Source organism: Vicia villosa, linkage group LG6 (genome assembly GCF_029867415.1).
Source record: "Vicia villosa cultivar HV-30 ecotype Madison, WI linkage group LG6, Vvil1.0, whole genome shotgun sequence".
Lineage (NCBI taxonomy): Eukaryota > Viridiplantae > Streptophyta > Magnoliopsida > Fabales > Fabaceae > Vicia > Vicia villosa.
In genome coordinates, this window is record NC_081185.1 from 91,607,968 (window position 1) to 91,680,056 (window position 72,089).

The 72,089-nt window shown below is 35.5% G+C and overlaps 3 protein-coding genes across 3 annotated transcripts; all 3 read right to left on the reverse strand.

Moving 5' to 3' along the window:
• Nucleotides 1-7,020: 7,020 nt before the first annotated feature.
• LOC131609306 (probable glutathione S-transferase) lies at nucleotides 7,021-8,260 on the reverse strand. Its single transcript, XM_058880995.1, has 2 exons — nucleotides 7,838-8,260; nucleotides 7,021-7,529 (listed from the first exon to the last, which is right to left on the reverse strand). Exons 1-2 carry the CDS (start codon nucleotides 8,156-8,158, stop codon nucleotides 7,176-7,178), a joined length of 675 nt encoding a protein of 224 aa, XP_058736978.1. The 5' UTR covers nucleotides 8,159-8,260; the 3' UTR covers nucleotides 7,021-7,175.
• Nucleotides 8,261-18,107: 9,847 nt separating this feature from the next.
• LOC131609307 (probable glutathione S-transferase) lies at nucleotides 18,108-19,197 on the reverse strand. Its single transcript, XM_058880996.1, has 2 exons — nucleotides 18,812-19,197; nucleotides 18,108-18,594 (listed from the first exon to the last, which is right to left on the reverse strand). Exons 1-2 carry the CDS (start codon nucleotides 19,130-19,132, stop codon nucleotides 18,241-18,243), a joined length of 675 nt encoding a protein of 224 aa, XP_058736979.1. The 5' UTR covers nucleotides 19,133-19,197; the 3' UTR covers nucleotides 18,108-18,240.
• Nucleotides 19,198-34,231: 15,034 nt separating this feature from the next.
• On the reverse strand, nucleotides 34,232-35,273 carry LOC131609311 (probable glutathione S-transferase). The gene is made up of 2 exons (XM_058880999.1): nucleotides 34,888-35,273; nucleotides 34,232-34,700 (listed from the first exon to the last, which is right to left on the reverse strand). The coding sequence occupies exons 1-2, from the start codon at nucleotides 35,206-35,208 to the stop codon at nucleotides 34,347-34,349; spliced, it is 675 nt and encodes a 224-aa protein (XP_058736982.1). The 5' UTR covers nucleotides 35,209-35,273; the 3' UTR covers nucleotides 34,232-34,346.
• Nucleotides 35,274-72,089: the final 36,816 nt, after the last annotated feature.

Consider the following 72,089-nt stretch of genomic DNA (forward strand, 5'->3'; position numbering starts at 1 on the left):
CAAAATCAATTAAGGGGGGTTTGGTTTAGGATCAATAAAATAATAACAGAGTGAAAAAGTGATTAAGATAAGTGATTATGTAAATAAGCTAAAACGACAATTTGCTGATTCGGTTCCTATCTATCATTGATTATTGTAATTCCAACCTCCTAAGCGGATTATCTATTCCTATTCGATCATAATATCCATTGACAAGCGCAATTGATAATATAAGTTGTATGTTCCTATTATCCGAATTAAGCAAACGGGGTTAAGTTTCATGAATTAAGCAAACATGAATTAAACGGACACGATAACGAATTAAGCAAACGATAACGTGACTATAGTTAGGATCATACAACCAATCGAATTAAATCAATATAGTCTATGCAAATCGAATTAAGCAAAGAAGAGACATAGATTAATATTGAAAGGAATAGAACTGAATTATAATTATAATAACCTCAAGGTCGGAACCTGAATACAGCAATTTGTCTCAAAGGAATTAGTTCTCCATGGAATTCGTACCAAGCTTTCAAAATTATTTGGTGAAAAGTAAAAAGTGATATTCCGCTGTACGGCCAGACCTAGACTAAAGAGAAGACAAAAGGAAATTCGGGTCATAACCCAACTGGGTCAAACAAACATAACCTAGACCCAAAACTAATGATCCAAAACTAAATAAAACTAATGCTGCAACTTCAAACGAAATTCTGGAAAATATGCGCTCCGAATATGACTTTGACTCCAACATGAAAGTTGTAGATCTTTCTCTTAGCTTTCCGTCGATTATTAGAACGCCTCAATCGGACTCCTGGAACTCCAGTTATGATCGTTTCCGTGCAGACTGCTAAAGCTGAAAATTAAATACGAAAATCAAATAACAATAAAAATGAATTAAAATATAAAAACATAATAAAATAGAAAAATAAACAAATCAAACCATAGAAATGCCTAAGTACAAACATAAAGGAATGTGCATCAAAATGCACTGATCAAATTCCCCCACACTTGAACTTTTGCACTCCGAGCAAAATGAAAAGAAAGCAGAAATACATCAACAGTTACTCATCCTAGGCTACAAATCTTCTTTGGGTAAGTTTGCATCGACAGGTACTAATCTTGCACACTAAGGACATCGTAAGAACACTAACCACAGATATGCAGACATAAGGCTCCTAAATACACAAACCAATTCAAATCATATTATTATACCATAGCCTAACTTACTCATCCTTTTTGCTCTTTTTCATTCCGGCGCAATCACATTAAGCCCGTTATCTCCACACACTTATAGCAGGACAACCGGTTAGTGACTCTGATCCTTTTGCACGGGGTTCCGGTACTTGCATGGCATAACCCTTTGCTTACTCAGATGTAGTTGCGGGGGATCGGACCGTAATCCTCCCTACCAAGTTCAGCACCATAAACCGCTGAACCAACTAACAAAGAGTTTTGAAATTTTTTTTTGAAGATTATACAATCGTTGGGTTAAGTGACCGGGTGAGGATCACCAAACTTAGAAGGTGTATTACCTTTTTCTTTTCTCTTTTTTTTTCTTTTCTTTTCGGAACACTCACTTATATTCATCGGCTTCCTGCGTAAAGTGTGTGAGAGATGGTGCCGACTGCTGAAATAAACTACTCAAGAGCTGTCAGAGAATGAGAATTTAAGGCTAAAACATAATAAAAAATTCAAATCGATTTCCATATGCAGGAGACTTACGGTGTTAGAACGATACCGATCTTGTGAATTTTTCCCAAGTTTCCACAAACTCGACTCAAATCAGTCTGTAGCCCAAAACTTTCAAGAAGATGCATTATTTTTATTGATTGAAATTAAACAAAATACTAACAAAAACAAATAAAAAATTGAAAGAAAACAAAACAAATAAATGATTCCCTCCCCCACACTTAAGACATACATTGTCCTCAATGAAAAGACATGAATATTAAAGTAAGAGGGAGAGAAAGGAAAGAACACACCCGCGTGGTCAAGGAGGATAGGTGATCACAAAAGCATCCTTTTCTAGTGAAGGATCTTCTGCCGTTAAGAGCATATTTAGGTATCTGAAATGAACATCAAATTTGGGTCTTTTTTATAAGAAATTCCTAGATTATAAGCTAGTTGGATTCTGTAATGCTGACTATGCTAGGGATAGAATTTTGAGAAAATCCACTATTGGTAACTATCAATTCATTTATGAAAACCTAATATCTCGAGCTAGTAAAAGACAAGAAATTATTGCTTTGTCTACAATAGAAGCAAAATACATCTCTGCTGCTAAATATTGTACGCAACTACTATGGATGAAATATCTGCTAGAAGGTTATCATATTTGTGGTAGTAGTATATCTATTTTCTGTGATAACACTGTTGCCATCGGTTTAACAAAATATCATGTTCATCATTCTAGGACCAAACATATTGAGATAAAACATCATTTTTATTAAAGACTATGTTCAGAAGGGTGTAATAGATATTCAATTCATTGATACATACCATAAATGGGCTGATATATTTATCAAACGCCTTATTGTTGAAATATTTGACTTTATCAAAAAGAATCTAAACATGGTGCTTATCAAATATTAGTGCTTGATTATGAATCAAGGACCAATATCTGAAAATAATCAGAGGTAACCATGTTAATGACCTCTTAGATAGCTTTTGATATTAGGGAGCTTCTTAATCATTTCAGTCTCTGAAATTATGGATTTTTATTTGTTAAACTCAGATACATTAAATATGATTGAATATTTAGTTTTTGGTAAATTAAATCATGTATTAACTTCTCATGGTGATACAACTATTATAACTAAAGCCAATACATTTTCTTGGTCACAAACTGGTTCTATAACAACATAAGAACATTTTCCTCTAAGCATCTTTTTAGAAAGGTTATATCTATGTATCTCTCCTAAAGTTGCTACAGCTAAAAATCTTTTAGTGATTGATCTTGTTCCCATCCATCAAACCTAAAATAGGACTTCCTGTCAATGTCTTCTGGATCCTCATCTTGAGTAAAATCCTCTTCTAATTTCTCTTGTGAGTCTTGAGTATTGTTATTCTCATGAGTTGTTTTGATACTCTCAGTTGTGGTTAGCTCCTGAGTACTGTCACCAAGTTTATTATCTCTCTTCTCCTAATTTTTCTGCCTCAGATGAAGAGTCTGTATTGTTTCTACCTCTTCTTATTTTTGCTCACTCATTTCTTTGATAAGCTAAGTCTTGTCTGTGTGTCTTTCTTATGTTATGAAAAACCTGTTTTATAAGCATGTTTAATATAACATTTTTTTGCGCCCAATCAGTTTTTGAAAATGATTTGGTTTGGTAATCCTTGTCAACCACTCATCCTTGGTTCCTACGTCTGTGCTCTAGTAGTAAAAATCAGTTTGACTGTACTAAGAAGATGTACTTATTTTGGTTATAATTTGTTTGGATACCACAAGTTATGATTGATTTTTATCATATGTACTTAATTAGAATTATTTTTTTCCATGCATTTTATTGAACACTACTATGAAAATTATGGAAAATGGAGTAAATATGCATTAATGAAAAAAGTTTAAACTTTTATTAAATAGAAGAAGAAAGTACACAAGTTTTTCAAATACAACATTCTATCGAGAATATCTGAAATTTTTGGACTTCATAAAGTTTCCCTTGTTAAAATCCTGCTCACCTTCATCATCTGAATCATAATAAGCATCATCTTCGTCTGAAACATAATGATCTTCTTCTACGAGGGTCTTCTTATTCTTTAAATTCCTTTTCTTTGATGCCTCTAGAGCTTCCTTTTGCTTTAAAGCTTCATAAGCTATGCTTGCTTCAGAGGGCTTGATCTCTTCTTACCTTTGCTCAATGCATTACTGCACTACCTTGGTCTCCTTGACCATGGTAGTCTCTAAAGTGTTGGAGGCCTTGGATTTTTCATATGAAGCACTCATTTTGGATTTAGAAGAAGTTGAAAGATGATTTATGTGGTTTGCAACTGAGGAGGTCTGCTTTTATAATGACCAGTTGGAAGATTAACGTATGCTTCATGCTCATTATTACATCTTTTTACTTCTCAGTTTCGATTTTTTTGAAAGATGACAAGATATTGATTTTCTATCTCGGGTAGTTATTATTTTCATTTTTCTTTCTTTAGTCTCTTCAGTTTCTTGGAAGCTGAAATGATTATGGACTGTTTAGTAGCTTTAAACTGTTTATATGTATTTTTTGCTCAGAATCCTTTCTCTTTCCACTCTTTATTATTTATTTTTTGTTGATGACAAAAGAGGGAAAAATATGAGAGTATTTAAAGAGTATTATAAACACATTTTCTATGTTTTTCTTAGCACCTAAACCCATTAAGTAGCTTATGGTATGTGCTGAATTCTGTTGATTAATTATATTTTATCAAATTAAGTTTAAATAAATTGGCTAGAATTTAGGGGGAGCTTATAAAACTCAACCTATGGACTATTACACTCAGGGGGAGCTTATAAACCTCAGACTTTGAAGTTTTCAAGTTATTAAAACTAGTTAAAATAACTTGGATATAACTTAGGGGGAGCTTACAAAACTCAACCTATGGACTATTTGACTTAGAGGGAGTTTACAAGCCTCAGACTCTGAAGTTGTCGAGATATTAAAACCAATAAACTATTGTTCTTAAATACTTATGTTTGTCATCATAAAAAAAAGGGAGATTGTTAGAACAAAATCTGTTTATACTCCTTGGATTTTGATGAAAATAAAGTACTTAAAGAACAATAGGATATACAAACATTTGTTTAAGTGTGCATGATCATAAGCTAGTAATTAACTTGGATATGACCCAATTAAAATAACTTATGAAGAAGAAGCATTTGACTCAAATGCTAATGGATCATAATTTAATTTTCACATAGAACCTCAGCATATGGTGACTCAGCCTCTAATGAGCTGGAAACATAGTACACCACCTTTGGTCTGTACTTTGCGTAAAGTAACTCCATCTTGTCAACTTCCAGTTTATGGAGAAAGTCAACTAGGGGCTCTAGCACAAGACTCAAGGTTGTATGAAACGACTTCTTTAGTCTACTCCAGCATCTCGATGGTAGCCTTACTCGATAAAGACACAATGGGCAAAGAGTTTATTCAGAACTTGAAAATCCTAACCGTACCAACTTTCAACGTCTCTCTCTTGGAAACTGCTTCTTCAGCAAAGAAACTTGTGCAAGTTATCCTCCAAGGACTCTTTTGTTAGCTCTATATAAGGAACTAGAGATTCAAAGGAAGATACACTAATATACAACAAGATATCCCAACAAAGAACAAAGACTGTTTCGCTCTCTAAGATTTTGTACATAGTTGTTGTATTGCACATAGACTTGAGATTTCTTACACTTGTATATCTTAGAAATCTCAAGTAACAACGAATTTGTTTGTATCGTATTCTTTGTACCTATGATTGTATATCAAGCACATCTTATTGTAAATCCTAAACATTTTGTTTAGAATTTGTAAAATCTAAGGCATAGTGTTTGAGCAAAGGAAGCCTCTAGCTATGTTGCTTGAGCATGGAAGTCTCAAATTGAGTGTTTGAGCAAGGAAGTCTCTTTCACTTTTGATTGAGCAAGGAAGCATGAACCGGTGTGCTTAGGTAAAGAATTCTCTTTCAAGTTTTATCGAGCAAGGAAGTCCTGAACTGGTGTGTTTACGCAAGGAAGTCTTGAACTGTGAGTTTAGGCAAGGAAGTCTCTTTCAAGTGTGATTGAGCAGGGAAGTTTTGGACTGGTGTGTCTAAGCAAGCTGTAATCAGGTTTTAATTATAGTGAAAAGCTCTTGTGAGACAAGGGGACTAGATTACTCTTGTTATAGAGGAACCAAAATTATTTTTCTTACTTTTACTTGTTGCTTATGTACCTTAAATTATTTGGTTGCTGCTTACTCTTGCTTAGCATTTGAACTTGGTAAATTCAAAAGCTACTATTCTAAAAAGCAAAAGTTTACCAGATACACAATTCAACCCCACTTCTTGTGAATTTTTCTCACCTTCAATGTATCCAATTGCATAATTTTTAAACATGTTTTTAAACTTCTACTTCCGCTATCAACTCTGTTTTGAATTTGTATATACCCTAATCAATTACAAATAAACTCTAATCGATTATGAAGTTTTGAATAATATTTTAGAAGTGTGTATAATATTGAGGGTTACGTATGTTTTTGATCTCTATAAATATCTCAAATTTTAGTCCCTATTAAAAAAATGATATATTTTAGTCCCTACAAAAATTTTATGCATGTAAGTTTTAGTCCCTGTTATTTTTTAAAATTTTGAAAATTATTTAATTATCCTTAAACTTATAAATTTTTGAATAATTTTCTTGATACGCGTTTAGAATACTAGAAAATATTTCTTTACTATAGAATTTTTTAAAAATGAGAAGAATTAACTATGAATATTTTTAATTTTAAAAAATAATGATAAAAGTAATACAAATTTTGACTTAGAAATCAAATTTTGAGTTTTTTTTTTCGAGAAACTTTTTATAACGTTCTAAACATGGCTGTAAAATAATCATTCAAAAATACACATCGGTTTAACGGTAAAAATTAAAAATACGTACATATTAATTTTGTGGGGACCAAAACATACATATCATTTTTTAATAGAAAAAAAACAAAATTTAATACTTTTATAAGAACCAAAAATATATTTAATCTTATTTTTAATAATTAGAGAGCATCACACCTCTTTTACATATTAATTATAAAATGAAATTAAAACTTAAACTTCATATTAGAGGCATTCTTTGAACTGTGAGATTTATTTTATTAATAAAATTTGTAATTAAAATACTACTTTACACTTTTTGATATATCTTTATTTTTTATGGTGTTTGTTCTTTGTTGCGTCATCATTAAAACATATACGCACTCAGACTCACTTATTATAATTTTTTTTATACAAACTCTATAAATAAAATCAATTTTGTTATAAATATATAAGACCCGTTGTTTTTATGACAATAAATATTTTCGATATTATTAACTAAAATAGTGTAAATGGAAACAAAATCATAGATTTTATTATACAAGGAGAACCGTAGGTTACATAGATATTTTATGTCATAAAAATTCAAACAAAAAACAAAAAATGACAAACAAATTACTTAGATATTTCTCCTTAAATCCATAGGGTACGTACCCCCTTAGATTAATCTATTTTGATGCAAGAATTCTTTCATAAACACCTTTGTAAAAGGCCAAAAGGGTTTCTCTAGGAGGCAATGTTTCCTTAACAATTGGGTGATTGTTGAAGTCTTGGCTCCATTTGTAAAGCTTGGGAAATTTGTCACTATTGAACAACTTCACTCCAAATGCTTCTTGTATAATAGGAAGCCAGCAAGCTATGATGACAGCAGTAATGTCAACAATTCCAATCTCATCTCCACCAAAGAACTTGTCCTTGAGCTCATTCTCAAGAATTTGAAAAGCCTCTTCTATTTCCTCAATACCTTTCTCACGTTCTTTCTCATCATGGGTGTGAATAACTTTTCTTAAGGCGTCCACAGCCTAAACACACAAATTAAAATATTATTAAATTAATAAATATTAAAAGTTAGGAGAAAAGGTAAAAAAAAGAAAAAACTCTGAAACCCCAAAACCTACGGGTCAATGTCAATGTCGAACACCTACACCGACACTAAGATAACAACAATATTTATGTGATTATGTTTAATTGATTTATAATTTAAAATTATTATAGATGTTGACATGTCAATATCAGTGTTGTGTCCGTATCGGTGTGTTCGTGTCCATATCCGTGTCTTTGTCCATGTTACATAATGTTATATAGTAAATAAAAAAAAAAGAATAATTACCTTGTCATCTATGAATTTTGACCAGAAACGTGCCTGTGCTCTATTGTAAGGATCTGAAGGCAAGATTGGATTTTGGTTCCATGTTTCATCGATGTATTCAAGAATCACAAGGGATTCTGATATGGGCTTCTCATTATGAACTAATACAGGAACTTTCTTATAAACTGGATTATATTTGATGAGTGTATCACTCAAGTTACCAGGCTTTTCTTCTATATATTTGTATTCAATTCCCTTCAATTTTAGAGCAATCTCCACCCTGGTCACAAATGGACTTTCCACAATTCCAAAAAGCTTCACCTCTTCATTATTGGAGACCATCTTTGTGCTTCAATTATTTGCTTAAACAACTGTTATTTGATTGACACTGTGAGTCTGTGATCTACTTTTATTTATAGAGCCTGTATTATTCATTTTGACAACTATAGCTACTTGTTGTCAACTTATAAAATTAAGAAAACGAGCTACTTGTTGTCCAAGTAATGTTGGGCTATTAATAAAGTGTTATTTATTTTTTTTGGGTAGAAATAAAGTGTTATATTTGAAAGTAAGCTTATACAACTATATTTTATTTAGAGACAACGTGAAGGCCCGAGAAAAGTGATGTAAGGGATTATGTAATCAATCCAAGCAATTGACCATCAATAAAAATATTTTGAAAACATATACGACTAATAAGAGTTTTATTTTATTTTATTTTATTTTTGATTTAAGAGTTTTATCATTACACACAACTAAGCAAAGATTTAGAGCCTTTTTATAAACACATTAATTATATCTTTACATTTAAACTTATTAAACTTATTAATCTATCCTTTTAAATGATTGATTTAAAAACATAAATAAATGTTTATGTTAAAAATTGAATCAAAGATCAATAATTTTCACTCATTTAATTAAATTAATTATAGTTTATCGTTGAATGCAATTTTTTAATATATATTATATCACTAATGCATTTTTATTTACAAGTCATTTTTTTGCTTGTTGAAGATTTACAAACCACCTCGATCTCAACACAAATCACCTCTAAAGCATACGGTCTCTAGTCATTATTATAAATAATGCTTAATTAGTCATGAGGTTGTTTAAGTTAATTTAAGATTTTATTTTAACTTTAATAAATGTTATATATTAGTTTCTTAAAAACTGTTTTGTTAGTCATATTAATCATTTCAATTAAATATTGAGAAAAGACACTTGAAGGAGTGAAAAACACTTAGAAAGAGGGGGATTGAATAAGGGTTGTTTCTAAAAATGGCAGATAAAAAATAATCACACAATTATTTTTATCCTGGTTCGTTGTTAACTAAACTATTACAGTCCACCCCTGATAGAGTGATTTACCTCAACTGAGGATTTAATTCACTAATCAATTTTGATTACAATGGTTTTTCACTTAGACAACTTCTAAGTCTTCTAGAGTATACAGATCACAACTTGATCACTCTAGGAAATTCCTTTTACAAAAGATGTAAACAATATTACGAGAGTTTAATGTGCTTCTTAAAAAGCTATAATCACCAAATGATTTTTCTCTCAAGTTAAGTTCTAAACACTCACTAAAATATTACAATGTTGTGAGGTTGAAGATGAAGTTTCTTGCTGTTTTTGTGTGACAACGTTTGGAGTTAATTTGGTAGCGTAAGGTTAGTTGGAGCAAGAGTTGTTAGCTGCTTCAGCATCAGAACTTCTCTTATATAGGCAATGAGAAATGTGACCGTTGAGTAGAATTTAATGCTTTGCGTGAATAGTATACTGCTGCATTTAATGTTTCACTCTTTTGTCAACTACCTCGAGCCATGCTTCAACCGCTTTTGCTGACTTTGCCTTTTGTAGCTTCTAACGTTCCTTTTGTTCGTTAGACAGATTTGACGTTGTAGTCTTTTCATCTTGTACTTGCTTCTGGACTCAGAATATTAGAATACGTTTGAATATCAGAGTCTTCAGCGTTGGTGCAGATGCAGCTTCAGTCATCAGACTTTGGAAGTGCTTTGGAGCGTGATACCATCGGATCTTCAGAGCCTTGCTTCTGACTGCCATCTTCTGATGCTTTCCAGATCATGTTCTGATTGTCTTAAGACCATCTTCTGATGTCTGCCAGACCATGTTCTGATGAAGTCATCCAAATCTTCTGGGTCAGAGCTTCTGAATGCTGATTTTGTGCATACTCTCTTAGGCTTTTTGTGAAATGGAAAACGTGAATAATTAGAGTACCACATTGTCTTATACAAAATTCATATATAATGTTATCATCAAAAGTAGAAACATTGATCAGAATATTTCATGTTCTAATAACACTAAGAGTCTGTTTGGTAAAAATAGTGGTTGATTGATAATCTAGCTGATAGCTTATAGCTTATGACTGATGGTTGATTACTGACGACTTATAGCTTATAGTGGATGGTTGAGACTGATAGCTTATAAGCTCATTGAAGTGTTTGGTAAAATTAGCGGTTCAATTAACTTGTAAATGTAAAATGACATAAAAGATATTTAATAGATAAATATTTTATTTTAAATTAAAATAAATTATAAGGGTTAAAAATGAATTTTAATTAAAAAAATAAGGATAAAAAAGGAAGAAAAAATTATAAGCTATAAGACATAAGCTAAAACGCTATTTGAAATAGCGTCAGGAAAATAAGCTATAAGTTAATAAAATAAGTTATAATTATATAAGTCCGTGATGAAAAGACTGTTACCAAACGGATCTAAATTTTCATATGAGCTTATAAGACATAAGACATAAGTTGTAAGCTCAAAAATATGTCTTACCAAACAAAGCCTAAGTTTTGATGATGTGGTGTAGCAGCATGTTAAAAGTCAAAATAACGAGTCAACAATTTAGTTGAGGGACTAAGTTGAAATTTTATAGTTAGCTAAGGGACCAGAAAAAAATTAACCAAATTGTGATAAGTTCCTTTGTAGCCTGTTTTTTACCATACCAGAAATTCATTTAATTTTGGATTAACATAATAAACTTTTCATATCAACATAATCTTAAATTTAATGGTATTAAACCAGAACTTTATTACATTCTTTTATTCAAACCAAAGATATTAAACTAAAAAGACATTAAACATGCTCCAAAGTGGCATCGTGTACACAGACTAAACTACAAAAGGTGTAGATAAACGCTACTACAAAAGATGTACACAAAAGATAAATATAATTATGGTTGGCTCAAAAGAGGTTTTGTTCTTTTTTGAAGTCTTATTTTCTTCTTTGGAATTGGCTGAGTTGAATAGATTGGTGGTGCAAGCTTAGTTGGTGATGTCATAATTGTGTTAGGTTGAGTTGCTTCTTGTTTCAAAGGTATTGACAGGTTGCATGTAGCATTGTCGTGCCCATTCGTATGACACATACTGCACTTGATTCTAAATTTTGTCTGCTTCAGTTATGTTACATCTTTCACCATTTCTCGATTTATTATGTTCCTTTTCTTCTTGTGCCATCTAGGTTGCTTTTTTATGGATAGTTGATCTTCCAACATTGAATTTTCATTTTTTTCTTTCCTTTTCCTTTACCATTCTCTTTACTTTTCCATTTTCCTTTGGCTTTCCCTTTTCCTTTCCTCTCTTTTTCCCTTGCTCTTCACCAATTTATTTTTCTAATACATCATCATCATCAATTGTAATCTCTTTATTATCAATATCATCCTTTGAATATTTAAAGTTTACATCCAAAGCATTATATGTTGGAACAAGCTTGGTATGTCAATAATCCTTTGTGTTTTAATGATAATAAGTACATTTGTATGGAGAACAATTTTGTACTCTAATAATGTGTTTAAGTATGCAAAGTTTATTCATAGATTTTGGACTCAGAGTATGCAAATTGTGCACTCTGGACAAGTATTTTTATGGATTCTAAACTAAAGCAACTATGGACGATCAAAACACACTATGAACCGTTGAAGAAATAAATATTTACAACAAAGGTTATGCTTATAAAAATATAAATTCAACAAATGAAAGACTCTATCCATATTGACTCTAATATATCAAGGATTTGAAGACTCGACGTTTCTCAAAGGCACTGAAGACTTACTCTCATCAAGCTTCATCCAATTCTATTAGAAGCCTCTGACTCAAGTAGTTAGAAGCGAAGGAAAGATACTGACTCAGAACTCTGATCAACCTAACCAAAATTCTACCAGAAGCCGCTGATGCAAAGAGATTACTATGAATGAAGATAGTGTTGAAATATTAAAATAGTAAAAATTATCATCATTCCACTACCTCGTAAAAGAGGACTGTAGGACTGTTTTCAGTACCAACTTTCTCAACACGACATATCCTCACCCTCTACTATGCAACTATTGTTACTCCACTGTACTACTCAACGTTTTATGTAGGCTGTGGATTACGAATTTCCAATTTCATCTCCAACAAGTGTATTTTTCATTTATATAAAATAATGTTTGAAGCCATGAAAAAACAACGAATCAACGAATAACACCAACGTATATACAACATGATATCTATATTCAAAAGAGAGAAACACAACAAGTCGAGCACTAACACAAAGAAGAAAGTTGTTATCATTTTTGAAAGCTTCATAACTTTCATTCTTTGTAATAACTCACAAGGTTTATAATAACTCACAAAATGTGAGTAATCAGTCAGCATGAATTCCAATAACTTTCCGTCTTAGACTCCGAAAGAGCACTTGGATAGATTTAGGCACATGTAGTAATTTATGAATAAGCGAAGGACATCCTCCAAGCCTTGAGTATGGTTGTTCCCTTCTATAATTTTTATCATATCTTCCATATAACTTCAAGGTTACGCCCTATCTGATGGGAGAACACAACGTCCATGAGCCACTAGGAGGTAGCGACGGTATTCTAGAGGTTGAATGGCATGCCATTGTACTAGTATTTGTCATGATTCGAAATGAGGCAAATTTGTAGGCGTTCAGAGGATCCATTTGAATCTAGTTGTACCCCGAGTAGAAATCCATAAAACTTAACATGCGGTAGCCCGAGGACTCGTCGACAAGGAGGTCAAGGTCAAGAAATGGATACATGTCCTTAGGACACATGTTGTTCATGTCAGTGAAGTCCACGCACATGCACCATTCGTTCGTTTGTTTCCTCTCCAACACCACATTGGCTAACCAGGAAAGGTATTTTTTCCCGTAATGAACGCCATGCAGGATATCTTTTCTTCTTCCTCATCAATGGAAGCTATATTCTCCTCGTCAACTTTCCTCTTCCTCTACACCGCTTGCTTGGTAGACAGGTAGATTGTGATGCGATGAAACACCACCTTAGTATTGTAGCAACCTGCCTAAAAATTATACTTAGAGAGTCGCCACCTATTCTACAAAGGCGAATAGGAAACCTATGCAATTAAGAGATCAGGGTAAGATACTATATTCAGGTCGAGGGAAGGTGTTAGGCACCCTCAACCCTTTCCAATTGGCTTTGAATCTAAGGTAAAGGTTTGTGGCTAAAATTATTGAAGTTTATAGGTAAGGAAATGAATAAGGGGAAAATTGAGATTTTAGGGAAGGGGACTCGCCTTGTTGCCAAGTGCCTACGTATCTCCTTATGGAGAATCAGAGTCAACGTAGTTCGGGCACAGGATTGTACGCCTTTAGAATTTGAATTGAATGTATTTGAATTTGTTTTGAAGTTGTTTTGAAATGCGAATGTTCGAAGGTATTTTGAGTTACCTTATCGTAGTTTTGCAGTATCGAAGAGATGAAAATCTCTGGTTTGTGGTTGGATGTGTTTTAAGTGTTTGGGCGTACAACCCTGATTTTGTACTATTAACCGCAATGATCAATAGTTTTGATCACCATAGTTAAAAGATTGAAATTGCATTGCTAGTTATTCTAATCGATTGATTCGATTATCACCGTTAGCAAATTGAGGTATTTTAATAATTAATTATTGATTTTATCGTTATCCCTCATAACCGATAGATTCGATTACAAATAATAACGAGTTTAAAAGGTATGCTAATCATCCTAACCAATAGATTTGGTTAAAACCATTTAGCAGAATATATTGTTATTTTAATTATTTGATTATTACCCACCGCGATCAATTGATTCAATCGAAGCGAATAATAAATTAAATCCTATTATTCTTTGGATAAAAACTAATGGGATTGGGCGAACCCTAATTGGTAACAATTTCTAGGATTTTCTATGATTTATATAATTAAAGATTTATTTATATAATTAAAGATTAAATTAATTAAATCGAGTAATCGAAATAATTGGGAAAACTATTCGGGAGATAATATAATCCTAAACCCTAATCATTATCTAATCCTAATTTAATTATATAAATCAATTAAATTAATTATCTTTTAAATCTAAATAGTTAGATAAATAAATAAGAAAAATATATAGAAACCTGGCATTAATCCTGTGCAGTGGCTTTGTGAACGTCCATGGTGTGCCTTCGCTCTTGATGCGTAGGATCTTGTCATGAGTGAATCTGACGGCGCCTGAATGCGTGTGCGTGATGGTCGCGCGTTGGCAGGACGTACAGGATCACTAAACTAATGTTCCATAAAAATTAATGTTGGGAGTAGGAGTCGAACCCACCCCCTCATGCACAAACTATTCGTCTCTTCCTTTTCCACCAAGCCATGAGTTGTTCGCTGGGAATACACGGCCACAGAATAATATATACAAATCATAGAAATTTGAAATTTAGAGCAACAAAACCTACGCGCCATCAGTCTTCTTCTTCACCGATCCTTTTGGCCACGAACCAGGCCTTTAGCAACGGTTCCTGGGCGTAGCTACAAACCTGCCAACACGAAAACACTTAAATAAATAAAATCCAAAGTCGTGTTTCGAGTCTAAATCGTCCTCTGAGTTCAATGGTGGCCACGGTTTAGGCCAATTTCGCATATACAGAGAGTCCCTAATTATGGAGCTTCCAAACCTAGCAATGGCAGATTCTCAATCCTGTAACAAAACTTCGATTAACCTATACAGGAAGCTTCGAAACACCATCAGGAACATATATATACAATCAAATTATACAAACCATGCAAGAATCCTTGAAACCGATGCAAATTTAAATATGCCAAACCGTGAGTGTATGAGCGGTGGTTCGGACTTCTTTGCACCTTGAGGATGATTGGAAAAGTTTCAGAGAGGACCTGGGGACATGGTAGAATCCTTAAAATGCTTTGAAACAAGCTCCTACACCAAAACCGAATTGACTTTTCTTCAAGAAAATTGTGAGTTTGTTCACGGTTTTTAGGGCTACCAAAACTGTTTTTTTCTAACCCCCTTTGCATTTGGTCGTGTTCAGGTATATATAGAGACTAAATTAGGTTAACATTCTTGCACCAAATCCCTTTGAATCTTCTTCTTTGATGACAAAAGATTTGATTGGAACTTGATTGAAATAAACCATGAAATATTTCCTATTTTTGGCAAATATTTGATTTTCTCTTTTTAATCCCCCTTAGCACGAAATTATACCATAAATATGGTGTTTGGATGATTGGGATTGATCAATAAATAAATCAAAACAAATCTTTGTGTTTTCCATTGATTATTTGATTTAAATGGAATTTTAAATGAATAAAATTCACTAAAAATATAATAAAAAATCACATAATCCTGGGATTGGTCTTGGGAATTCTTTGTGATCTCTTAAGCAAGTTTGGATTATAAAAAGTCAAGCCCATTTGTAAAGACATCCATTTTTATCCTTACTTCCTTCACATATTTCCCCCAAAAATCCACCAACTTTGACAAGGCATATCTCCCTCAATTTTCAAAATATGGAAGAGTTCTATAACTTTTTGGAAACCTCAAGAAGTCCTCTACAAGCCACTTTGGAACATATTTTTACCTTGAGGGTTCTATCTTGATGATATGCCCTTTGACAAAAAACAGCTTTCTTGTGATCTTCTGGAAGGACCTGTAATGTTTTGCACCATACCTCTCAAATGAAGCATTTCTAGCCCTAGCTTGTGAGAGACAAAGTTGTAGAGAATCCAATTTCCTTCAAAATAGGCTTTGAGTGGGAAATTTTTGATATTCCATGTGAAAGTTATGCCCAGTCAAAGTTGGGTTGACTTTCTCCTAAGAAACCCTAATTTGAACCTTTTTGTATTTGTTCATCTCTGAGTTTCTATTAATGGAATCATGATCAATCCTTGATCAAATGATGGTTATTCTTCTATGCTTGATGTTTGACCAATGATCATAGGTTTGAATCATGCTTCGATTGTAGTTGACCTTCAGGTTTGAATCAGTTGACTGTGGATCATCTGGACTTTTGAGTGAGTAATCTTTGGAACTGAACCTTGAACTTTGAATCATTGTAAATGGAATATGGAGGGCAAATTTTGGGGTATGACAAGTATTTATCTCAAGCATATCAGAGGGGGCCAAGGTGAACAAGTTGAAGTTTCTAATGGGTTGGTTGACTAGCTCGTGTTCTTCTTCCTCGATAAGTGAAGTATCTATCTTTGTCACCTAATAAGCTGAAGGATCTATTCTGACTTCCTTCAAGTTTTATGTGGGCATGAGTCTCTCAACTTCCGTGCCTAACATGTGATCCCAAAAATTGAGGTCTGCATTTGAGGCTTCAGGGAGGAACAACCCACAAAGGTGAGCTCTTCCCTTTCTGTCTCCCGACTAATCAAGTAACATTCCTGAACAAACTCCAGGTCTTTTCAATTTGTCCCGACTCACCCACCAAGCCGCAGGAATTTCAAGGACATGTACCAAGTGGAAATAACCACCCAGAGTGTTGATGGCGGGTCTACCTAAGATGACATTGTAGGGCAAAAAAATTTACGATAAGGTAGCTTACTTTAATCGCCTTAGCATTTGCTCCCTTGCTACATGTTGCCTTCAGGGTCACGTGGCCCCTTACATGTACCTGGTAGCTGGACAGTCCTATAAGTGAACCCCTGAATATCTTGATATTATTGGGATCCAGTTGAAGTTTTAGGAAAGCGTCCCATAAAAGAATGTCAACCGCACTCCGAGGTTCTATTAGGACACATTTGATTTCCCAATTGCCTTGGTGCACGTTGATGACCATATGGTCGTTATCGTAGGGCTTGATTATGATGGAATCACTATCAGAGAACACGATGTTAATTCCTATTTCTCCTCGTTCGCTTCTAGGGGACCCAGGAGATATCATATTTGCAGCAAGCACCTGCCTTGCATATTTCCTCAGGAAGGAGCTAGAGCTTCCTCCTCCAGCGAAACCTCCGACCATGGTGTTTGTAGTGGAAGGTAGAGCTTTATCATCCATCTTTAAATGGAAGACGGAATAGTTGAAAATGAAAGTGGGGTGGCCCATGTAGTTTTATCGGGGCCCCACGTTGGGCACAACTATACTTGTCAAGAAGTACAAGTGTACGTGGTATCCCTCCGCGGGTAGGGGATATTCAGAGACCTTAGTAGATTTATGGTTTTATCCGCGTTGGCGGGAAGCCTTGTGTGGTGATGTTTATGATATTTATGGTGGTTTATGAGGGCTAGCTCACGTAAGGTGAGAGGCTCTGTATGTAAGTGTTGTGCTTAGGGTGTAATGTTATGTCCTTTTTCCATTACGGGAGAAGTATTTATAGAGGCCTTTGGATCTAGGATTTCCTTGGGAACGATCACCGTCCACTCAGAGGGAACCTTAAAATACTTATTTCCTAGTGAGATGTGTATAAATTATTGACCTTGGTTTCTCTCTCTGAAAAAGAAACATCTTTTCTTACATTTTTCATAATTGGGCGAGTGAAGAGTACTACTTAGGGAAAGACGATTTTTCTTAGGGGCGACACATGGTCGTCTCCTCTTCTGGAGGGATGCATTATTTAGATATTTTATTAAATTGTTATGGAATGATTTAGAATTAAATAAATTTTGTTAAATTCACTACTAGGCCCCTTCGATACTCCGGAATGTAAGATTTTCTTAGTTGGATGGTACATGACATATTTTGCGTTGAGTTACTTAGGCACATATCACTACGCAATGCTCATAACCCTTTGGCTATACCTTTCGCAATTTTAATAATGATTTGAGGCTAAAAAGAACTAAAGTGTGACATTGAAGCTAAATCCACATAGATCAATCTCAAAGCATAAATGAAGATTAGTTACAATAGGCTTCCTTTAAAAGTTGACCTTGATTACTCAGAAGTGTAAGCACATGTTGCATGACACGAACAATTAGGTAACTCGTTGCATTGTTATGAATCAATATCAATATGATTGCATTTGAAATGAAAAATATGACAGATTTATTCTATTTCTTAAGCATGGAGTTTGCAAGGTTGTGACATCAACCCATATTATGATTCCAAATCAACATAATTATTGATTACAATTTACAACCAAAATTCAAACAGAAACTAAAATGACAAACAAACAGCTTAGACATTTCTCCTTAAATTTGATCTACTTAGAAGCAATGTGCCTTTCATAATGACCTTTGTAATAGGTCATAAGGGTGTCTCTAGGAGGCAAATGTTCCTTAACAACTGGATGATTGTTGAAGTCTTGGCTCCAATTGTAAAGCCTGGGAAATTTGTCACTAGTAAACAACTTCACTCCAAATGCTTCTTGTATAATAGGAAGCCAGTAAGCTATGATGACAGCAGTAATGTCAACAATTCCAATCTCTTCTCCACCAAAGAATTTGTCCTTGAGCTCATTCTCAAAAAGATGAAGTGCCTCTTCTATTTCCTCAACACCTTTCTCACGTTCTTTCTCATCATGAGTGTAAAGAGCTTTCCTTGCAGCATTAATAAACTGCTCTCACACATCAAGATAACATAATTAAATTATGCAATGTTATGATGCACGGACACACGACAGAGATACTACTGATACTCAGACACGTCAATACCAATAATAATTTTAAAAAATGAATAAATTAAACGTAGCAGACACGATTTTTTTTTAAATGTGTCGTGCTTCAGATATATTAAATGTAAGAGAAAATTAGAAGAGAGGTGTAAATAATTACCTTGTCATCTATGAACTTTGACCAGAAACGAGCCTGTGCTCTTTTGTAAGGATCAGAAGACAAGATTGGATTTTGCTTCCATGTCTCATCGATGTATTCAAGAATCACAAGTGATTCTGATATGGCTTTTTCATTATGAACTAATACTGGAACTTTCTTATAAACTGGGTTATATTTGAGGAGAAGCTCACTCTTGTCTTTCAAGTTTTCTACTTCATATTTGTATTGAATTCCCTTCAAATTTAGAGCAATATCAACCCTACCTACAAATGGACTTTCCACCATTCCCAAAAGCTTTACATCTTCCTTAGTTGATGCCATTTTAGTGCTTCAACTCTTTACTGAAATAACTGTTTTATTCTCTGATAATATTTTTCATTTCTAATACATCTACTTCTATATATAGAGAGAGAGTCAAGATTATTAGTAGTATTCAACAAAGACGGGTAGTCAACATGAAATGTAGTAGGTTGAATATAATATAGTAGTATGATTTTTCTACACACTTCCACGCGTATGAAAAGTGTATGTCACCGTTTAATAGTATGTCGCTTTTTGACCATTTGAATGAATAAAAAGAGTGATGTAAGGGATTACGTAACCATAAGCAATGAGTATGGACAATTGACAAACGTAAAAGCTCACTCTTAGGCACAAATACACAACTTATTAAAGTGTTATAACCTTTTCTTAATATGAATATTATAGACTTAATTGCATTTTCTGTTTTATTGTTTAAAGATTTTGATCACCTAATTTTTAATATTCCCTCACATCTTAAAAATTGGTCCCGTCTATTGGGCATTTGGCATGTCTGGTTTGTCCGCATTTTAGTGTAAATTTTAGTGTAAGGCGGGTCAAAATTTTAAGCTCTCATTCTTTAATGTGACCGCTCCGTCCCACACCATTTTTATGCGGACTTTTGTGAACGCGGAAATTAACATAAAATTTTATATTTTTATGCTAAAAAGTTGTTGTGCCCGCCTGCTTAACCCGACCCGTCCTCACTTTTTTACAGGACGGTCCAAGGTTTTAGACCCGCACCCTTAACAATGTCTGCCCCGTTCTGCCCCATTTTTTTAGAGCTTTTGCAGGGCGGGCATACTCGTTTGCCACCCATATATATATATATATATATATATATATATATATATATATATATATATATATATATATATATATATATATATATATATATATATATATATGATAGGACCAAAGACATCAAGGTGTCGAAGTTTAATTTGACATCAAATCTCAACCGTTAAGAAAATAGATCAAACGGTCATATAAATAGCCTATTTTTTAAGCAAAAAATAGACTATATATATTCTTTTATTATTTTATTCAATTTAATATGACCGTTGAATCAATTTTTTAACGGCTGAAATTTAGTGTTAAATTAAACTTTGACACTTTAGTGTCACTTGATCCTATATATATATATAAATTTATTAATTATTAAATGAATACAAATTTTTTAATAGCAAGGAAGAAATAGAATACAAAATATACAAACACTGTTCAAGAACATCAACAGTATACTAAAACAATAAAATTGGATTAAACTAGAAGAACTTTAGATCGATGAAATAAATTTAAAAAAGTCAACTCAATGCAATACAACAAAAGAAAGATAAACATAATCATCAATAAAAACTGGAAAAAAACAATTTTGAACTATTAAGAGGCGCAAATATAATAGATCTCCTAAGAGTGTAAATTTGGGGAGGAAGAATAGACCACCTACCAAAATAAAAGAAGGGTAGTTGATCCATCAATGCATCCCTAAATAATTAGTTACTTGAACGTGTCTCGCTCCTAGTCTAATAGAAAAACTTCAAACAGAGTATGGGCATGAACCCACGTACATGCCAGACTGATAATCAAAGACTTCCAATAATTAACCCTTAAGTGTATGTGTTTAAAAATAACTTTATTTTGCAAATTCTAAATAGTTTAGATTAAAGAATGTCAAATCGAGATTAAATCAAAAGTCGTCATTTTCCCCTCGCTAAAAATTACAAACACTACAACACGGAACAGCTTTCACAGCGCTTTTTTTGGCCTTTAACAGCGCTTTAAAGCGCTGCCATAGCCAGCGCTGGCGTAGGCTACGAAAGCGCTTTCAAAAGCGCTCTGGTAGACCCCCCCTTTAAGAGCGCTTTCCTGGAAAAAGCGCTCTGGTAGGACCCCCTATTAGAGCGCTTTCCTGGAAAAAGCGCTCTGGTAGATCCCCCTTTAAGAGCGCTTCTTAGTAAAAGCGCTGGCAAAGACCAGTAAAAAAGCAAAAAAAATTAAAAAATTACGCAGCATACAAAAGCGCTTTTGGAAAGCGCTCTGGTAGGCCCCCCTATGAGAGCGCTTTTTCCAGAAAAAGCGCTCTCATAGGGGGGCCTACCAGAGCGCTTTCCAAAAGCGCTTTTGTATGCTGCGTAATTTTTTAATTTTTTTTGCTTTTTTACTGGTCTTTGCCAGCGCTTTTACTAAGAAGCGCTCTAGTATGTGGACCTTTAAGAGCGCTTTTAGAAGCGCTGTAGTTGCTAAATGAGGTATTTTTATGTGCAGCCTATAATTTAATCCTCCCAGTCGACCTGTAATGTTTTCGACCTGTAATATTTTCGACCTGTAATATATTTTCGACCTGTAATATATTTTCGACTATATTATTTCAGCCATCAGTAAGACAATATATATACTAATATATACCATTATAATATCCAAAATTATATATATACATCATTACAAAATTATATATATACATCATTACAAAATCAACAATATTATAGTTCAAATCTGCATGAAAAATAGCTTAATATAAAATTGACACAATTCCTCTTTGATTTCTTCTAACTTTAGCTTCGAGTACCCAGCAGCACGGAATTCGTCAAGGTACTATAAAACAAAAACATAATATGAATAATATATTTAGGTAAATGTAATAAATTATATGAAATTATCTTAAGTTATAACTTTATACCGTGGGAGGAATCTCTAATTGATTCGCCTGAATGATTTCTTTCATAAACCTCAATACAAAGTATCCGCAGTCTGAACTGTTACGCTGTAGCGGACACTACATAGAAAAACAAATAAGATTCTATATAAGTTGTCTTGTTTTACCAAGTAGCATAAATATTATAAGCAAATTTGTGAAAAGTAATGTACCTGCACTTCGATCCAGGTGATGTTGTTTGATTTAGTCCGGGATACCTGTGCGTCCCGTTGACTACGGAATACTTGTATTGATCTAATTAACAAATATATAAAAGCATATGTTTAGATCAATCCCACAAATAAGTAAATATATAAATATACACGAATATATATTTAGAACGATCCTACTTACAAATCAACGATTTCCTTCATGGCCGGATAATTGGTCCATTCACCCTTTACCGAATTCAGATAATACACGACTTCCCTTATCGGGTTGATAGCAAGCAGCAACCAGTGTGCTCTATAAATTAAAACAATAGGTTATATGAAAATATTGCTATACACTAAAGAAACAGAGATTAGATGAATAAAGAATGAGAAACTAACCCTACTGGTCGGGTATTATACGCCCAAAGATGCAGACATTCTGTATTGCCGGTGGACATGAATCTATCGACTAAGCGCTGTCTAACAGATTCCGGATCCGAAACAATTTCCATTCCGCTGCAATGGGCGGAAGACACGAACCGGAATCTGTTAGACAATGCAGTCCCGCGCAACACTCTGTCATACAACAACCTTAAATAAAAACATAATAAACATTAGATTCTTTTCATTGAAAAGTGTAAATAAATTATATTGTGGGACTAATTAAATAATATATCGGATGAGTGAATATTACCGGATGTATGAATGCATATTACTGACGCCTAGTTGATCTTGGTTAAAAATCTCTTGCAAGTCATCAATTGTAATATGTGACTTGAACTCAATACCGAAGACACTTTCATCCATATCGATTTCCCGTAAAGCACCATCCTTCATATCGGACATATCAACCATTGTTGCGAGTGTCGCCCGGTATCGAGGCACAAAAGCACCGCCTTTTCTTGCCGCTTGCTTCGGAGGACCACTGGGTGGTACGCTACGAACCTGCTGCGTCACTTGTTGTGACTCCCGAGCGGATGCCTAAAAATCATATAAGTTAGGTAAAATATAAAATCATGCATATTTTGATTCAGATTATATATTAACACTTTAAATGTACCTCTTTTAGCGATGCAACAGACTCCTCCTCCTGTAAAATCCCTTTACCCTTAATTGCGGGTTTTATAGGAGCAGTCTAAAAATAAAATGTAAAACATAATTAATAAACGGTTTAGAATTGACATTCGAAAACTAAATGATTCATAATCGTTTTCAATTTACCTCATCACTAATGGTAATGAGCTCCGAGGGCCATGCAACAAACGATCCTATTGCATCTCGCAGCAATGTCGTCTCTGAGACCATGTCAGGTACCGGTAGAATCGCATCACGATCTAATACAACATCCACCGATACTTTCAGGTGTCCATCCGGGAGCGGTCTGTGGTGAAGTAAATCTCCCGAAGTGTTGTGCACTTTTCCCTTGCCAACTAGTCGATAACTCGGTTCCGATAAGTATAGTTGGCAAGATGAAATGCCCTAAACCAATAGTAAATATAAAGTCATTATCATTAATAAAATAGAACAATTTAAAAGGAAAAAAAATTATAATTACCTCGGGAAATTTCCTTTGATAGTTGATACTAGCCTTATCACTAGTTTCTTTCACCGATGAAGTGTTGCATTTTTCTCTCATATACGCCTCTTTATCTCTTTGCAATTCAGAGACTTGTGCTTGCAATTCCGCCAACTTTTGCAACACTTCTTCATTTGAAGGATTTCTTCTCCTAGGACTCTTGTAAAAAGAGGTTGGAGTCACACCATGACCCTTACCCCTCACCCGACCGGGATACTCGGGAGCATCTAGTACTCTACTAAGTACGCTCTCCTCACCGGTGGATGCCGATTGCGACAAGGTCTCCTGTAATTCATTTACATTTAAATAATTATTAGTGGAGATAAAAAGTCATTTATATATTAAAAAACATTTGATTTAATTAAAGACATAGTATTATACTTACACATTCAGTATAAACTCTCTGAACATCGGGATCGACAGCGTGATTCTTGCCCACACGAGCTTCCTTCCACAACACATGTACAGGAAGTGAAGCTTCCTCACTTTTAGTCTCCTCCAACTATGCATTGACACAAACGATAAAATCGTCAATTAAAACATGCACATGTAGACAATTAATTAAATCGAATTTCTATTTACTTACAATTTTATCCTCTAAGCGTGCATATCCCAAACGCCCTTTTTTGTATGGATACGCGGGTTTGGATGCTCTCTCCCTATTCGTGGCACTCTTTTTCTGAAAAGCTTCATCTCTTTGCTTTACAAACTCAGCCCAATCTGCTTCATCAATGAAGGTCGCATACTTTGTTGGCCGTCCCGGTGCATTTTCAAGAAATTTTCCATCTTTATCCTTAAGATAGGTGTTTGTCAAAAAACTTTTCCACCCTCTATATCTCTTGCCGGCCAAACTAAGTATGTAGCTTTTACGTTCATCTGGTATCTCAAAAGTCCTCTGCAAAAAAACGTACGCATAGTGTGTTAGTATAAATAATTTAAACAATTTATCGTCAAGATAATAACAACAATTAACCATATATGATATATACCTGAAGCTCTTCCCAAATCGCTTGTTTTTTCTCCTCCAATTCTAAATTTTTCGTTTTCGATTTCCAGGTAGCTATGGAGACCGGAATATGCATACGGACAAGTGTACCAATATAACTTGTCAACTTTGCAGAATTAGGACCAATTGGTTGTTTATCAGAATTCCATTCCAATCGGTACACTAATCCTTGGTCTCTATGTCGTATGATACTCCTCATAATAGTGATGCCTCGTGCAACCTCTTTTGCTTCAGTATCAGGTGGAGCATTTGTATCCGAAGCAACTCTTTCTTGTGAGTTTTCTTGTAAGTTTTCAGGTGGGTTTTCAGGTGGAGCATCTCTATCTGAAGCCATTGAACCTGTATCAAACAAACTAAAGCACATTAGTACACTATTAATAAGCTAACAATCTATACAAGTCAAATGGAAGTCAAACCATGCAACCTAAGCAAGGACACGGCATTCGAAGCGGGTCTTTGGAGTTCGCAACCGCAAACTCAACAAATTCCCATACCCCTTTCTCGTACTCTTTCGACAATCGGTTTGAATTCATCCATGTCTTATCCATGTCTTAATTAAGCTAAACAAATGCTTCTTGGTTTCTCTATCAGGTACTAAGGAACTCTGTCAAGATAATAAATAGCTATCATCATAATAGAATACCTAATCAGAAAACCTAATCAGAATACCCGAATTCTTAAAGAAGACATTACCTTATTTCAAGGTAATATAAGTCCACAAACCAAAAAATTGGTTGAGAGACACTAAATTGATATTAAATAGAACCATAAACAATAAACTATAAGCAGAAAATAACAAACTATAAGCAAGAAGAAAGGGATAGTAACCTGAGTTAGACTTGATGTGGGAGATGGGTAGGTTTGAATCGGCGTTGTACAAGTAGAAACCAGAGACTTCAAAGTAACTGTAAAATTAAACACACACACCATGCGGTTAAATACACCACTACTAACAAATATCAAAATAAACCCAATCTAGAACTCAATTATTTAAAATGATATGAAATCAATTATCAATTAGCTAGTAACTACAAACAAGAGAAAGAACAGATGCATACATGTGTACCACGGCTTGTTCAACATACATTGGTTCGTAAATGAGAGGCTAGTTCATTAGTCCTAACAATTAACCTCAACTAACAGTCTAACTTTATAACTAACTTACAACATAACCACCAGTAGGATTAAGTGATAACTAACGGTCTTTTTAAAATAGAATCTTAATTTATTTTCATACATTACTTTTAATATGAAATGAAATAAATATCGAATTAGTAATGCTTTGAGATTATAAGAAATCAAATTAGACAAAATACATATTATCACTTTCAAATATATATGCATTTATACAATTAAACAAACTTTAGTAACAAAGGTCTCCATTTTTCAAAACTCTACTCCTTTTAAGAAATGAAAGAATCCTCACTCATATTTTAGAATCAAGTAAAACCATAAAACATTAAAGTGAACGTAGTTTCTCTTAATAATCATTTGGTGTAGACAAGTTATTAACCCTCAATTGAACTACCCATTACAATTCAAATAACTCAATGATATGACAAAGAAGAAATTATGCAGCAAGTAGTTCATGCTTTCATAATATACTATAGCTTTCATTTCATATCATATACTATAGCTTTCATTTCATGCTTTCATTTCAAACAACCCATTATAATTAAAAACGAAAATGGCACTAATGTGTTCTATTCTTGACAAATGTGTTTGCAATTTAGATATAAAAATATCAAAGTTCTGTTTTTAGCTAAAATAATGGCACTAATGTGTTCTATTCTTGAAAAATTGTGTTCTTCAGCACAACACATTCAGTACCCAACAACAAAGCAACAAGAAATTGTGTTCATGGATTATAACCTATTAAGAAACATAGCCAGTCGAACAAAAACAATTAAAAATAAAGCAAAAGAAAACAAGGTGACATACATGAAGATGAAGATGACGGCGGCGGTGGAGGCGAGATGCTACACGGCGGCGGCGGCGGTGAAGAACTTTGAGTTGTGGGAGACAAAGTGGGGGAGACGAAGTGGAAGAAAAAAGATGGGGGAGACAAAATGGGTTTTCTGGGTTTTCTGGGCAAGTTAGCGTCAATGGGAGAAAAAAGATGAATTAGGGATTCTGAACGCGTAATATCAAATTTTAGTAATAAGGCTACTAAAGCGCTTCTGGAAAGCGCTCTCATAGCCTGGTCTATACCAGCGCTTTTGACAAAAAGCGCTCTCATTAAACACCCCTACCAGAGCGCTTTTGAAAAGCGCTTTCGTTCCCCCCACGTTCCCCCCACCTACCAGAGCGCTTTTGTAAAGCGCTTTCGTACCCCCCACCTACCAGAGCGCTTTTGAAAAGCGCTCTCATAACCCCCCCCCCTACCAGAGCGCTTCTTAAAAGCGCTTTCATACCCCCCCACTATTAGAGCGCTTTTTTAGCGTGTTTTTTAATTTTGTCTTTAGCGAAGCCTATGCCAGCGCTTTTCCTAAAAGCGCTTTCGTAGGGGTGCTGCTAAAAGCCAAATTTGGCGTAGTGAAACAACCTTAAAACTCTACAACTGAGGCCTAGGTCGTCCCACTGATAAGTGCCAAAATGTCGATATTTTGAGTATATAATTATGGCACTTATCAATTCTATTCTTATAGTTTTTGTAATAATATCCCGACTTTTATGTAAATCTAAACATAATTGAGTTTTGATGCGTTTGTGTATCGTTTAATAGTTTTTCCTTTGTTTTTATAGGTATTCATGCGTATCGGAGCTTTGAGGAATAAAGTGTCGAAGGCACGACTTCGATTGCGCAATTTTGGAGTTGAATAAGCAAAATTATGCAGGACAGTCCGCTTAGCGGAGCACCAGCGCGCTTATGCTATCAAATTTCAATAAACCAGCTTGAAGTGGAGCAAAACCGAAGCTGGAAGATTTTTTGGGTCCGCTTAGCGGAGGTAGCCCGCTTAGCGAGCTTACGTGTACTGTTACATATATTTTGAGGAATAAGTGTAGTCCGCTTAGTGGAGGTAGCCCGCTTAGCGGACCTGCGCAGAATTGTGTTTATATTTCTTTCATTTGAACCATTTTAGGGTTATGGTTTTGGAGAGTTTTTGGTTCCAACTCCATCATTTTCATTCTTAGAGTATGATTAGCTTAGAAAACAACACCGAGTCATGCACTTGGAAGATCGGAGGTGGATTTCTCATCAACCGGAGCTGACAACCCGCTAGATGTTTGGTTTATCTCTTCTATTCTCTGTGTATTTCTTTGTGTTGGGTTTGTTTGTATAGTTACTCGAATCTTATGTATATTTACCCATTATAATGTTATGTTTAACTTGCTTTACAAATTTGTGTTGATGTTATCCTGGATTTTTGCTCGGTGCTGGGGATTTAGGTTGCTTTAGAGATAAACTTCTTAAATCTTTATCTAGTATGATAATCTGTTGGTTCTGAACTCTAGAGATAGATTTAGAGCTAGCATTCACCGTTTGTATATGTTCCTAATGCTTTCGTGTTTGAGCGGCGCGAGAGAGATCGCCGACGCGAGAATACGGATGTTCTCGCAGCTTCGCGTTAGAGATAACCTTAGTTGTGAGATGATCTCGTTTGTGCTCCAGAGATGGACTCTTATGTGAGAGATACGTGATAACATAGATGAGTATCGTAGGCTGAGTATAACTGGTTGGTAAGGGTATGTTTGTGAAGAGTGAATATATTTACATCCATGATAAGTTATTTCTCTTCTAAGAATGTGTTTATTTTTTCCTGTTTATATCTTTGTTTACTTTCCGTTCATTCAAATCCGAGCTCGAAACCGTAGAAACTGTTGAATGGCATCTCTCCATCTCTGAGGACGATAATTCCCGGATCAATATTTCCAAATCTTTTGTTGCTTGCTGCTATGTATGCTTTCAACACCCACCTACCTAAACACCCTATACTAGGAGAGTACGCCTCCATCTAAAACTCCAAACCCATACGCCCCTTCCCAAGAACCCAACGAGCCCAACATTTAAGATTTTTACTCCAAAATGAGAAATAACTACTGAAAAAAGGCACACAACGGGGTTGACTCAACCCAAACATCATGTCAAAACCTGGTCTTCGAAACATCCTATATCCTATTTACATTAAAAGAGGAAAGTCAATCAAACTCCACATCAGGGAAAGACCCAAGAAGCGAAACCCCTTTTTACGACTAAAACACCTTAACAAGACCCTTTACATCACCCCCTAACGGGGAGCCAAACCCTTAGAAACCGTACCTAGCTGAACAAATGTATTTCCATAATGAAGGAAAATTTAGAAGAATCTTTCACCTCCACTTGCTTAAAAAAGTGAGATTCACGAACCTAAGATCTTTTACCCCTAAGCCACCTACCTTTTTGTTCTTGCCGACATTCGCTCAATAAACCCAAGTAACCTAATCTCCCCCTTTGGAGCCCCCAAAGAAAATGCCTTTGCATACCAATAAAATTCTTCCGAATTAAGACTAGCATCTTCAGGAATTACAAAAGGAACAACTTTGGGATATAGTTCATAACCGATTTCAGCAAGACCACTACCCCATTGAGACTCACAAATATATTCCTCAAAGAAGCTAATATCTTAGAGACAAATTTAACTAGAGTATCCCCAATCCCTTTCTTCCTCATCTTTGCACCCACTAGAAGCCCTAGATATTTGAAGGGAAGAGTACACACTGAAATTACTCGTTAGCCTTGTTTGGCCTACCCACAATTTCTCCAAGCAGAGAACTTTTAGTAAAGTTCACATTAAGGCTCGAGGCAAGCTCAAAAATTCTGAGAACTGGTTTAATAGTCAAAATATTGTCAAGCGAGAGAACTCCTACATGCACCATATCATCAATATACTAAAAGTAGGACACCTGAAGCCCTTTGTTCCCAACCTTATTTATAAAACCAAACTAAAATCAATCTTTTCAAAGAAGCATAAATACCTTCAACAACCAAAAGAAAGAATAATGGGGCTAGGGTGTATCACTGCTTCAAATCTTTTTGAATATTAATCTCCCCATTCAACACCCATTCACTACCACAGAAAGAGTCCCCGAAAAAACACAAGTTCTAATCCAAAACATTCACCTACCATCAAAACCAAATTTCACCAGCAAATAGCCCAGGAAAGACCAACTAACATAGCCATAAGTCTTCTAAAAATCTACTTTTAACACAAAACACTCCCTCTTTGACATCCAGGAAAGATCTAAGACCTCATTAAGAGAAATTATACAATCTATTAACTGCTTCCCTAAATTAAAGTTTATTGCTCATGGGAGACATCACCTTTTCCAGTCTCGTAGCTAACACCTCTGCTACTAGCTTATGCAGAGAACTAAAATAGGTCTAGTATCTCCCTAAACCAACGAAGAATCAATCTTTAGGATAAGGGCAACAAAGAAAGAAGTTAGAGTCTTTGACATATTAGAATTATGAAAAATATTATCAAACATCTCAAACAACTCATACTTAATAAGCCTCCATACACTACTACAAAACGCGAAAACAACAACGCCAAAGTCACCACGGTTTGCCCAAAACCGCGGTGATACTTCTAAACTCATGCGCTAACAATTGTTTTTTTAATTTTAAGGTTATAATTACGGTTATTTACCTAACCGTGGTGATATAAACCAACCTTTCTGGGTTCGATCTTCAGGTTCCTCAAATAGTCAATCAATCTTACGTTAATGCGCGCCTATTCAATTTTATTTATATTTAATTAAAAAATAATAGGTATACCACTACCGCTCCTTTATAAAACTGTTGTTACATACGGGCACTTCTTTATATATGTTAAATACTAAGTATCTATTTTTCCACTGAAAAAAGAAACAAACCCTAACAGCAACACCATCGACATCATCGGGAAGAAGACAAGAACAACCATACTCATTGTTGTTGTTCAGTTTCATTTCAAATGTCTCATTTGAAGGAAAACTCATCAAAAGGTTTTACTATGTCTTCTTCCACTGTAAAATCTAGATCTAGAAAATTGTGTGGTTGTCATAGTCATATGGTTTCGTACCAATGCAAGAAAAGACAGAATAAAGGAAGGCTTTTTTGGAGATGTCCAGTTTGGAGGAGTGATAAAACATGTAATTTGTTCATATGGGATGAAGACATTAGAGAAAAATTAGGAAATGAAGACGAGAGTAATATGAAGTCAGAGTTGGAAGTTGTGGAATATTTGAAGGTTATGTATGAAGATTCAAAAAAGAAGAACAAGAATTTGAATAACAAATTGAAGTCAGAGAGGTTTTCTAGAAATTTGAAGTTGTTGTGTTTTCTTATCTCCTTTATGTTTAATATTTTATGAAATACAATAGTTGAAGTAGGGTTTGAAAATTGAAAATTTTACACTGATTCTTATCTGCTTTATGTTTAATATTTACTTTGTTATGAAATGTAATAGTTGAATATGTAGTGAACTTGATAGGAATGGAACTAAAAGACAGTTTCTTACGAGTAAGTTCATCGCAACCTGTTGAATTTTCAATTACAATTATCTGTTTGTTAGTTTATCCAATTTGTACTTTAAGCTGATAAGTTAAGTTGATAGTTTGAGCTGTTAAGTTGATAACCTTAAGACAGTTAAACAAAATGATTAAAAATTGATTAAATAAACTTTCAATATTACAAAATAAAAACCATTATCATATCTAAACCCTCTCGTTGAGATAAAATTAGACCAATCATACGCCTCATCATCATCATCAAAATCTAAAATATTAATTATTTGCATCAACCTTCTTCTTCTTCTTATCTTTACCATGAGAGCTCTCGTTAGTCTAAACACACCACCCTCTTCAGCAACATCTTGAATTTGTTGCTAGTTTTGCGCCGCAATACCAACAACAACAACATCTTGAGGCTAATGCTGGTTTTGCACCATAGTATCCTCCACAACAACATTTGGATTTTCAACATTGTTGGTAGCTTGAGCAGGATAACACATGTTGATCCCTTTAGAAGAAGTTGTTTTTGTGTTTTGGTTCTTCCGCTTTTATAAATGTCATTCTTATTCTTCATCTTCTTCTCTTGGAAGTTTAAAAACCAAAGATGCTCATTAATTATTGTTTCTTTAATTTTATACACTTTCTATTCTCTTTGGAAGTTGGAAGGATTGCATACCTCGAGTTGTTCAAATTTATTGTGTACTCATAATACAAGTTTTGATAACAATTCAAAAATGGTGTAGTGTTGATTCTCGTATGAAACTTTTGGCATTTATTCAAAGATAATATCACAATGGTTTTAGGTATAACTGTTGTTAAAGAGTGCGTGCTTTCCTATTTTCTACGATGGTCACTGGACCATGATTGAAAGTGTCACTATACTACTACATGCTACATAACAACCCCTAGTCATGCGTGATTATATATCTTTCCTAACAGTTGTTAAATTCCTTTTCTGTAGTAATGAAAACTTCTTATATAAGGAAAATTGAAACCGTCAAAGCTCGGACTCTTAGACTCGTCAATCTCTTAGACTAATGCATCAAGTTGTGTAGGAGAAAACCTAGTAGAGAGGGACTCAGCCATTTCTAACGAGAGGTGTGGAAGGGAAACTCCGTCAAGGGTAGATATAACACCCCAAATTTTAGAATAAATTGTTTATTGAATTATTCGTGAATTATTGAGGAATTGTATGGCGTATGATGTGTGTGGGGTACTTAACCATAATTAGGAAATATTAGAAACATCACGAGCCACGAAAAAAAAGACTAACATTGCCCTTCTTCTCCTCCCACCCAGCCGATAAAATAACACAATTTAACCTACTTATAGCTAAAATTATGTTCCTCAGAGGACATATGTTGCATGTGATGTCCTAGCAACTGGTTTGACAAGTTAAAGCAGAAACGCCACAATTAACTTGTACAAGATGATTGGGCAGAAAAGCAGTAAATAACACAATCAATTGGTAACTAATTTTGATGCAACCTGCACCTACGTCTGGAGGATTGACTTCCAACCCAAGAAAGGAAATTCAATATTAGTAGCTTAGTACAATCATTCATACAATCAACAATAAACCCTATGTTGTTCAATTCTCTTTCCTAACATTACTCAATGGCTTTCTATTTAGGACTCCCCCTAAATATGTGACATCCTCTTTCTCTCAAACACTAACCTAAGTGTTTGCACATTCAATCACTAAACCCCTGGGATCAACTTCAATCAAAACTATACGTGATGGTGAATCTTACAACTGAACTAGACAAACCTATTATGCCAAGTTACAGAAATACAGTGGTGTATATAAAAATATTTAGGACTCTCTTGTAAACCTAACCCTTTAAGTTCTTCGACGTGAGTGCTTGAATTTCAATGTAGGTTTAAGCTTCTTATATAATGATTATGGGCTTTTCTTCATTGATATTTTATTTAATTTTGTCCAGAGATAATGTAGAATATGTTGGATATTATTTGTTCCTTAAACCTCCAACAAGATATAATTTGTTTCAATTTAAGTTAAAAGTTAAATCTCCATTTAAATTTAAATAAATCTCCTTACCGCTGTTAAACAAATCACTTAGACATATTGTTAAATCAATCATAATAAAATTTGATCCATTCTTTGATAAGAGAATCTTCCAAAACGTAGTAGTAAAGTTCTGATGCGCAAGGCCTAGTTGTCGTAGCAATATGTTGGGACATCATGTCCAGCATGTCCCTTTTGCACCTCCATAAAACTTAAGCAAGCTATATAAATCTTGAAGACTTTAAATACTTCTCCATGTTGTTGTTTTGTAAAAAACAGTCAATCTAAAGAGTTAATCTACGAGGAACTTTAATCTCCCCCTTTGACCAATTGTGACAAAACAACTCTTCAAGATATAAAACCTATTCAGAACATCCATCACCAATATAGATGAGAATAAGTGACAGCCGGTATAGATATTGAATTTGAGATTTTATCAATTTTGTTTTTTGATGTTTCTACACAATTCAAGTTCATTTTTCACCTAGAATTCTTGTATTACTTTTTAAGTTTGTTGCCTATGGTTACTTAGCATAGTAGCTAACTCTTATTTAGATTTTTTAAACACTTTTTAACAAATTTTTTAACACTCTTTAACATTCACTCTTTTATGAGTAAAACAAATATTAATCCTTCACTTTAAAAATAAATCCTATATAAAATGATAGAACACATGTTTGTTTCAATTCACCTTATAAAAAAATAAGTGTTAAAAAGTGTTGAATATTCACTCTATTATTGAGTGAAATATATATTAGTCCTTCACTTTAAAAATAAATCTTACGTAAAGTGATAGAACACATGTTTGTTTCAATTCACCTAATAAAAAAATAAGTGTTAAAAAAGTGTTGAACATTCACTCTTTTATTGAGTGAAACATATATTAGTCCTTCACTTTAAAAATAAATTTTACGTAAAATGATAGAACACATGTTTGTTTCAATTCACCTAAAAAAAAAATGTGTTAAAAATATGTTGAAAAGAATCGGGAGCTAACATTCCTCTTATAATTTATCTTCATGAGACACGCATGTACACATTAATAAATGATATACTAAATTAAATCAATTTTGTAATAATGTAGTATGCCATTTTTTTTTTTGCCAATAATGATTCTTTTTATTAATCAAAATAGTATAAACGAGGATAAAATCCTATTTTTCTTTTTCTATATAGAAACTCACAACATAAGAACTCATAGGTTACATAATCTAATTCCATATGAAAATTCACACAAAAACAACAAAATGCAAACAAATACTTCACACCAATCTCAAATTCCTCAACTATGTATCCTCATAATCTATTTTGAAGCAGCAAGACTTTCAAAACGAGCTTTGAAGAAGGCCAAAATAAATTCTCTTGGAGGCAATTGTTCCTTCACAATTGGATGATTGTTGAAGTCCTCACTCCATTTATAAAGCTTAGGAAATTTCTCACTAGTAAACAACTTCAACCCTGCAGCTTCTTGTATAACAGGTAACCAAAAAGCTACAAAAGAAGCAGTAATATCAACAATCCCAATCTTTTCTCCACCAAAGAATTTATCCTTGAGCTCATTCTCAAGAAATTGTAAAGCCACTTCTACTTCCTTAAAAATCTCCTCACGTTCCTTTTCATCATGACAAGTAGTAACTTTTGGTACAGCACTCAAAATCTGTTGTAACAAATTAAAATAATTAAAAATCATAATTAATTAATCAATTACAACAACAACAAGAAAACGTGTGCGTGTGTGATCTAGTGGTGAAACGCTTGAGCCCTGAGAGTGTGCTCCTCTCAACGGCTCAGGTTCGAAATCCGCTATTTACAAATTGCTTATTAAAAAAAAATAAATTAATTACCTTATCATCTATGAATTTAGACCAGAAACGAGCCTGGGCTCGTTTGTAAGGATCAGAAGGTAAGATTGGATTTTGCTTCCAAATTTCATCGATGTACTCAAGAATTAAAATTGATTCTAAAATGGGTTTTTTATTATGAACTAATACAGGAACTTTTTTATAAACTGGATTATATTTGATGAGTGTTTCACTAAAGTTTCCCCATTTTTCATCTACATATTCGTATTCAATTCCCTTCAATTTTAGAGCTATGTGTACCCTTGTTGCAAATGGACTTCCTCTCATTCCAAAAAGCTTCACCTCTTCTTGATTTGATGCCATCTTTGAGCTTCAATTATTTGCTTAAAAAAATAGCTTTTGGTTATATGATTTATGCATAAGATCTAGTTCTATATATAGAGCATGATTTTGTTGCAAGTGTGGAAAGAAATGTAAAGTGGACCGGGTCGTGTGTGTTATTCATGCTTTATAAAAAGTTATTAAAATATATTCATACAAAATATAATAATCCGAAGATCTAGGTTTTAAATTAAAATTTTATATAGATTCAAATTTTTTATATAAATAAAGAATATTTACTTTTAAAATTAGACTTATTGATTTTTTAAAATTAAACTTATAGTGTGTGAGTTTCATAAAATATCATATTTGAATTGTATGGGATTTTAAATAAATAAATAATAGAATTTATTTTAAATTTTTTTATAAATAAACTATTTAATTAATTGCTTTATACAAATTTAAAAATTATATATAAGAAAAGAGAAAATATTTTTATTAAAATATCTTTGTCGATTATTTAAATATTCATCTTTATTATAAATGTAAAATTGCTTCAAATAATATTAATTAAATTAATAAAAATTATTTTATTTTGAAAATTAAATAAAATAAACCATTAATTTAGAAACACATTTTTACTATTAACATGTAACATTAATACAAATTATTAGTATATTATATTCATTCATTATAGTTAATGAAATGCAATATAATTAATAGAAATGATAAAATTAATATTGATACCTTAAAATAATAGTTATTTAAATATAAAAATATTTATGAAACATTTATTTAATGAAAGAAATGCAGTTGGATTATTGCCCAAGATCTAAGATCTAGAAAGTTCATTTATACCTTTCTATTGAGAATTTTCCTGACCACATGAATGTCCAAAATATGATGTAAGCGATTGCGTACCGTAAGCAAGGAGTATAGAGATATTTATGGCGCGAACAGAAAAGTAAGAGCTTTCACTTTCAAAGAAAAATAAGTACTCTAACCAAAAAGACATTAATAAGATAAATATTTCATATCATGTGAAAATTAATTTAAAGAGAATGTATGAACTTCAGTTAATATTGTAATTGAATGAGTTAGTTTTAACAATACATTGCACTCTCTTATATACAGTGGTAACTGCATGAATGTAATAATTGTGCCAACTTTAAACTTTGAACATGTTGTTGAATCTTCATTTTCTTAGCAATGATCCTTTCACGAACAAACAAAGTGTATGTTCAATTCAATCGGTTTGGTCCTAGTTGTTAGTGGGCGAGACATTATTTGTGAGGAGAGGAAGAGAGAATAAAGTAAATAAGAAAATTGTACAAATTAAATTACAAACTATGTCTATTTATATACAATTAACTTGAACACTAAGTCGGCTAACAAACCCTAATTGGATTTGAGTTTGGATTACTCAACTTGGATTATATCTAATATCTCAACGCATCCTCTATAATCCAAGTTGTCGAACATACCCTAATCATAGTCAATCTAAAATATTCCTAATTTCTTTTTCAAATTCAAGAATCTGTCGATCTTCAATCCTTTGATGAAAATGTCGGCCAACTGTGCTTCACTTGAGCAATGTCTTACTTCAAATTCACCTAGATTTACCTTCTCCCTTAAGAAGTGAAATCTAGCTTTGATATGCTTACTCTTTCCATGCAGAACTGTATTATTTGCAAGATTAATAGATGACTTGTTTTCAGTTAGCAACACCAGAGGTTTCACTTCGACCTCGATCTCTTCCAGCATAGATTTGATCTAAATTGTTTGACATGCAGCATAGGATTCTACTATATATTCAGCCTCATACGATGACAATGCCACCACGGGTTACTTCCTCGGGCACCATGAGATTGGGGCACCAAAGACTTGAAAGAAATAACCAGTTGTGCTTATTCGATCTTCTTTATCTCCACATCAATCAACATCTGAATAACAAAGTAATCAAAGCTTCTTTACTTTTAAAGTCTCGTCGAAATAGAATTCAATAGTTTGTTGATCCTTTTAAGTATCTCAAGATTATTCTTATAGTCTTCATGTGTGACACTATTGGTTCACTCATGCATCTGCTTATTAATCCTAATTGGTTCACAAATATATACAAATCAATTGGTGAAGGTCATTTGAAACTATTTTGAAGAAAGGGATTTTTTAAAGGTATTAAAAATAACATTTTTGAATTAATTAAAAGTTGATCAAATAAAAAATATTTTTATACTTTTAAAAATATATTCACAAAGTATGTAACATAAATAGGGAGTGTGCAAAAAAGAAGTGGAAATGAGTTGTTTTTCAATTTTAAATTAATATGCAAAGTTGTGAAGAAAATGAATAAAATAAGTGCCAAAAAATTATTTTGGCCCTAGGGAATCTTGAACTCACATCACGCCCCTAACCTTGCAGCACAAAAGACTTACCACTGGGCCATGCTCCCATGGTGTTAAAAGAACAAGTCCATTTGATAAAATATTAGAAACAAGCCAAAAATGGTAAAAATCAAATAAAACACAAAAGTCAGGGGCGAGGGGGATTCGAACCCAAAACATTGGGCACACGAGGACTAAAGGTGCATGCTCTACCACTAAGGTGGCTGTTACATCCAGTTATCAAATGCAAACCAATAAATATTATAAAACTTGTTTCAAAAATGAAAAAATGACGCCATGGCCATCATCTTCTTCGTGGAGACAAACACAATCAACATCCATGGTTGATTTTCAAACTCCCTCATTTCTAACCATTTACAATTAATTGAAGAGATTATAATGCCTTGATCCCAATGAATTCACAAATTCGTCTTTTGCGCCATGATTCATAGTCTGCAATTCATTCCACAAGCCCATTATCTTGACAAAGTTCTTCTTTCATGGGTGATTTTAGCACAAAGACAAACCCTTGAGAAAACTCTTGAACTTTTTGAAGAATAATGCCTCAAAAGCATGGAAAGGGATAATCTCAACAGGAAATCCCGATCATTATCTTGATGACTCTCCAAAAGCTCCAAGCACAAGATTGGAGAAACCTTAGCTTAAGAGAGGAGATGAGTGCACTTGGTTCCACACCTATAATACACAAAGCAATGGAAGACATAAGTTATATTTTTTTGTATTTTGGTTAGTGTGATATATATACAAGATAAAGCATAGGTGCTTGATGGTCCATCCTAAAGATAAGGTGAGCACAACATCAAAGAACAACCCTTAAGATTGTGATCTTGATCAATGATTAGAATTCAAAAATGAAAGAATGATCTTAGGGACAAAAATTAGGGTATGACACCTTGAACTTTAGAGATTCTAAATGAATGCTCACTTCACCTTGAACTGCTCTAGATTGCTCTACCCGAATCCACTTGTAAATGACAAAAAGTGAAAATGGAGGTGTTTAAGATATTATAGAAGCAATGTGATGGTTTGCTTCAATGAAGTGTATATGAGGTGTTTGAAGGGTTGTTTGACACGGAAACAACTTGAAACTCAAAAATGCTAAGTTTATGCAAAGTGAAAATTTGAAGTTTCAATTGAGAGGGTGACTTTGTGAATTTTGGTGTGTTTGGTTTCAGAACCAAATGCCTCTATTTATAGGCTCAATTTTTTGGTTTGTGGGGAAAATCAGATCATTTGGAGTCCCCATCCTCAAGTTGACTTACTTTGCTTCATGGTGAAGTAATGTGAAAGTTATGGGCTCCATGCTAGTTGGATTTGTGTTGCTTTTGGAGTAGATCAAACAATGTAGAGGCTCAATGCAAGAGTTGTTGGTGATTAAAGTCACTTTTCCAATTTGGAAATGGTGCCTTTAGTCTTGAAATGACATGAATCAATGGTTAATGATCAAATCTCTTGGATAAAGCTCTTTGGACTTGTGTAATTGTCTGATTAGAGCAAGATTTGCAAGTAATGTGGTCTTCAACCAAGAGAAATGCAAATTTAGTTCAATATTTGTGTTGTGAATCTTGTTGTTAATTACGAAAAAATTCAATATCAATTTGTGAGGCAAAGAAAAGTAGCAACCACATAAATGGTCTACAGCAATAATAATTTATACACAGATAATATAATAGAATAAGGCGAGAAAAATGACGAAGGTTTGTTTACCCAGTTTGATCAAACGATCTACTCTGGGGGAGAGATGAACTCTCCAATTCACTATACTCAGAAAGTTGTTACAAAAGATTACATAAGAGTTACAAGAAAATAGTCTTCACAGTTCCCAAAGAACAAACCCTATTTTCTACCCAAGTGTTTCCCAACCTCTCCAACTCTCAATATAAGAATAACTCAAATCCAAGGTGTTTAGAAGTACTTCCCAATCCCCTTAGATAACTCCAAAAGTTTTCCAAAAACCTTTGTCTTTATAAGTTTTTCCTTGGAATTCCCTAAACCCTTATTCTCCCTTGTTGATGTAAGCTCTAAGATTGTCACACTGTAATAATAGAAAAGATACATATTTATAATAGTAAAATCCAAGAAATCCATAACAAATCCCAAAACACATCTCCTTAATTGTTAGAATAAAAGATATTATTATAATCTTTTAATATCTCTCAAATATTATAAATATCTTATATATCTAGACTATTATAAATATATATCTTATAATATCTTTTAGAATATCATAAATATATATCTTATAATCTTTTAGAATATTATAAATATCTTATAATATCTTTTTATATTAATTTATATGATCTCCAAATTAATATAAAATATTCTAACATTAATGAATGGATCTATGAACCGAACTGACTGAACCCGATATTCGTAACTCGCTCGAACCAGATTACTGTTGGCTGGAGATTTCGTTTGAAGAAAATATTCTTTGAAGGATTAAAGTTCAAGGAAGAATGGTTACTGATGACCATTTCGAGAAATAAAATGGCTACTGATGGCCATGTTCGAGGATGTTGTTTAAGTTGAAACAAAGATAATAAGTATTGGAGCTGGTTCGAAGTAAATTATCTTTAAGACTTAAGCGTTTTTACGAAATACGAAGGGTACTGAAGCTTGGCGTGTTTTCGTAGCATTCTCGGTTCTGATCACGTTTCCACGTATCGAAAGAGGATTCAGGCAGGAGGATTTGAATTTCGAAAGAGTCTGTGTAACCGAACAAGGACAGATGGCGCCCCAGGGATTCGAAGCGTATGCATGTGAGCAACGTGGCATCATGTTAGTGTAGGACCGTTAGGGTCGAAATTGTAACACCCCATCAAATTCTTTATTTAATTTAATTGATTTTTGGATTAAATATTAGAATTATTTGAGTTAATTGAGAAAAATGGAATGATGTGGCTAATGGGCCAGTGTCGCTTTTAGTAGAAGGGGGTGTCAGTGGTGAAGCCCATTGCTAATGATATGCTTATTTTCACAAAATAGAAAAGAAGAAGGAATTGTGGGAAGAGAACCAAAAAGGAGAAGAGAAGTCTGAACGTGAAAGAGCAGAGAAGCAAAGAAGTGCGACGCGAGGAAGAACGAAGAATCAACCTTCAGGTAAGGGGGGACTCTTCCGATTAACCTCTATTATCGGGTTGTAGATGATAGGATTAAGATTTGTATGGTATTGATTCAATAGAGGAGTATGTTCTAGGTTGGGGTTTTGACATTTAGGTTCAAATTGATAAATTATGTGTAAATGCATGTTTTTGATGTTTGATTATGTTTGGATGTGTTGTTGAGGCATGAAATAACATGGAATGATTGTGAATTGATTCTGTTTTTCGTGTATGGTCGAAATGATTCGAGTTGGGTTGTGTTGAATGGAAATAAGTTGCTGTCAAAAGTGCTTTTTTTTTTGCTGTTACAGGTGATGTAACCGGTTACGGTCGGGCTTGTAACCGGTTACGGCTGTGAAAAATGGGGTTTTTGGGCTAGTTACGAGTTCGTAACCGGTTACGGCTGAAACTGTTTTTGAAAAATTATTTTCGTAACCCGTTACGGCCGAAGCTTTTTTTGAAAAATTATTTTCGTAACCCGTTACGCCTTTTCGTAACCCGTTACGCTGCAGCTTTTACGAAAAATATTTATTTTCAAAAATTCGTATCTTTTGAACCGTAAATCCGTTTTGGATGCCGTTTTCGGCGTTGGATCGATAATTTCATTTCCTATCTAATAAAATATATTAAAGAGAAGTAGCTCGATTTTATTTTAAAAACCCGATTTTTTTGGTGCTGTATTATACTTGTATGCATAAGTGATAATTGCATTTATGCGGTGGTATGCGGAAATGTATTTGCTATGTTGATGTTGTGTTTGGTGTGATGTAAGTATTACATGATTGTTGAATGATGTTAACATATGAATTCACTATTTGGTGTTATGTTGGTGAGTTGGTTTTGATGATGTTGTTCATCTTAATCGGTATTACTGTGGTGATAATATATTGAGGTGCTGAGAATATATTATGTTGTGATGAATATCAAATGGTTGCGATATGAGTATGCTTTGTGTGTTGTGGATGCATGATTATGAATCGTTGATGGATGTTGATGATGAGCATGTCTTGGTTGATGCATGCATTTCATAATCATTATGTGGTTGGTCCTTGACGATGGTGGATCAGTGGTAGCTAATTCCCATTGTGTGGAATTAGTGAGTGGGTGTCGCCGTATCCTTGACGATGGTGGATCGGTGAGATGGGTTCGTCCCATGATTGGTACCACATGCATGTATTTGCATTGCATTAGGTGTTTGATTTATTATAACATGAATGGAAGTTGTCCAATGTTATAATGTTGTGTGTTTGATGTATGTGTGTATAGCCTGAATATATGATGATGTTGGGTAAATATTATACTATTTATGTTTTATCGTTTATGAACTGATAACTTTGTTTAATTGCGAATGAGACTCACCCTTACTGTTGATCAGTTTCAGATTGAGGAGTAGCTTTTGTACTTGGTGAGGATTAGCTCGTCAAGTAATTCGTTAGAGTCGGTTGGGTCATGCTCTGGTCGTGTAACACTGGGGACGTTATTAGAGTTACTTGTTAAACTCTTTTTATTGGGTGTTTTATTATGGTGGTGTTTTTAAGTCTATGACTTTGGTGGTTTCATTATTCAGATGTTAAAAGATATTTCCGCTGTGTTGACATGCTAATCTGAATAATTTTGGTTTAACGTTCTCTTTTATGGCATGACATGAGTATTATTTTAATTATATGGAAGTTGTAATGCCCTTTTCATGTTTTACTCTGATTATTGTTAAACATTTATGCGGGGTATTAGAAGGGTGTTACAGAAATTAGTATAAATAAGGGTCTTAATGTTAGGATTCCGTGTGTTCATTTTGTACAAATCACTCACAAATTACTCAAGTATCAAGCGTTAAGAGAACGAGTTCGCTGAGAAATGTACGTATGACACCACCATCTTAAATACGTTTGTATTCATCTTTATGCAAGTATCTTTTCAATATTTTTCTATCTTTCGTTACATTCCAGCCATTTACATTCTTGCAACTTTATCTTTCGTTTAAACTTATTTGGAAGTCTTTACTTTCTGCAAGTTACATTCTTGTACTTTAAGTTTCTTGCAAGTTTATCTTTACTCTATCTTTCGCCAGAGTTATATTTACGTGTATAGCAAGGTGATTGTTAGTCTTTACATTTTGTCTATTTATTTCTAATATCGAAGACCAAGTAAACAACCAATATGAACCAATTCATCACAAATGACAACCTTTTTTACTATATCCTAGTGTCGTCCTCGGTTTTTCTCGTGAGATACGAACTGACTCTTCTTTTATTTTTGAGTTTGTGAAAATCAGAGAGTCGCCGCCGACTTTTATTTTATCCAATTAAGGAAAGGTTTATAATAGAAACAGAAAAAGACCTTTAAGAGATTTTGGGTTCGGGGGTAGATTATACAAAGGGAAGGTATTAGCACCCCTTTGTATCCATGGTTATCCATGGGCTCTTAATTGCTTAGCTCACTTGTTTGAATTATTTGTCTTGCTTTGAAATGCTTGTATGTGGTTTTAAAATACCTTTGTAAATTAACTTTGTAATGATCCTTGTGCGGATGTATACAAAGTGTTTTATCTTTCGAAAGATGTTTTGAAAAAAAGATCTTTAACTTCGTAATGATCCTTGTTTGGATATATACAAAGTATTGTCTTTTTTGAAAGTTTTGTTTTGAAAAACAGTGATATGTGAAACATTTGTTGTTTTGATTTGAGCAAGCAATTAGGAGATCTACCATAAATTTATAAGATCTTTTCCTGTTTTCTTTTAGAAAATTTTCTTTGACTGGATACAGAAAGAAATTGTTTGAATTGTATTTGAAACAGTAGAATTGATTTTGAAAAGAGTAACAGAGGGATTACCCTAAGAGGTGCAAGTGTGATTGTGTTTTATTTCCAAATATTTTTGTCTTTGAAATTAGTGACCTAACGCTTCAGTTTTTATCTTTTGACATACACGCAGTTTTATATGTACAGAAATTAAAGTACGGAAATGTAAAATGCGGAAAGTAAATCTACGCTATTACATCGATTGTGGGAGAAATGTAAACTACGCTATTTACATGAATATGGCAACCTATACACTTATCTATGAATTTAAATTGCAATAAGATAAAGGAAGTGTTTTTTTGGATTTTTGGATGGTGGATTTTAATTAAAATTAATGCATAATTAATTTAATTGAAAAGCTAAGAATTAGAAATAAAATTTAAACCTAAAAAATTAAGTCTAAAATATGTTCATATTGCTTGTTAATTAATTTTAAAACAAAATTATTTTTTTTGTGATTTTTGAAATTGTTTTGGAACTTATTAAGCTAATTAACATATAATTATATAAACAATTATACACATAAGATAAACTTAATGAGAAAAATATTCTAATTATGTACAAAATTAGTCTATAATATATAAACTAAATTTACTAAAAAGAACATATTTTTTTCTGATTTTTTGATAGGTTGAAATAATTAAAAAGCAAATATATAAATATATACTAATTAATTAAACAAAAATATTTTAATTATTAAGAAAAATAAAATATTTTTGTGTCAAAAATTAATATATTATTTTATAAACCTAAAAATATTTTTTGCATATTTTTCTAATTTGTAAAACTATTTTTAAATAATTTTGTAAAGAAAATTAAATAAAATAGAAAAATAAATTAAATTGTGATCCTGTGTGGTTGATGATAGAGTCTATGGTATGTGCGCGTGTTTTGGTGCGTTGGATAAGTGGATGGAATGATCTGATGGACACAGATGCATGGTACATGGCATGATGGTGGAGCGCGTAGCACAAGATCCCAGAATAAAAAAATCGCGCGCATGTTCTGGCCAATCAGATGACGCCACATCTTCATCTTCTACCTCCAGACTCTACTTTTAACAGCGTTTTCTTCCATTTTGCCTGTAATAAGTGAGCTTCATCCCTGCAAAATAGCGAATATGGGTAAACCTATACAAAAATGTTTCGCGACCTGTTCATTCTACTAGCCCTGATTCACTGAGTTCAAATATGCATATTGTTTCTTCTAATTTTGCTTAAATCGTGAATCCCTAATTTTGAACTCAAGAACCCTAAAATGGTGATTCCTCGTATAGGTGTCCAAACACCAATTAACTTTCCAGAAACGATCAGAACATGAAAAAAACTCAAATATATGATTACATCGTGTTAAATATGCATGAATATTCGTATTTTTGTAAATTTCAATTTGAACAAACCGTGGGTTATAGAGCTCGATTTAGTGAGTTTCAAAGCTTGAAATTGATCTGGACAGATTCAGTGATGTTCAGGGATTGTGTTTGAGTGTTTAGTTTGGATTGAATTGAACTGAAACTTAAAATTCGAATTTCAAATTTCTTACAATATTTCAAGCATGATACAAGTGTGTTACAAGCATGGATTTTGTTCTGAAATCGTGTGTGTGTGTTACTGAAGTGTTTTACTTCATTTATAAGCAATGAATGTGCTGCAAACTTAAGCTAAGAAGCATTGATGATCTTTGAACTTTTGCATTTTTAAATATTAAAAATCTTTGAATTTTTGACCATGGCTTGATTTTCTTCATCCCTCTTGCTCTAGGCCTGCTATGTACCTTCATGCTACAAAGTGGAATCATTCTTGATGGCTTTAGCTTAAGATCAAAGCATTGTACCATTATCTTTCACCATTTCTTTTTTAATTTAACTTTATATGTAATAAAATTAAACTAAAAAAGAAATAAAAATGTTATGGGCCTTAGGTTGGTCGTGGGAGGCCCTTAGAATCATTAGAATCATGTTTGAATCATGAAAACTTGGCCCCTTTTGGAAAAAAAACATTTTTGATCAATGTTGGTTTCATGCATTTTCCCAAAAAATAGCCAACTTCAACAAGGCATAAATCCTTCAATTTTGATCATATGAAGGAGTTCTTGTACTTTTTAGAAACCTCAAGATGTCCTCTACAATCTACTTTAGAAACTTTTTTTCATTTGGAGAAGTTATCTTGATGTTATGGCCTTTGACAAAAAACCACTTTTTGTTGACTTTGAAAATGACCTGTAATGTCTGAGCTTATATTTTTCAAATGGTGAATCCAATGACCATGGTATCAATTGCATTTGAAAGATAATTGAATTTCCTTCAAAACAAGCTTTGGTTGGAATTTTTTGAATGAACGAGGAGAGAGTTATGGCCGATCAAAGTTCAGTTGACTTTTAGGAGAAAACCCTAATTTTGAAACTTAGGGTTTTGTTGATTTTTGATCTTTTCTTGATGAATTATGATCAACTATTGATCAAATGATGAATCTTTTGATAAAATATGGATGTTGACAAAAAAATTCATTTTTGACTGTCTGTTGACTTTTCGGTCAAACTGGTCGTCTACTGACTGTTTGAGCTGCTGACTGTGCGTCTGAGCGAATTGAAGTTTGAAAATTTTTCTGGTGGTATTTTGAGACATATGGAGGTCCATGATATCCATTTGAGGTCTCAAAAAACTTGCTTCTACTGAAAAAAACAAAAACCCTAGTTAGGGACTGTTTGTGTAGGAGACAGTTAAGCGTACCTGATTTTTGTGCAGTGCTGAGTCTCTGCTGATCATGTGATTATCAGAAGACTTCTAGAACAAAAATCTTGGAATTTTGAAATGCAAAAGATTGATTTGATTGATGGTACAAAACACGGAGAATCGTGCTGTCAGCGGGTTTGACTGTCAACTGGCTGTCCGGGCATTAACGTAACAGTTAAAGTGAAAACCCAACAGTTAAAGTTAATTTTTCTTTTTGTTTTTTTTTTGTTGTGTTAATGGTGAAAATTTATTTACATGAGTTGTTAGAAAAACACAAAACATAATAAATAAATACAATATACCGTACGTGAACGAAATTACCGATAATAACTTTGAAAAATATTTAATGCACAGAAAAATAAATATTTAACTAGCAAAAAACACACATAATATTATATTGATAATTAAACGACAGTACGACAGATAGTACGATATTTAATACTGACAGTACAAATATTACATAATATAATGAACAGTACGACAAATAAAATAAACAGTACATTATTTGAAAGTGAAAGATACGAAAAACTTTAAAAATGACGATTAAAAACCCATGCTATAAATAACAACATATAGATGAACGGGAGTGTAAGCAACCCAAGTCCACATTTTTCAGGACTATGCAGACAGAAAAAGGACATGATCACCACCAAGACAGTGATGACCATAAGAAAACACGTATCCATCCATTTTGCCATTTTTGCCGGGGAAGAAGAGAAAATAATTATGAGGTAGAAGTTTGAGAAATGAGTTGAAATTTGATGTGAGAATTTATGAAGAAAAATGAGAGGTATTTATAGAGTGAAAAGAAGGATAGAGACGTTGGGGAATGAAGTGATTCCGTACAAAAAAGGAAAATTTGAGTGGTAGTAGGATTTGAAAGAAAGTGTATGATTGGGTTTGAAAAGAGAGATGTATAGAATAAAGTTAGGATTTGATTTGAAAGAAAGAGATTTGAAAAGAAAGGAAGAGATTTTGAAAATAATAGAAGAGATTTTGAAAATAATAATATAGTACAAAAATTAGTGGGGAAACAAAACTAATAATAATTTACTTGTTACCAGTACAGTTTGAATCCCTGGACTCTGCGCCTGCAAAATTTAATTCTGTACCAATTGCGTCTGTACTATTTATCTGCAAATATATTTCAAATAAACAGCGTGTGTGAAGTGATAAGCAGTATTTGGCGTTTGTGTAAGAATAAATTCAACAGCGAACCAAAATACCGTATAAGAAAAATTCTAAAAACTGAGTATTCATAAAATCAGGATATTTATGAAATAAAATCCAAGATTATATGAAACTCCCAATTTTTAGACAGAAGTCTGTTGCCTTCTTTCTGAAAAAAAATGCGGGCAAATTTTGGGGTATAACATTTGTCCCTATTCAATCTTCTTAAACCTGAAGAGACCGATTGGAATCTGAAGGTAGAAGATGATTGAATATTTAGATGCCCTGAAAATTTGCGCTTACCTCCACCGGAAGTGATGCTGGAATTTGTACTGAATGCTATCTGAGAAATGTCGTTGGCAGATCAAAACATTACCTGACATGGGCTTTCAGATGCCATCTAGCGAATGTGTTGATGGTTTGTTCATCAAAATGAATCCATTGATTATATCTTGATGAAGGATTTGAAAACCTCTGCGTTGACAGTTTCGGAACCGTCCGAGGTTACCACTTTAAATCTTAGAGGTTGATCGTTACGGAACTGTCCAAAGTTTTTTCCGCTTTAGATTTTGAAAGTTGATCTATGTGGAACCGTTTGAGGTATCCGCTTTGGATCTTGAAGATTGACTGCTTTAAGGAACCGTCTAAGGTATCGACTTAGATCTGAAGGTAGATCATTAAGGAACCGTCCAAGGTATCGACTTAGATCTGTGTTGCTTGTTTTGAGTTGATAGGTGGTTCGAAAAGAGAGATCTCTTCAGTATGAATCTTTGGCTTGATTATATTTGAGAGGAATGTTCGTCTGAATAGAATCCAGGAGAACACTGCATGTGATTGAGAATAACTTTGCTGAGGATATTCGTCCACCTGAAAAAAATCAAGTTAGTGACATGCAATGTATTGATGCATGTAATGTATATGTTGAGATTCTCAAACTAAATGAGAAATGTGCATGTTATGTATGCGTTTGTCATGAAACATTATATGCTATGTATGAATATGCGTATGATGTATGACTTATGCAATTTAGAGCGTGTCAAATTTCTGGTTGGGAAAATAAATCCCTGCTTGTTATTTCGTAAACGAAGGCATTATGATTGATGATCTTTGCTATCTTGTTCGAGTACACTCAGCTGGGGAACTTCCTTATGGACCAGGATGCTCTGTTGAGGGATATTTGACTACCGTTCGAGGATGAAGGATAATTTGAAAGTTCTGATTTTGATGCTCCTTGAGTGGGAATAAGAAAGATGCGTAATCCTCCAATGCACTATTTGACCAAGCCTCGGTGTGGAGGATCAAACCTTCTGGGGATAATGATCTTGAACAGCCCTGCTGGGGAATAAGGTTTCTCGAATCACTTTGTTGGAGAGAAAAATCTCATTGATGATTTTGCCAAGAAACGTATCTCTGTTGGGGAACTTTTCTCCCGATACTGGTTTCAGGATGATGTCCAGATGATTGGGACATTACCTGAATGCTATTCCTGTTTTCTTATAAACATCAGTCATATTCAAATGCATATGTTCATTCAAAATTATCATTGGGACGTTTATATGTTCAAAACAGAAAAAGTGAAAACATTGATTTTGAGCATGAACTATATTGATTTTGAAAGAGAGCCATAATAGGCGGATTAGTACAAGGAGACAAAAAATCCTAGTAGTAGGAAATTGTCATAAAACTTTGAAAAGTACTTATAAAGGGAAATAGCTAAGTGAAAACAATCCAGTCAAGTTTCAATTCTGCTATTGCCAATCTGTCTTCGAGCATCTCATCCCTCACTTGTTGGAAGAAAATGATTGGATTGATAGGTGCCTTTGATGTGTTGAACCTTGAAGGTGAGTAGATAGCCAAACGGGACATAGTCGTACGCTTTATTCCCTAACTTTTGCCTAGGCTGCCTTTTCAGGTTTTCAGCCTACCGAGATAATTATTATTATTATTATTTTTAGTCTCTAACTTTTGCCTGGATCGCCCTTTCAGGTTTTCAATCCACCGAGACGCTCATTTTTTGCCTAAGTCGCCCTTTCAGGTTCTCAACTTAGTGAGCTTTTCTTTAAGCGAAGTACTTTTTGACTATGTCCGCATTTATAGGGTGTGGGAAATCCTCGCCATCCATAGTGGTAAGCAACATGGCTCCGCCGGAGAATACCTTCTTGATTACAAATGGTCCCTCATAAGTGGGAGTCCACTTGCCCCTGGGGTCACCTTGTGGTAAAATGATGCATTTGATAACCAAATCACCGGTTTGATATGCCTGACTTTTGACTTTCTTGTTGAAGGCTTTGATCATACGCTTCTGGTACAACTGACCATGACAAATAGCTGCGAGCCTCTTCTCATCAATCAAGTTTATCTGGTCCAAACGAGTCTGAATCCAATCGTCTTCATCTAGATCAGCTTCTTTCATAATCCTTAGGGAAGGAATCTGAATTTCAATTGGAAGAACTGCCTCCATACCATAGACTAAGGAGAATGGAGTTGCCCCTGTTGAAGTACGCGCTGATGTGCGATAACCATGAAGAGCAAAAGGTAACATCTCATGCCAGTCTTTGTAGGTTACTGTCATCTTTTGTATGATCTTCTTGATGTTCTTGTTGGCAGCTTCTACCGCGCCATTCATCTTTGGTCGATATGGAGAGGAATTATGATGTTTGATCTGGAATTGTGTGCAGAGTTCAGTAATCATTTTGTTGTTTAAATTTGTGCCATTGTCTGTGATGATCCTTTCAGGGATGCCATACCGACAAATGAGATTATGCTTGATAAATCGGGCCACAACATTCTTGGTGACTGAAGCAAACGAGGCTGCTTCTACCCACTTTATGAAGTAGTCAATAGCGACCAGGATAAAGCGATGTCCGTTGGAGGCAGTAGGCTTGATTTCTCCAATCATATCAATACCCCACATTGCAAAAGGCCAAGGAGCCGTCAGAACGTTTAATGGGACTGGAGGTACATGTACTTTGTCGGCATATATCTGGCATTTGTGACAAGTTTTGGAGTGATGATTGTAGCAACCTGCCTAAAAATTTAAACTTCGAGTCGCCACCTATTCTGAAGGGCGAATAGGAAACCCTACGCAGATACGAGATTCAGGGTAAGTTATTATAATCAGGTTGAGGGAAGGTGTTAGGCACCCCCAGCCCTTTCCTAAAGGCTAATAATTCAAAGATCAGGGTTTCATGGCAGGGTTCATAAAGAAATATGGCAAACAGAATTATAATGACATGATTAGAATTTTGAAGAGGGGGACTCGCCTTGTTGCCAAGTGCCTACGTATCTCCTTAGGGAGAATCAGAGTCAACGTAGTTCGGGAAAGGTTGTACGCCATTAGAATTGAATTTGATTAGAGATGTGTTTTTTAGAGGCTTTTTGAATGGCCTTTCGTAGTTTGATGATTTTGTAGTTTTGAATGGATTTAAGAAATATTTTAAGATTCGGGCGTACAACCCTGATTTGGCACAATTAACCGCAATGATCAATAGGTTTGATCACCATAGTTAAGAGATTAGGGGTTTTGCACCATTACCAATTCAAATCGATTGATTCGATTATCACTAATAATGAATTAATGTGTTTTATTATTTTTGTGAATTTTATTTTGTATTGTTACCCCTCATAACCGATTAATACGATTACAAATAATAACAAATTAAATTTAGAACAAGGGAGGATTAATTATCACAATCAATAAGATAATTGAAACCATTTAACCGAATATAATTTGATTTGTATTTTATTTAAATAGAATTTTAATTAAAATTATTGTTGACCATAGCGATTAATCGATTTAATCGGCACGAACAACAAATTGACATTTTAATATAAAGATCACATAATAATTTGTTTATAAAAAAAATAATTATTATATAATTAATATATATTAAAAGGTATTTTAATTAAAACAAATAAATAATAAAAATTATTTAGTTTATTAGGAACTATAATTCAGTATGGCTGGGCAGAAGTTACATGGCATAGGCCACCAGATCCTGGACGTTGGATCTAAGTTAGTGGTGAATGGAGGGCTAGATCTGAGGGACCATGGTAAGCTTAAAGTTCAACGCAGCATGTGATCAAGGACCAAAGTCTTTTCATAAAAAATAATAGGGAGCGAGGGATCGAACCCTTGTTCCTTTGCTCACATGCGCGCAGTCTTATCACTCCAGCTGCGTTGTTCAGTTGTTTAAGTAATACGAATAATATAATATGTGGGATATCAAAAGAATGCATGGAACTTTGGCGCGAAATTCAAACGGACCAGTGTCGTGACGCCACGCCACCTTCTTCCCCACCCAGACCTGCAAACCCCTGCAACTCTAGCTACGAATTAGCTACGAATCATTCGTAGCAAACCCAAAATACGAAAATAGCGAATAGGGCATAGATGCATATAAATGCTTCGCGACCATGGGGGTTTCTTCGTCTACCTCATGCGAATCACACAATGGCCCTAATTTAATCTAATTTTGACTCTAACAAAAACCCCCAATTGAAACTCTAAGAGCTTAAAACGGTCATTAATGGCAAAGCGAGATCCAACCACCCAAACTTTAACCCAATGATCCAGAAACGTTAGCAGTAATCATATGAACCATAAAACACAAACAATTTAACCTGAGAATGCACAAATCATGCCAATCGATCCAATGTTCAAAGCGACTTACCTTGGTCAATCGGAGGTGATTCTGGGGGTTTTGATGCAGAGCAATGATACAGACACGTTCTAAATCTCCTGAGGAAGCTTTTGGAACCCTTAAATCTCCCTGAAAACCTTCAATTCTCTGAACCCGAATCTAAGTTCTTGAGTGACTTTTGAAGTTCTTGCAAGTTCTCTTTTCTCCAGATTCTGCAACCCCTATTCGTATGCCCTTGTTCACTTACTTATAAGCTTCCATTAGGTCAATAATTGGAGGCCCAAAGCTCTATGAATCCACCTTTGCAAAGTTTGGAAAGTTTTGATTTTATTCTTGAATGATAAGTTATCAAACTTGGCCTATTTTGTATCAATACTTTTCCATTTAATTTTTCACGAAAATATATTATATTTCGGCATTAATGTTGATTGGAAATCACCAAAATATATTTTCTACCAAAATTATTTGATTTTTCCACTTATTTAAATTATTAAAAATCAATTTTAAATGAAATAAAATTGTGTGAATATCCAACAAAGTGATATAATTCATGGCATATGTTTTGGATAACTTGTGGGCCAAGTTTAAGTCATAAAAGTATGGGCCTATTTGCAAGATTTCTTGGTTTGAACCTTCCTTTTTCATATTTGGCCCTCCAAAATCAACCAACTTTGATCAAGCATATCTCACTCAATTTTTAAGCTATGAAGGAGTTCCAATGCTTTTTGGAAACCTCAAGAGGTCCTCTACAAGCCACTTTGGAATATATTTTTCATTTGGAGCTTTTATCTTGATCATATCCTCTTTGACAAAACATTGCTTTTGGAGGATCCCTGAAAAGGACCTGTAATCGTTTGCACTGTATCTCTCAAATGAATCATTTCTAGCCCTGGCTTGTGAGAGACAAAGTTGTAGGGAATCCAATTTCCTTCAAAATAGGCTTTGAGTGGGGAATTTTTGATGTTCCATGTGAAAGTTATGCCCAGTCAAAGTTGGGTTGACTTTCTCCTAAGAAACCCTAATTTGAACCTTTTTGCATTTGTTCATCTCTGAGTTTCTATTAATGGACTCATGATCCATCTTTGAACAAATGATGGTTATGCACCTCTATACTTGATGTTTGACCAATGATCATAGTTTGAATCATGCTTTTGATTGCAGTTGACCTTCAGGTTTGGATCAGTTGACTGTGGATCTTGGGGATTGTTTGAGCAAAGCTTTGGCATTGAATCTTGAACCTTGAATCATTGTGAATGGAACATGGAGGGCAAATTTTGGGGTATGACAACTGCCCCTGTTCAATCTTCTTGAACCTGAAGAGGTAGAAGATGATTGGACACTGAAATGCCCTGAAGTTTGCTTGCGTAGGGAAGGAGTTCCGCAGGAGATGGGCTTATAGATGCCACCCATTTGTTTGACAAGATGCTTGTCCAGAGCATATGCTCTTCATACCAGGATCATATTAATTGTATCTGAAGATACGGAGTGATGTCTTACATAAGACTACTTGAAGAAGTTCCTGAATAGGATGTATCGCAGATTGATGGGAAGAGGCTTAGGTTTCGAATAATGCTTAGGAAGAATGTCTTGGAGAAGACTAACTGAGGAGTTCTTTAAAAGAACTAAGTGTGTCTTAGAAAAGATTGGATAAGCATTTTAAGAAGGCTACCTATAAAGGCATGATATGTCTTAAATAAGACTCACCTAGAAAGGCTCCTAAAAAGATATGAAACGTCTTAAACAGGACTCACCTGGAAAGGCTCTTAGATAGGATACGAGATATCTTAAACAAGATTACCTAGAGAGGTTCCTATAAAGAGAACGATATGTTTTAAACAAAACTTCCTAGAAAGGTTCCTACAAAGGACATGAAACGTTTTAAACAAAACTATCTAAAAGATTCCTATAAAGGATATGGAACGTTTTAAACAAAACTATCTAAAAAGAAATTCCTATAAAGGATATGAAACGTTTTAAACAAAACTACCTAAAAAGGTTCCTGTAAAGGAAACGAAGTATTTTAAACAAAACTACCTAGAAAGGTTCCTATAAAGGTCGTGGAATGTTTTAAACAAAACTGCCTAGAAAGGTTCCTGTAAAGGTCGGGATATGTCTTACACAAGACTGCTTGGAGAGGTTAGGATAATTGTCTTGGACAAGACTACCTGGAGAGGTAAGAAGTTCTTTGATTGCTTCTAGATTGTCTTTGAAGAAAGACTTGGAATGAGGTGTTAGAATTGCATCTGTTAAGATTGAATCGTTGATACGATCGTATTTGCACTGTAATTGGATGATAACATCCTTTTGAATATGAAGTGACCTAAAAAGGCAGCGTTAGTTTTATGCAATGTCATGATGCATGCGTCATGTAATGAGACTCTCAAAATAAATGAGAATTATGCATGTATGCCTATCCCACACTGCGGGATATAAATAGTACAGGTGTGGGAAGATTAATTATGCAGCAATGCTCCTAGTGTGACTTCCCGAATATCAGAAATTTGGAGACGCGCCCTTTATCCTGAAGGAAGGACCTTTAGAGAGAACTCGAATCTCACCATGTCTTGCCTGATATGCATTGCCCCAGTGTTTGAATTCTTGAAAGATATGCCCCTGTTTTAGGAAAACCCTCTGGATGTGGTTTCCCCATTCAAGAGTCTTTATCAGGAATGATCGTCTTTTCTTAGACCAATTTTGAGGTCTCCTTGATGCTAAGTGTTGATTTGAATGTGACGCAGATGCTTTTAAGAATGAGTCATGCGTTTAGGTTACATCCTGACGGACAGTGATTTGCTGAGTACTCAAGAATGAGATGATGTCTTTTATGAGATTACCTGAAGAGGTCCTTGGAAAGAATGGGAAATTGTCTTAAACAAGACTGCGCTTTAAACAAAGCTCAAAGGGGTATGTTTGTGCCGAGGGTGAAAAAGATTCCTATAAAGGATAAAGACTGTTTGTGGGGTTTTAAATAAAACTTAGGAAAAACATCTTGAAGAAGATCGCCCTAGAAAGGATGGTGAACTGTCTTAGAGAAGACTCGGTACTTTAAACAAAGTTTGACAAGGTTCTTGAAAGCATAAGAGAAGTTTGAATATGTCTTAAAAGACTAACTGAAAAAAGTTAGGAGATGTCTTACAGAAGACTACCTAGAAAAGGTTCTTGGAAAGGAATATGTCTTAGAGAAGACTGTTTAAAAGGGTTTGAAAATAGAAAGGATAGGAAGGTGGGTCTTTAAAAGACTGTCTGAAAAAGGCTCCTAAAAAGGGTGAGAAGCATTTGAACATGTCTTAAAGAAGACTATATGGACAGATTGAGAAGTATCCTATAAAGGTTCCTGGAAAGGATTTGAGACTGGCATTGACACCATCTGATACTGAGTGACCTTTGCAACGTGCCCCCAGGTAATGGACTTGCCCCATGGGCTATTCAGCGTCCTTGAGAGATTCTAATGGATCTTGATTAGATTGCCCCATGTAAATGGGAAAATGACGGGTTATGCCCTGTGTATATCTTAGCTATCTCAGTCACGTGCAAGAGATGCTTCTTCTTTTGATAAGCTTCTCTTTTTTTTAGAAGCTATTTCATCCGCCGGTAGGATTTTTTTTGTCATTAGCCATGCCTCATGCAACTTCTCCCTGATGTTAACGTTTAAATCTACATAGAAAAGTGTACTTTGTAATGAAATTCATAAAATGCAAATGCATATGTCTGTCTTGAAAGTTTAAAAACATTTTCGAGTAAAACAACGTTTTTTTTTGTAAGAAAGTGATATCAACTCAAGAGTTATAGTAGACCTTAAGGAGTCGGGATACCTTTGGTAACAGCATGCTTTCGAACTAACCATGTTTCAGTTAGGACTTTTAAGGGTTGTAACGTGGCCTGGTTCACGGTTTAAAGAAACAAAAGATAGAGGCTCAAAGTTTATTTGTACCCATCCCCATCTTTGTGATGTTCTCCAGTCCTATGCTCAGTTAACTATGCATTTAGTCTCCAAAAGAATTTGGGAATTATGACGTTGACATTTATGATAGTTCAAAAACCAAAGGTTTATCTGCAAAGGCAGTCATTCTCCTTTTTGGTAATATCTTCCTTTTGTCGAGGGTATGTGGTGACCTCTCTTTTTTTTACTTTTTATCCCTAATTTTTGCCTGAACTGTTCATTTTAAAACTACAGTCAGCGGGATGCCCCAATTTTGCCTAAGTCTCCTTAATAAGTTTTGACTTAGCAGGCCTTGCGTTGTTTTTTCTTTTCTTTGCGGACATTGACTGCCAGGCTTAATTATGACGGGGAACCATCAGTGCTTATGTTCAAAGGAACAACTTGGAATAATTAAGTTAACTGAGCAGCTACCCTACCCCCGGTTATGTATGAAGGGTTTTATTTTATATGAAGGAAAACTCATACTTCTTTAGGCTCAAAGGGGTTGACGAGGGATTAACATCCTTATATCTCCGTTATTTAGGAATTGAAACAATGCCTGTACATCGTCAACATGGTCTGTTCGAAAGCGTAGTGTATGAAATTGTGGTATCATTTTCGTCATTCTCCCTCTAAAGGTGTACGACTAAGAGTTGAATATCACAAATGGGAAAACCGAGTAAAACACAGTTTTAAATATAGTGAGAACACTAGGAGTAAATCCAGACAAACGTAAGCAATGCATTAATGATTATTGTAAAGTACACAGCATATGTCGTAAGACTAATGTTTAAACAAACGGAAAGAAATTGCGAATGAAAACAAAACTAATGATCTAAGAAATCCTCCTTCTAGCCACCTATGGTATTAGACTTGTGAGGATCTTCGAACTCAATGAGCCCTTCTTCGATCAAATCTTGGATCTTGTGCTTCAATGGCCCACAATCCTCTGTATCATGACCAGGACTATCTGAATGATAAGCACACCTGGCATGATGCTTGTACCCAGGAGCGGGGTTAGCTGGAGCTGAGTATGGAGGTAGCAGAGTTACCAAGTTCTGACTGAGCAGACGTTGCAAAGCTTGAGACAGTGGCATGTACAACGGGGTGAATGATCGTTTTGGCTTGGACCTCTAGGTGCGTTGGCCACCCTGTTGCTTTTGCTGATCCGTTTGCTGTGATATTGGGGTCTGATTACCCATGATTGCTCCCACAGTGTTGGATTCCTTTTTCCTGTCATACGACTTCTTTGTGTGATAGGAACTTGAGGGTGCCCCTTGTATCTTCCCATTTTTGATTCCATCTTCAATTCTCTCACCAATGACTACCAAGTCCGAGAACCCTGAAGATATGCTTCCGACCATCTTGTCGTAGTACGGTCCTTGCAAAGTGCTCATAAATATGTCCACCAGTTCTTTTTCCATTAGGGGAGGTTGGACTCGAGAAGCCATTTCCCTCCACCTTTGGGCATACTCCTTGAATGATTCATCCTTCTTCTGTGACATGTTTTGTAATTGCATCCGATTGGGTGCCATGTCCAAGTTGTACTTGTACTGCTTCAAGAATGTGTTAGCCAGATCAGTCCAGCTTCTGATATAGGATTTCTCCAGTTGCATATACCAGTCAATAGATGCTCCGCTTAAACTCTCTTGGAAGAAGTGTATCATCAGCTTTTGATCGTGAGCATAAGCAGCCATTTTTCGCACATACATGCGCAAGTGATTTCTCGGACACGTGAGCCCTTTGTATTTTTCGAAGTCTGGAATCTTGAATTTGTGTGGGATAGTCAAGTCTGAGACTAAGCTCATTTCGAAGGCATCCACGTCGAAGGCATCGTATCCTTCTACCACTTTTAGTCTCTCTTCCAGCGCCTTGATTTGTTCACTATCCTTGGAGTCTTCCCTAGAGTTGGGATTAGACTGTTGCGTCTGAGGTGCTTGGTCTGTGTTGTCCACCTCTTGTACTCCGTATTGTAGATCCAGGTAATCATCATCCTTAAGGACATTGCTAGCAGGAATGCGAACTGTGCGGGTTGTCCCTTTCGTTTGTGGAGTGGGGACAAATCCTTCTTGGGAGGTCTCTCCTTTCTCTTGGAACTGGATAGCTCTCCTGACAGATCGGGCCTGAGGTTTGTCCTTAGCTGGGCCAAAGCCTGAAACAAATCCTAGCAGCGGGTTTTCGTCGTTAGGGATCTCATCCTGAACCAGGGTATCCCCAGACTGAACCTCTTTTGCTTTTTTTAGTTTATCCAGGAGGGCCTTCATGAATCCTAGCATCTGAGTCATACCTCCTTTAACTTCTTCCATACTAACCTTTAGTTGATCCACCTCCTCACGAAGAGCGGCTTGATTCTGTTCCAGCTGATCCATTGATCTCTTTTGCTGAAACCTTGTTTGATAAGACGGTCGGGATGTTAGGTTATTCTTCCCAATGGTCCCTTGTTCTGGAGATAGAAGAGGAATCTTCTCTTAATGCCATGAAAATGATGTGTATGCCATGCATGATATGTATGATATCTTTTTTTTCTTTTTCTTTTTTTGAATAAAATATGATGCAAGAATGCCCCTGATGTATGATGAATGGAAAAAGAAATAATAAAAAAAAATGATCAACACATATATATACATATAATCACATAAGTTCATAGGTTCGACGTAGCGGCTCTTGGGAGCCAACCTTTTTATAGGGGGTTCTAGAAGGTCTCATGGGGTCGTTCGTAGCCTCCGAGACTTTTTCGTCTCTTCGGATTTTGGAACAACTCATTTTATCCATGAGGTTCGAATTTTTGGGGTAGGTTCCCGGAGAGATCAGCTAAGTATCCAGTCCAGCCCTCCACAAAGTCAAGCTTCGTTTCGGACCTTTCCAAATACCTAACCCACTCCGAGTGGAGTTATCAGTGAGACTCGTAAGGCGATTCATGTCCCCTTTTGGTCTCAAAGTTAACCCCCACACTTAAGGTTTAACCGACATAGAAATAGAGCAAATATATAATAATAAAGGCAAATATTTTCAGGCAGATGAAAACATAAAACAAATAAACAAATAAATGATTTAATGTTCATTAAAAGATAAACCTCCCCCAAACCCTAAATGTGGCAATTTGCCAACCCTAAAGTGCGCCACAAACCCTAAACCACAAACCACGAGCCATAAACCTAAACCCACTCAAGCCTTAGGAGCATAATAATTAACTAAAAGTGTTGTCCCCAGCAGAGTCGCCAGCTGTAGCAACCTGCCTAAAAATTTAAACTTCGAGTCACCACCTATTCTGAAGGGCGAATAGGAAACCCTACGCAGATACGAGATTCAGGGTAAGTTATTATAATCAGGTTGAGGGAAGGTGTTAGGCACCCCCAGCCCTTTCCTAAAGGCTAATAATTCAAAGATCAGGATTTCATGGCAGGGTTCATAAAGAAATATGGCAAACAGAATTATAATGACATGATTAGAATTTTGAAGAGGGGGACTCGCCTTGTTGCCAAGTGCCAACGTATCTCCTTAGGGAGAATCAGAGTCAACGTAGTTCGGGAAAGGTTGTACGCCATTAGAATTGAATTTGATTAGAGATGTGTTTTTTAGAGGCTTTTTGAATGGCCTTTCATAGTTTGATGATTTTGTAGTTTTGAATGGATTTAAGAAATATTTTAAGATTCGGGCGTACAACCCTGATTTGGCACAATTAACCGCAATGATCAATAGGTTTGATCACCATAGTTAAGAGATTAGGGGTTTTGCACCATTACCAATTCAAATCGATTGATTCGATTATCACTAATAATGAATTAATGTGTTTTATTATTTTTGTGAATTTTATTTTGTATTGTTACCCCTCATAACTGATTAATACGATTACAAATAATAACAAATTAAATTTAGAACAAGGGAGGATTAATTATCACAATCAATAAGATAATTGAAACCATTTAACCGAATATAATTTGATTTGTATTTTATTTAAATAGAATTTTAATTAAAATTATTGTTGACCATAGCGATTAATCGATTTAATCGGCACGAACAACAAATTGACATTTTAATATAAAGATCACATAATAATTTGTTTATAAAAAAAATAATTATTATATAATTAATATATATTAAAAGGTATTTTAATTAAAACAAATAAATAATAAAAATTATTTAGTTTATTAGGGACTATAATTCAGTATGGCTGGGCAGAAGTTACATGGCATAGGCCACCAGATCCTGGACGTTGGATCTAAGTTAGTGGTGAATGGAGGGCTAGATCTGAGGGACCATGGTAAGCTTAAAGTTCAGCGCAGCATGTGATCAAGGACCAAAGTCTTTTCATAAAAAATAATAGGGAGCGAGGGATCGAACCCTTGTTCCTTTGCTCACATGCGCGCAGTCTTACCACTCCAGCTGCGTTGTTCAGTTGTTTAAGTAATACGAATAATATAATATGTGGGATATCAAAAGAACGCATGGAACTTTGGCGCGAAATTCAAACGGACCAGTGTCGTGACGCCACGCCACCTTCTTCCCCACCCAGACCTGCAAACCCCTGCAACTCTAGCTACGAATTAGCTACGAATCATTCGTAGCAAACCCAGAATACGAAAATAGCGAATAGGGCATAGATGCATATAAATGCTTCGCGACCATGGGGGTTTCTTCGTCTACCTCATGCGAATCACACAATGGCCCTAATTTAATCTAATTTTGACTCTAACAAAAACCCCCAATTGAAACCCTAAGAGCTTAAAACGGTCATTAATGGCAAAGCGAGATCCAACCACCCAAACTTTAACCCAATGATCCAGAAACGTTAGCAGTAATCATATGAACCATAAAACACAAACAATTTAACCTGAGAATGCACAAATCATGCCAATCGATCCAATGTTCAAAGCGACTTACCTTGGTCAATCGGAGGTGATTCTGGGGGTTTTGATGCAGAGCAATGATCCAGACACGTTCTAAATCTCCTGAGGAAGCTTTTGGAACCCTTAAATCTCCCTGAAAACCTTCAATTCTCTGAACCCGAATCTAAGTTCTTGAGTGACTTTTGAAGTTCTTGCAAGTTCTCTTTTCTCCAGATTCTGCAACCCCTATTCGTATGCCCTTGTTCACTTACTTATAAGCTTCCATTAGGTCAATAATTGGAGGCCCAAAGCTCTATGAATCCACCTTTGCAAAGTTTGGAAAGTTTTGATTTTATTCTTGAATGATAAGTTATCAAACTTGGCCTATTTTGTATCAATACTTTTCCATTTAATTTTTCACGAAAATATATTATATTTCGGCATTAATGTTGATTGGAAATCACCAAAATATATTTTCTACCAAAATTATTTGATTTTTCCACTTATTTAAATCATTAAAAATCAATTTTAAATGAAATAAAATTGTGTGAAAATCCAACAAAGTGATATAATTCATGGCATATGTTTTGGATAACTTGTGGGCCAAGTTTAAGTCATAAAAGTATGGGCCTATTTGCAAGATTTCTTGGTTTGAACCTTCCTTTTTCATATTTGGTCCTCCAAAATCAACCAACTTTGATCAAGCATATCTCACTCAATTTTTAAGCTATGAAGGAGTTCCAATGCTTTTTGGAAACCTCAAGAGGTGCTCTACAAGCCACTTTGGAATATATTTTTCATTTGGAGCTTTTATCTTGATCATATCCTCTTTGACAAAACATTGCTTTTGGAGGATCCCTGAAAAGGACCTGTAATCTTTTGCACTTTATCTCTCAAATGAATCATTTCTAGCCCTGGCTTATGAGAGACAAAGTTGTAGGGAATCCAATTTCCTTCAAAATAGGCTTTGAGTGGGGAATTTTTGATGTTCCATGTGAAAGTTATGCCCAGTCAAAGTTGGGTTGACTTTCTCCTAAGAAACCCTAATTTGAACCTTTTTGCATTTGTTCATCTCTGAGTTTCTATTAATGGACTCATGATCCATCTTTGAACAAATGATGGTTATGCACCTCTATACTTGATGTTTGACCAATGATCATAGTTTGAATCATGCTTTTGATTGCAGTTGACCTTCAGGTTTGGATCAGTTGACTGTGGACCTTGGGGATTGTTTGAGCAAAGCTTTGGCATTGAATCTTGAACCTTGAATCATTGTGAATGGAACATGGAGGGCAAATTTTGGGGTATGACAATGATGGCAATCTGTCTCCATGGTAGACCAGTAATAACCTGCTCTTAAGATCTTTTTAGCCATTGTATGTCCACTTGAATGAGTACCAAAGGCACCATCGTGTATGTCTTCCATAATCTGTTCTGCTTCCTTCTTGTTCACACAACGAAGCAAAGTCGAGTCATGGTTGGGTTTGTACAGGATTCCATTACATAGAAAGAATTTGGCAGCAAATCTCCTTAGAAACTTTCTATCGTTAATGGATGCCCCTTCAGGGTACTCCTGGGCTTCAAGTTATCTTTTTACTTCATGGAACCATGGTTTTTCTTCCGCTCCTTCGGTATTAACCTCATTGCAATAGGCTGGTTCATCCTGTCTGTAAATGGTGATCATTGGCGCCTCATTGTCCCACCTGACTTTGAACATAGATGACATGGTAGCTAAGGCATCAGCCAGTTGATTTTCTTCGCGCGGATATGTTCAAAAGTAATTTCTTCAAAATAAGGAATCAAACTCAGCACATATTCTTTGTATGGAGTTAGATTCGGGTGTTTCGTGTCCCATTCCTCTTTGACTTGATAAATTACAAGGGCCGAGTCTCCATAGACCTCTAGGAACTTGATTCTCAGATCGTTTGCAGCTTTAAGACCCAGAATACATGCTTCATATTCGGCTATATTGTTAGTGCAGTTGAAACATAATCTGGAAGTGAATGTTGTATGTCCTCCTGCAGGAGAAATGATCACAGCTCTGATGCCATTGCCAAGCGCGTTAGAAGCTCCATCAAAAACCATAGTCCATCGGGATCCTGGCTCGGGTCCTTCCTCTGGTCCTGGTTGTTTGTAGTCAGTAACTAGCATAATGTCTTCATCTGGGAAGTCAAAGTTCAACGCTTGATAATCATCCACTGCTTGATGAGCCAGATGATCAGCTACCACACTTCCTTTGATCGCTTTTTATGAAGTGTACTGGATGTCATACTCTGTTAAGATCATTTGCCATCTTGCTACTCTTCCAGAGAGAGCAGGTTTTTCGAACACATACTTGATAGGATCCATTTTGGAGATCAGTAAAGTGGTATGGTTTATCATATATTGCCTTAGTCGGCGAGCCGCCCATGCTAAGGCACAACAAGTTTTCTCGAGCAGTGAGTATCTTGTTTCACAATCGGTAAAATTTTTGCTAAGATAGTAGATTGCATGCTCTTTTCGGCCAGACTCGTCATGTTGCCCCAGTACACACCCCATTGAATCTTCTAACACAGTTAGGTACATTATCAGAGGTCTTCCTTCCACTGGTGGTAACAATATTGGTGGTTTTTGAAGATATTCTTTGATTTTATCAAAGGCTAATTGGCATTTGTCGTTCCATATTTCTACTTGATCTTTCTTCAACAATTTGAAGATCGGCACACAAGTAGTAGTCATATGGGCAATAAATCTGGCGATGTAGTTCAGACGTTCCAAGAATCCTCTGACTTGTTTCTCGGTACGGGGTATGGGCATTTCTTGAATGGCTTTGACCTTGGCAGGATCAACTTCAATACTTTTGCTGCTGACGATGAAACCTAAGAGTTTACCGGATCTTACTCCAAAGGTACACTTGTTCGGATTAAGTCGCAATCTGTACTTCTTGAGTCTGTCAAACAGCTTGTGCAGATGACCCAGATGTTCTTCTTCGGTGTTGGACTTTGCAATCATATCATCGACATAAACCTCTATTTCCTGATGAATCATATCATGGAACAGAGCTACCATTGCGCGCTGATATGTTGCTCCTGCATTCTTTAAACCAAAGGGCATTACTTTGTAACAAAAGGTTCCCCAGGGTGTTGTGAAGGTTGTTTTTTCCATGTCTTCGGGCGCCATCTTGATTTGATTGTAACCTGAGAATCCGTCCATAAAGGAAAATACCTTGCATTGTGCAGTATTGTCAACCAGTACATTGATGTGAGGTAAAGGGAAATCATCTTTGGGGCTTGCCCGATTCAGATCTCTGTAGTCTACACACATTCTGACTTTCCCGTCTTTTTTAGGCACAGGTGTTGCACCCCAAAATTTGCCCTCTTTATTTGTGCTATAAGTTATGGATGGAGTTTATTTCACCATTTGAAAATTGAAGAAAATAATAAAAGAGTTTCTCATCTTCGTTCAAGTTTATTTCAATCGATTCTTCTGTGTGCATTGAAATGTGAAATAGGATTGGTTCATGGACTTCTTCTTCAAGTTACAAGTTTGTCTACATAGAATGACTGGATTTCATGTTAGGAGGTGTTTCTATGTCTCAATCCTTATCTCCATTAAAGAGGTCCTCAAAGCGCTATGGTTATGAAGTTCAAGTCATTTATGGTTCGAGAATTGAAGGCAAGTTTTAATTAAATAAAAGATTCGAATTTGTTGGTGATTACTTGATGCCACGAGTGCAAATTATTCGAGACCATACAAATGTTCATGTTTGCCAAGAAAATTTGAAAGTTCAAAAAGAGATTCAAATGTTCATGTATTCATACAATATCATCACAACAATATTGCAAAAGTCCCTTCAATATTCAAACATTTTTTACATGTTTTCATTAGATTCAGTCAAAAACAAGAACAATTCGTCATTCATCACAAAGTTTCACCATGAAAATTACATTCCAATTGATACATTCCAAGGTTGCATTATTTCCAAAAATTCAACAAAAACAAAGATGAAAAATTAGCTGCTCATGAGTTCTCTCCTACATTTGGACGTGTTGAGTGAAAAACTCAGGTTGGATGTGTTAGGCAATTTAATAATAGTCGAAAGTGTTGATACATCAATGTGTAGCATTTTGGCAGATGACTGACATAGTAAATAAACAGAACAACAATTCGTGCAGCAGAAACGCAAAGAACCGATCCCTGCACCACAAGAATGAAAACCGGTTATTTTCATTAGCATAATTCAAACAAACCGAACCGGTTCGGTAACAGCTCAGCATAAGGAAAGGATTCGATTATACCAAAAAGCGAACAACAGAAAATGGGAGCATAACAGAATGGAATCGAAAAAAAAAAAGAAGAGAGAACAAAGAAAAATCGGTAACAAACCTGAACCGAAACGTAACAAACTTTCTTCAAGATCCAATTCAATCTTCACCATCTCGGCATCGATTCGCTTCACAATTCATCATCATCTTTCAATCTCTCTCCATCATTTTCAATAATCCTTCAATCCTCTCTTGAATCTTCATTCACCATCAACACGATTCTTCAATCTTCCTTCAAACCTTCTTCAATCTGTAAATAAGAAAACCAGAAAATCGATAACATAAAAGATTCAACCTATAACAAACTCTTGAATCAACATTCTTCATCTTTCGATCATCAATCTTCAACTACCTTTCTCTGAAGATCTTCACGGTTGCAATTTACTCCTTAACAAGCTTCAATCTGTAAGCAACTTCAACATCATCTTCGCGGTGAAATCTCGGCGGAACAACCACAAGAAAAGCGCGAGGATCAGAAGAGGTAAAGGGAAGCACAAGCGGATTGAAGGAAGATATCGAAAAGATAGAATCACTTACTTTGGAATGATTTGCGATCGAAAATTAAGATTGACGAGGAGAAGAGACGATCGCAAGAGAGAGACTGAGACTTGATTTGATTCAGAGAGAGAGAAGAGAACTCCATTTTTTTGGTCACAGTGGCGAAGGAGCTCCAATCGGAGATGATGATTTGTGTTGTGATTCCGAGCGCCCTTGCAATTCGTGAGGGAAGGAGGACCGCCGCGTTCTTAATCGGAGAGTGGATCGATTGAGACGAGCAGAGATCGAGAGAGACTTCGCCGGAGATGGAGATGTGCGCCGTCTCTGATCGGAGGATAACTCGAGCCGCCGTCGCATGAACGGAGAGAGGAAGAAGAACTGATGCTTCACGAGTAAGACTCTAACCTAATCCCTCTTTCACGCTTCCTTAACTTCTGAAATTAGATTAGTTGTTAATTGATGATTAATTGGAATAAAATCTGGAAAATCATTAAAATCTAATTGGTTTAGAACTTGGATTAACTGAATGTTGGATCAATTCACAACAACCTTGGGCCATGTACCGAATCTGCTTCCTACACCTCCATGAGCCCATGCATCATTCTCATTTGTGCCAAAAATGAATAAAAAACATGCTGATGGACCAATTTGTCTGGGCCTTGCGCCCTGTATTCTATTTACACCATATTCTCAACATAAACCCCCCTGTTTCACTTAATTCATATTAGATTTTGTTCTTTTTAACAAGTTTGTTATCCATTATTTTTTAGTATAGAAAAATGCATGAAAACAATTATTTTGTTAGATTTTTAGATGATAGAAATGCCTTGAAAAACAATATTTTGTTAGTTTCTTAACATGATAGAAAATGAATAAAAACATGTAATCTTTTCTAGTTAGAATTAGATTTTGTTTTCTCTATTTGTTTTAGTATAATAAAAAACATGTAATATTTTGCTTGTTAGAATTTAATGGTTTTGCTATATTGCTTAGTTTTATTTCTTTGATAAAATACCATAAAAAACAATTTAATCTTGCTAGATTTTCTTTTAGAATTCATTTAGAATTTAATTGCTAGTATTTTCTATGGCGGGTGCGTGTCTCCTTGTTATTACTGATTTAGTTGTTGAGATGTGCGAGGTACCTCGAGAGGGCCTTCGATTGCTCCGTGTTCCACTTTATTTGTGGGACACGAATTCGCTTCCGGTGCGATTGATATGCGTCGTGTTCCACTTTATTTGTGGGACACAAACCTATTTCCGATGCCAGTCACTTGCTCTCTCATTCATTGAGATGTATATTCCTGCATTGTCTGGCTTGTGTTCTCTTGCAGGTTGCTTATGTGGTTATGCTCGACGCGTGCCACATGTCGCTTGTGATCTATTTTCACCGCGACACTTTCTGACTTGCTTTGCTTGATGATGGCTTACGTGAAGTATTTCGGACCTCTCTGCTTACGCCTGCTAGCTCATTGCGGATTTGCTATCCGTTCGGTATTGTCTCCCGTTTCATTTTATTTCTCTTGCACTTTACCGCTTTCTCGCATCATCCTTTAACATGAGAAGTAGGACCTAGACATGCATCTGGCCAAGCCCTCGAAAGAGGCTCTGTTTTTGTTGGTATGTTTATATTTGTGCTTTGCGGCAGGGAGTCACGGTGTAATAAGTCCTATATGGCACTCCGTTAAGTCCTCATGGAAGGCATGCGGAAAGGGTTAGCAATCAACCCCCGCCTAGTCTCATAGAGTCTGTTTGGTATGCGCACGCCTCGCGTTGCTCGCTTCCGAACGTGCAAAAGATCTTGTTATCGAGTATGTCAGGAAAAGGGTTCATGTAGCCGGACCCCCGCCTTTCCTATAGCTCATGTCACTCGACGTTGATGCTCGGTGTACGCACGCACCGTTTTCCTTTACGATCCGTGACGGCTTGGTTGCTGAGAAGGGTCCGCCTTCTTGTCTATGGCCTGATCATTTTCGCGAGGTCTAATGCTTGGTTGACTTGGGTTGAGCTGCTCCCCTTGGCTATGGCGGGACCGCTTTTCTACCATTCGGTCAGTACCGTTGGTTTGTTTGCTTCACGAGCGGATGCTCGTTTGTGTGATATTCTTGTGTGCCTCCCCTTTTCCCTCGTAGATTGATTAGTTTAGTTTAGACTGATACCCTTTGTATGATAACATTAGGTAGCAAGCTTTCCCTCTTAGCTTAGGTCTTCCTCATGCATTCTTTAAAGCACAAACCACACTCTTTGATTTTCTTTTCTTAAGAGCTTGTTATTTCCGCTCCATTCCCAAGCATAAGTCTCCAAAGGTCGAGCAGCGGAGTGTGAATGTAACTCGTTCACCTAAAAAACATAAAACAAACAGAAATTAGTTAGCCGAGCTACGGTAGCTCTGATTCTGCAAAACAGATACGTAGGCAGCGGGGTAGGGCCCGTGCGAGCATAACTCTTTCTTTTCCCTACATTCTGCATTCATTTTAGTCCAGATTAGCATAGATTTGTTACACACCCATAGTTTTAGACACAGGCGTGGATACCATCGAGTACGATGGGCGCGAGGGGTGCTAGCACCTTCCCCTCGCGTAACCGACTCCCTTACCCTTTTTCTCTGGTCGTGAGACCGTTGTTTTGTTTTGTGGTTTGCTGACATTCCCTTCCTTTTCAGGATAAATATGTTAGTGGCGACTCTGTTAATTTTCGCGGTAGCGACAGCTGGCGACTCTGCTGGGGACGTCTCGACCTGTTGCTGGTCCGGACCTAGCGAGTCGATCCTAGCGCTTGTGTGTTTATCATTGGGTGTTTTTATTGCTTTGCATATTTATCTGTTTGCATTGCATTCTATGTGCGCTTTTACTTTTCTGCATCATATTCTGGACTGTCTGGATTTCTATCTGTGGGTGGGTGTTTCAAGAGGTAAAAGGCCCAATACCCAGGCTATGAGTGATACCATAGGAACTAGGAATAGAGTGGCCGTGACGGACAGAAGGCGTATGCCTGATTGATCTGATCACGTATCCACGGGCAGAGCTTGGTGGAATGAGGCAATATCGTATGATAACGCCTACATTCGATCCTCTGTTGGCTTTTTTGACCTACCTTGGCCTAGATTCACCCGTGAGTGGGGCGGGAATCAATGATCATTTAACAGGTACATTGTTGGTGACCGCTGTTCTTGTTCGTGGGTTACCGATGTTCTTGTTCGTGGGTTACCGCTGTTCTTGTTCGAGTGTACTATTGGTTCCTGTTCGTGGGGTACTATGGTTCTTGTTCGAGTGGTAATCTATGTTCTACTTCAGTGTGTTGGTGACTATATGTTCTGGTTCCGATAGAAACTTGTTCCGTTGGTGACTTGTGGTTCGTGTGGTGGTCCGAACCTATGCCGAACCTTTGATCTTGTGCCGTGTGATCTCTCGGCATCCCAGATATATCCAGTATTGTGGTTCCCACCACTTTGCATCATTGCATATTTACTTTCCAAAAAATGATGTACAAAAAAATAACTAGCATACATGTTCCTTCCATTTTCAAGGAATCATATCTTTAAGCCTCGTGTCAAGCTCTTTCATCTCTTGCTAAAAATCAAAACATGAGGATTCCTTGGAAATCGAATGAACATGGCATTTCACGCATATCATGCATCTCATATATTTCATGCATAACAGGTGTTCAGGATTGAGGATTTCTTATTCAGACTTGGTACTCTCACCATACTCAGAGACTTGATTTGTTCTTATTGTGTGTTCAAAGATGAGTCATGAAACAACTTTGTGGGGTGATCAAGAGGAAAGCTCAGTTGAGGTTCTTGTTGAAGACTTGTCTTATGCTCACTTGCTTCCAAGCTTGCTTTATTTGCAATTGGTTAAGCTTTGTACTATGTGGTTGTTTACAGATTCTATGCTTGATGATGATGACATTAGGTGTGAGTTCTATTCTGGGGCACCTGGTTATGATGTTAGTATCTACAAGTCTCTGAAGTTGCTTGGGGCTCCCGCACGAGGGATAAGCAAGACATTGTCTATCTTGAGTATTGCACCATTTGCATTGCTCGAATCCCTAAAGCATTACAAATTCCGTGTGACTTCGCCAGAATCTTCTGCAAGATAATAATCAAAAGAGTTCTGCAGAGACACCTCTCATTCTCAAGGTTCTGTTTCATATCCTAGGTCACCTCCTCCTGGAGTTTCCTATTCAGTATCCTTTGCTTGTCAACAGAGACGGAAAGAGTAAGAGAAACAATCTGATGAGAATCGTAATGCCTTATGTCCAATGGCTTCCCTGCTTGATGGAATTTCAGTTGGTTAAGGTTCATTGCTTTGGATCTTTCCCACCACAGATAACTCTCCTGATTTCGATGACAATACTCGGTGTTTTCCATTCTCGGGGAACCTTATCATAATGTCAAGCTTTACAAGGTGTTGAGGTACAAGGAATCCAGACATGATTGATGCAGAGGTGTTTGAGTTTATTCATATTGGTTTCTACTGGTCAATCCCATTTCATTTGCTGCAAGTAGAATGTTTGTTCTTCCTCGAGGAAGTAACTCATGAGAATCACTTGCAATTGGTACTGCCAGAGGTTTCCTTCACAACAGCTATTGTGTGTTCCAAGTAATGACTTTGATAGCCAAGCGTCAGAGGTTATTGTTGTTCGCTGATAGTAATACAAGTTTCCTCCATTCATGATGGTGTTTTCTGTTTCAGCAGCTATATTTAGGGCTCCCGACCGAGGGATAAGCAAGACTCCGTGTTCTTGAGTTTGCATCATTGGCAGCTCAAATCCCTAAAGCATTTACAAACTCGAGTCGCTGTTTTTTGGGGCTCCCGACCGAGGGATAAGCAAGACTCCGTGTTCTTGAGTTCGCATCACTGGCAGCTCAAATCCCTAAAGCATTCACAAACTCCATTCGCTGTTATTTGGGGCTCCCGACCGAGGGATAAGCAAGACGCCTTGTATCTTGAGTTTGTGCACCACTGGCACAACTCAAATCCCAAAAGTTGAGCACTTACAACTTTCATATGGCCTCGCCAAAATCTTATTCCAAGAAGTGATCTAAAGTGTTCTGACCTAATGCTTGGTGCGTTTTCCACTCTAGGGTACTTGGTTATCTGATTGAAGGTTTTCATCCATTCAAAGAAAAGGTTCAAGACCTGATTGATTCAAAGGCTATCACATTCGCACTTGAAAGCCAGAATTGAAGTTCTCCTTTGACTTAGCGGATCTTCTGAAACAATAAGTCCATACAGAGAGGATCTCCTCAACATTGGCAATTCTGAATTCATCATGCATGTTCATGTCTAAGCTTTCTTGTTTTGTTCAATATTGTTTGTATGTAAAACTTGTTTGTTTTTGAACTATAATCATAATGCATTGGATATGTTTGTCTTGAAAAAATCCATTCGCTTTTGCTTATATATGTTTTTCTATGCTTTTTGTGATACCAAACTCTTGTTAACATAGCATGATAACTCCGTAGGGAGAATGATGAGCATAATACCAAGAACCTCAAATGGTATGCTTTTGAGTAGAACCCTGTTGATGATGTACAGGCATTGTTTCAAATTCCCAAACACTGGAGATATAAGGGAGATAGACCCTCGATAACCCCTTTGAGCCTTCGAAGTAGGAGTTTCTTTTCAAAAAAAACCTCACATTTAACCCAGGGGCGGGTAGTATTCAGTTAACCTGGTTGAGCATTCAAAATTCATCAGGAGTGCACATCTAAGGATACAATAATGGCTATCTTTCAAAAGATTGAGGAAGCAACATTTATCCCTCACCTCATGAGGTCGAGACATCAAATTTATCCCTCACATCAGGAGGTCGAGACCAACATCAAATCCGTTGTGGTTTATCCCTCACATCAAGAGGTCAAAATATGATGATACCACAATGGTAATTCTTCATCAATCAATGACCCAGGCAGTCACTATGCACTTCCAACAAATCAGATATTCAGGATCACACGACTTGTTCAAAGGAAAAAATGAAAAGAAAAGAAAAAAAGAAGAAAAGCCCGCTAAGTCAATAACTTAAAACAAGTGACTTAGGCAAAAGTTAGGGCATCCCGCTGGACATCCAAATCAAAATTCAAAAGAATTTGTCCAGGCAAAAGTTAGGGAAACAAAAAAAAGTAAAGCAAAAGCAAAAAATAAGGATTACAAAATAAGAATCCTCATCAAAAGAACAAAGTCGTGTGATCAGACACCAAAATGAAAGGTAAAGTGACTGCCGTGTCCGAACGCCTCATTGATTCCTCAATCATCTCAAATTCCTCTTGGAAGATGAATGCTCATGTCGAGTTAACTGAACTTAGAAATGGAGAACATCACGAAGGGGGTGGGCACCAAATAATTTTGAGCCTAAAAATCTTTGTTTTCTAAAACCGTGAACCTGGCCACGTTACAACCCTTAAAAGTCCTAACTGAAGCATGGGTTAATTCGAAAGCAGACTATACATGAGCATACGGTAAATTGACTCCTAGGAGATCCGCTAAACGCTTGAGTTGGTATCACACCATCTCATCTTTCTTTCAAAA

Coding starts and splice junctions, on each gene's coding strand:
- LOC131609307 (XM_058880996.1), bottom strand. CDS start 19,132: ATGGCATCAACTAAGGAAGATGTAAAGCTTTTGGGAATGGTGGAAAGT. Junction 18,595..18,811: donor CAAAGTTCATAGATGACAAG/GTAATTATTTAC, acceptor GTGTGAGAGCAG/TTTATTAATGCTGCAAGGAA.
- LOC131609306 (XM_058880995.1), bottom strand. CDS start 8,158: ATGGTCTCCAATAATGAAGAGGTGAAGCTTTTTGGAATTGTGGAAAGT. Junction 7,530..7,837: donor CAAAATTCATAGATGACAAG/GTAATTATTCTT, acceptor TTGTGTGTTTAG/GCTGTGGACGCCTTAAGAAA.
- LOC131609311 (XM_058880999.1), bottom strand. CDS start 35,208: ATGGCATCAAATCAAGAAGAGGTGAAGCTTTTTGGAATGAGAGGAAGT. Junction 34,701..34,887: donor CTAAATTCATAGATGATAAG/GTAATTAATTTA, acceptor TTGTTACAACAG/ATTTTGAGTGCTGTACCAAA.